The sequence below is a fragment of the Pyrgilauda ruficollis genome, unplaced genomic scaffold, assembly GCF_017590135.1.
Source record: "Pyrgilauda ruficollis isolate IOZ18807 unplaced genomic scaffold, ASM1759013v1 scaffold89, whole genome shotgun sequence".
In the NCBI taxonomy this organism is placed as follows: Eukaryota; Metazoa; Chordata; class Aves; order Passeriformes; family Passeridae; genus Pyrgilauda; species Pyrgilauda ruficollis.
The window spans coordinates 1-64,887 of record NW_024530932.1 but is presented as its reverse complement, the minus strand read 5'-3'; the positions used below and the strand labels follow the sequence as shown (position 1 = coordinate 64,887).

The following is a 64,887-nucleotide window of genomic DNA, read 5'->3' as shown; positions in this document are numbered from 1 at the left end:
CAAAAAAAAAAAAAAAAAAAACCACTGAATGGCAGAACATGTAAAGTACTGTCCTGGTTCAGGGCAAATTTGGGAGAGTACAAATTCAGTAGGCTTGATGCTGACAAGGGGTCAGTCAGCCTTGAGCAGACTCATCCTTTCTGATAAAATGCTAAAGCATGGTTGCACTGTGTTGACTGTCACAGGTGTGACATTCATTAGTTTCATCATCTCAAGGTCTTAAAGCATCTTCACCTCAAAGTACCAAGAAACAGACTGGAACTGAGTGCACTGTGGATGCTGGACCATAAACCACCTGACTCTTAATGCCCTGATTACGTCCACATTTCTTACACCATGTTGTCACAGCAGGTACAACCACCTACCAACAGCAACTATCCTGTGGCTGCTGTTCCCACTACTACAGGATTTTGGGAAGGCACTGTCTCAAGTACATTTCCTCCTCCGAGCAACAAATTATCCTAGGAAAGGCCTAGAACATACAAACTCAAATGAAAAAGGGAAGAATCAGGCCACTAACACTGTTACTGGCACAATGAGATACTGATAAAAGTAGTAACAAAAGCAGTGTATTTAAGACTGCTTCTATTTCAGACAGCCATGGTTTAACCCCAGCGAGAAACTAAGCACCACACAGCTGCTCATTCCCTTCTTCCTCCAGCAGGATGGGGAAGAAGAGAATTGGAAGGGTAAAAGTAAGAAAAACTCAAGGGATAAGTATGGTTCCATTGAAATACAATAATAATAGTAATAAAAATATAATAAAAAGGAAAACAACAAAGAAAAATATATAAATCCCACAGATAATGCAAATTCAAACAATTGTTCACCACCAATCAACTAATGCCCAAGCCAGTCCCCAAGCAGATGACCCTCACCAACCTTCCCTATAGTTTTACTGCTCAGTATGAAGCCATATAGTGTGGAATATCCTTCTGGTCATCTGGGGTCTGGCCGTGTCTTCCCCCCATTCCTTGGGAACCCCCAGCAGTCTCACTGGCGGAGTGAGGTGAGAAGCAGGAAATGCTTCCATGTGCAAGCCCTGCCCAGCAGTAACTACAACATCCCTATGTTATCAACATTGGCTCCAGAACAAATCCCAGACAGCCCCCTCCCAGGTACTATGAAGAAAATTACCTCCATGCCAGCCAAAAGCAGCACACAGACACAGCACAAGAAAGCTGACACAGGAGCTACCATGGAAGATCTCTCACACGCTGCTTCAGAAGTCAGAGCCATGAAGATAAACTGAGCAAACTATATAAATAGCACAGTTTGGCAAAAGCAATCATAGTAGGGAGAGAATCTTCTTTCCTGTCGCTAAGGAATAACTAGACATGAACATCATTACCAGAGTGACTCTGATAATGAGATCCAGCCTGGTGACCCTAGAGCTCTGAAAACCCCACAACAGGAGAACAAAAACTTAAACTAGAAGAAAAACTTCCCAAACTAAGTCTCCAGTCTCATTTATTTTATTGCTTACACTAAGTAGTAATGGGGAAAGCATTAAGTGTTCACAAACAAATCAGTTCAGAATGCAGGGCATTGATCCCAACTTAGTAAATTTATCTGAATACCAGGTTGCTTAATGATCTTAAACCATTAAGTCTTTGTAAAATTGATGTTTGCTTTGCATCACAGTGCTGACAACCAGAGGAAATCATCTTCTGCAGAGCTTTGCTGTGCTATGGCCTGCTTACTTCTTTTATCTATGCAGAGACTGTCCATTCTATTAAATGACCCTGGGACAGTGTACCATGACCACACCAAGGGTGAGTTTAATTTCTAATACTGACTATAGCACTGTGCAAAAAGTATTAGCATTGAAGTTGTCTTTGAGCTACTTAGTACAGACAATGGGGTAGCATACAGTATCAGTGTAAAACCTCTGGAGCAATTCAGAATTATAACTAGTTACTTTTAACCTTGAACAATAAAAGTAGATTCAAACCTCAGAATTTCCCTGCATTTATGACCTTACTCTTATTGTACCAAATATACTTTTGCGTATGTATTTCAAACAGTAAGTTTGTCATAAGTGCTTGAAGAACTCATTCACAAAGATGCCATAAATATGGTGGTTCTTTAATTTATGGAATTTTCTGCAAGATACCTGAGGAGTCAAAAAGCAGGAATACCAATGACTAAGAACATTAAGAAGAACAAGAATGATCTTGAATAAATAAAGAATTAAGCAAAACACCTGACTATGGTTTACTACTATCAATATTGTGTCTTCACTCACATGACTGAAGAACTAAGCTTTTTTTCTTTGACTTATGTACAAATAGTGCTTTATTTAGAATATCTGGAGATGGACTGCAAATATTTCACCTTTGATACTGTTCATTTCTGGGAGGTAAGTGAGATGGGTGAATTATGCATTTACAATCAAAGGCCAGGAGATATTTCAATTAGGAGTCTAAACACAGGGCAAAGACCCCATAAAACCAATAAGCAAAGCTGCTTTTATCAGCAGTTCAGAGAAAAGGTGACCTGAAAAATAACACACTTACCATATTCCAATGAAACACAGCCTGGAATCCTCATTTCACTGTATCTTGATGTCAATAAACCTGGTACAATCAGGTCACATTTAAAGCAAGAAACACCTCAGTCTAGTAATCGTGGGTTTGGAAATTAACTGACTGAAGAATGCAATTAGGTTTTTAGCTCTTCAGGGTGTGTCATTTCACCAGCATAGGTCCTAAACCACAACTTTTTCAAAGACAGCAAAGCTATCAAGATTTTAGAACTCAGGCATTCAGAAAAGACTGACTGCAAAACTGTGAACACTCATTTTGATCTGTGATTCTAGTTTGTATCTGTCTCCAACCTCTCAAGCCATTTTTATTTACATAACAAAGTGTTTATTTCACCTCAGGTTTGACATGATGCATTAGGGAGTTAATATCCTAAGACCAGCACAGCTTGTGAACCCCCAGACATATTAAAAGAGACAAGTAGGTCTTTACAAGCGGCTTAAAAGGCATTTTTGTCACATCAACTTTAACAGCATTGATTTAAATGGATTTGATTTCTACATCAACTTCACTAGCATCTCTGTCTTAATGTTACACCTCACAGAATCACTACAGTGAACCCAAGTCTGTTTTTATCTACCTTCTCTTCTTGCCAGAAGAACTATTTATAGGCTTGCTATTATTTTTTTATTCTTAAAATGCGTCCAAGCACTTGCTCTGTTCTTACACTAGCAAGTCATCCATACTGTTTCATTTTGGAAGCCATGACCTCTAGATTTTGCCTGAAGTCTTCTCTTCTCACTGTCACAGATCAACCTGCTCACACCCTGTTCATTTTCCATTTTCATGCAACTGCCAAACATCTCTAACAGCTCAAAAGGACAGAAGGTGGCAAACTGCAGCACAGAACCAGTTATTCCCAAGTTTTGGGCGTTTCACTTGGTATCACCTGTTTCATAGGAGGAGCAGCTATTGTCTTGCCTAAAATCAACAGTAATTTGTCCAAATTTTCTATTCACAGGCACAGCACATAACAGGTGTGTCCCCCTTATGTTTGGCTTTACAGTCTGTTTTGTACCTTCCAGAAGAAAATTTAAGGCATTTTAAAACTGATTAAAAATTCTATTCACCCACTGAAAATTTCCTGCCTAATTAAATATATTGCAATCACATAAAGAGAGGCACAGCATTTGAGATCAGTAGTTTCTCTCACGATGAGGAAGGGAAGTCCCCCACTGAGGTAGTGCACTAGAATCCCAGTGCTTCAGCGTATTTCATACGTGTGCAAATGCCCTTGACTTAGATTCCAGCAGATCCCAGCTTGGTGAATGTCACCTCTATTAACTTGCTTCCTAGTGCTGGCAGTTGCTGCTCCCACATCTGGGATATTGGATATACAAGTCCCAAATCTCATTCTACTGCAATCCTCTACTGGTCATAGCAATGATCCCTCTGAATATTTCTCTTAATTGAGGTCTAATGAGTTGAGATTTCAGATCTCATAACAACAGCACACATGCTCAGCCTAAGCTCTGAAGGGCTATCCTCGATATTCTGTTCTGTTTTGTTACTGCAAATACTCTTGACTGACTTTTCAACCATTTATGTGGGTTGTGTATTAAGTGCTGACATTTGTTTACTTACCACTGTTTATCCTTTGCCTTGTGAGCACAATGATACACTGACACGTGAGCTGAATGAGAGACTGGCTGTACAATGAAGAAAAAGAAATCCTTTTCTACTATCTTATTTCTTTCTGAATTTGTTAGGGGAAAAACAAATTTATTTACCATGCATTCTCTTCTCATATTCAGAACTCCCACGTTCTACAGCAGAAAATGATACATTTTATTCAATGCCCTATGGTCAACTAAGGCTTTTCTGCACTCTGTAGATATCAAAGACATCCACTCATTTTGCTCTTTAAAACAAACTATTGGTTACTGGTTACAGTTCATACCTAAAATGATCCCTGAAAATCAATTTAAAATGTAAATTTACTCTTTCTTGGTGTAGAAATGCTATTGTGAAGATACATGTCTGGCATTAAATTCCAAGTCTGAAAGTGCTCTTTCTACTGAGAGATTAGTCAGTTTAAAAAAAAAATTCAAAACACTCATAACTGTGACAAATTCAAATCAAAACTCTGAAATTTGTTTCTTTCCTGTAAGCCACTTCCATTCAGTCTTTCCACCCAATCAGATCTCTCAAGTTTCCTATGCTTTTCCATATTTCATAAATTATAGTGCTCTCAAAAAAACTCACTTTTTAACAGCTAAACAGCTGGTTAATCTCACGAAGCAAAGAAGGTGAAATCAAGAGGTAATTATCTCACCTGTTGTAACACCATGAACAACTCCTTCCTTGGTCCTGGAACCTAAACAAAGAAAAATATTAGGTTGAAGATGCATATTCTTAAGTACTGGTAAAGACTAGATAGATGATAAAGAGGGATTAACATGTAGACTGCATACCATTGCACACACTATTTTCCAAGGTTATTAAGACATTCAGTCTAAGGGAAGAGGCAAAGCCAGCAGTACAGAACAACTGTTCTTTAAACTAATTAGCACATACTTCTGTTTAAATCATAACTGGATGTCTTTTTCCTTACCAGCCCTCTAGTTGCCCTTGTCAGGTTCCATAATTTGGCTACATTTCAGAGATTAGTATCCATCTGTGGACTATGATGCTTAACAATGTGCAATTAACAGAGTTTATGGCTCCCAGTTAATCATCTTACCTAGTCTGCCAGAGATAGGATGACATTTTATTTTTCTTACCAACACAGAAATGACCTTATTTGTAATGCAATTTTTTTTGCTGTCATTCAGTATTTGAGACATTATAATTTATACTTCTGACTTTACATTTCTAACAAAAGAAAATGCATGAGCAGCAAAATATTAGGAAAAAAAGCAACTTTTTGTCCAAAATTCTTTGCAATAATACAATTAAACACAAAAACACAATATAAGCTCATTCATCAATATGTCCCACTTGCTACTAGTGCAAATTTATGCAACTTTAGCCAGGTAGTTTTGGCACTATTAGATTGATTACAAGATTGAAAAGGCTCTCTTACCCATGGGCAAAAGTAGAATAATAATCTGTCATAAAGACAAGGAAAAAAAATACTGCATGAAGTAAAACAAAATGTTCCTTTAGCTAATGATGAGGTTAAACAGCTGAAGTCTTTTTCACCTCTTTATTCCAATTTTATCTTCAAAAAAGGTCTGCTTTCTCTCACTGAAAAATATTTACCATTGAACAATCAAAAGTTTCAGTATACACAAACTGTTCACACCTAAGGACTTGTTTTGGTTCTCAGTTTTGTAGCACCATGAGACCTGAAGAAGAAAAGCACATCCTGGAATTCAAGCAGATGATGGTTCTACTGACTTCCAGCAACTAAACACCACTGCAGGCTTACAGTGTGTCTGTTGGAATACTTAATATTAAGCACATGCTTTTAAAGGCACTATTACACCTGATCAATATCTTGTGCTTGTTTTTGAGCAGACTGTCTGCAAGCCAAGCCATTAAAGACATGGAAACCTGTGAATTAGCAAGTACCCAGTTCCCTAAGGCCAGAAAGGGATGGATGGTATGACAGAGCTCCCTGAGGACCTGTGCAATGCACACATGTCCAGAGGGACCTATTCCAAGTCAATTCGTACTTTACTTGCCCAGACAATGCTGGTATAACCACAACTCACACAGAAATGCTGGTCTCTTTAGTGGAAGACAGACTTTTCTTTAAAAAAAACTCAGCTCACAGACCCATATGGAACAGGGGTATGTATAGCCAGATCCATTAATTGGCAAACAACCAGCTGGTTGGTGTTCCAGACCCCACAGCATATGTTAGAGCTCAAGAGCACTTGCCCCACTGCTGCACACTTGCATGCAAGCAGCTGTTCCTGCCATGGCAGCTACAACAGCATCTAGAAGCACATTAGGATCTGCCAGAACAGGCCTATAAATAACAACAGCTGAATTCAGTAGGCCAACTTCTGGCTAGCCATGAAGGAAAGCTGGTTGTCCACGCTGGTTCCAGGATAAACTAGCTGTCTTTCACCCTGGCATTCCCAATTTAACAACAGTCTAGCTCGTTGTAGCCTGCGTAACAAGGGGAACAGAATAATCAGAGTAGAGAGCATATCAAGACCAAGGAACATGACTCTAACCTAAACCAAGAAGCAACAGGTAATGCTACTTTTCCTAGCTATAGTAGACGTCTGTGTGAGGGGAGGGAGAACACTAAACTCACTTTTTGGTTTTTTTCCAATTATAAAAAAATACCATAGAGTTGCTTCACAATTTATTATCACGGCTGTCACTGTGCCAGAATGAAGGAATGTATCAACAGTTTGCAAACATACTCATTTCTGCACTACTTGATAGACCAACAGAATACTGACATGGCTTAGTCAGCGCTGGTTACAGACTGGGAGACAAATGCAAATTAGAGGAAGGGGCAATCCATGTTTAAGGAAAACACTTGCTTCCAAGTCCTAAAGCCATTATTCCACCAGACCAACCACGAATCCCTTGATGACTCTGCTGGCTTTTCTACCACTAAAGGAAAATAAGAAACATGATGAAAAAGGAGTGGAGGAATTTGGATGGCTTTGCCAAATAGGTCATGACTGCTCTGCTCTACTCCAAGTCCACGTGCCAGCAAAGGGAATAGTAAACAATCATCAGCCACTCTGCTGCTAATAAACTAGTCCTTTGTTCTGTGAGCTTACGACACACCAAAAACAACCAGACTGGAAACTTCCATTCCTGAGCAGCAAACATGCACTCAAGTCAACTGCGCAAAAACCGGAGCTCCCTGGAAGCACACAGAAGCTCAGCAGACATCATGAAGACTGCATTGCCAAGAGTGCGTGAACATATCCTTCTTACTCAGTTCCTGGCTTCAAAGTGAGTGGGGATTAAGTACTGCCACTCACTTCCTCTCCGCTTCACACTAAAAGCTCTTGAAGGCTACAGAAAGATGCAGTTTTAGATCTACAGCACACACAGGATTGCCGAGCCTCAGTCCTTCTTTCTAAACAATGACCAGGCCATTTTGTGACATCAAGAAAGGTCCTGATGCTGTGCTTGAATAACTTGAGAGAACCACTAATTTTAGTTGGCCAATGCTGAAGCCCATTGTCAGAGAAATTTAAGGGGCAAAGAACCTCCAATACTTGAAAGCATAAAAAAACATTGTAGACTGTATTGAAGGTATCTTGAGTACTTAAAAGAAGGCCAGACAGTGGACTGAGAGAAGCAGAGACTTCAGCATGGACAGGGGAAAAAAAACAAACCTCAATCCTCCAATACACTGCTATCCTACATAGCTCTATGTTTCTCCCTTTGCTAAGAGAAATTTTCCTTGTTCAAAAAAAAAAAATGCTAAAACCAAAACAAGAATAAAAGAATTACAATGACCACATTTTATCCCAAACAGCAGCTGTTGTTAATAGAACTCTTACCAGGTAGAATTAGGTTATAGTCTTTCACATAATAGTTAAGAGCAGCTTGGACAGAAAGGTCCAGATGCTTTCCACATTTACTTAAGTTGCACTGATTTCAGTGGGAAGCCACATCACCTAGGGGATCTGGACCAAAGACTCTGCATCTTCTTAATCTCCACCAGCAATTGGAGGCTGAATGTTATGAAACTGAAAATGATTAACAGGTCCCACTCAGCCCAGTGCTGTTAGGTTCTTTTTTTGCAAGATGTCAGGCAGCTTTCACAGTATAATCTGGCTGTGAATCTCAAATCTGAAAATCCAAAAAGGGAGTGAGAAATCTCCATGAGCTCTAATGAATTGTGCTGCTCCTCTCCTCATAAAGGGGCTTCACCACCTTTTGCACTGCAGTCATTATCAGCCTGCAGAACAAAAGATTATCATGCTGGCCTCAGCTAATGCTGCACAAGGGAAGAGACACCTCTGCTGTGTGCTTGGGAAGCAGACAGAGAAACACCCAGCTCCTCCTTTCCCTATCTGAACTTGTTGAAACATCCTGCCTGTATGGGCAAGACACAAGCTGCCAGGGCTTCTGGAGACAGCTTCCAACCAAAGGCTCTTTTGCCTGCACAACAAACTGTGCACACAGCCCGTGCCTCCTGAAAAGGAGGCACCTGGTTGAAGAAGGATCCTCCACCATTACTGCAGTCACATTACTACACACAGGTCCCTACCATAGCTCAAGATTCTGCAGTCCCCAGTTATTTCTTAAAATTCTTGCAAAAAATTGCAAGCCTGCCCTCCAAAGTTCAACCTCAGCAAAAGCATCTCTGAAGACAACAGGAAATCTGTTGCCTTTGGGAACAGAACTAGGTTCAAATGTTATTATAGTCTGGAGAACAGGTCAGAAACCAAGATTAATTTAGCACACAATGCAGGTTTCCAATACGAAGAAATCAATGACCCCAGAAGCATGTCCAGGACTACAAGAAAACAAAATAAAAGAAAGTCCTTCCTCCGGAAAATAACTCCAACATCAAGCACAATATACAGTGGAAGAACATCTATTTTTCTGTCTTGAAAATGAGCAGATGCTCATTTTAAAATAGAGTCATCCTACAATTAGTGCTCAAAATGACTGCCATCCCTGTTGGCAAGAGCACTGAGCTTTGCTATGGCTTAAAAGGGAGGGAAGTATATTCCAAATGAGTAGTCCACACTATTTGGAGCAGAAATAATTTCTTACAGACTGGCAGTAGCCTGCAAGAGGGAATCCAAAAAAGGCACTGGAATACCAGAGACCTCAGTACTCCCATTGAAAAGAAATGCCTCTGTTTTTCAGCTCTGTTTAACTTCGGTTATGTGAGCACACCTCCCTCAGTACACACAGCGCCCATTACAGAACTGACTTGCTACAAAACCAACAGAACAGAAACGACCTACAGAAAAGGCTATCTTTTCCCCCACCATTCTTTTATAGACTAGCTTTATTTGATGAATAAGAGAAACAGATCCATAATCATTTTTTTATAAATAACCACTTATTCATAGTCTTGGCAGATTGTTTTTCTGTGAATTTTTCATGACAGCATTTGCAAGACACTCTTCTAAAGCCCAATGCTTGCTAAATGAAGATGACTATCCTTCATGAAAGTACCACTCAGGGATTTGAAAATAATTTTATCCCAGGCTCTATGCAAGACTTGTTTGGCCTAGAATGAGACACTAACAACTGCTTTGCTACCTTGGGGTCTACCTGCCCTATCTCATTAACTGTAGAGGCTCTTCCTTGAGAAGTCGTGGAAAATATTTGCCATCAATTTGCAATAGTAATTACAGAACATGACATTAATTTCAGAAGATCACACTTTGCCATACAAGATGTTGCTGTCAACATACCAAGCAGTTGGCATGTTTACTACTCCACTCCTGAGCTAACCTCTCAAGTGTCTTCTCCTGAAATGCTGTTCAAGCCCCCAAACTCTGTAGAATGTCATGAAGCTACCTTCACCTCCAGCTTTTACATTTTTTTATATTTATTTTTACTGTACCAAACACCCCTTTGGCCTTGATCTGGCAAACTTCTTGCATGGAGTGCCATCCAATGACCTGCACTGTAAGGCACCTGGCTTCAAAGAACCTGAGCTCAGGAAGGCACAAATTTCCTCTTGTTTCTTTTGCAATGGTCTCCTGAGAGCAATTACATATTTTGTTGCAGAAGAATGGGTCTGATGAGGATCCAGCTGTGCATGTTGGGGTGCACCAATCAGCAGAGTGCTCTCTGCTGCCCACCTACCCACATAGAGGACTCCCTCTTTCGTCTTTCCTGCTGCCTCTGCCACACCCTGCTTGGTTTTTTCTGCTGCTGCTACGACTCCCTCCTTTGCCTTGGAAAGTCCTTTCATGAACACATCCATGGCTGAAGACTCTCTTCACAGAGCCCTAGGAAAAAAACAAAAAAAAAAAAACAAAAACCACAGTACATGCTTTCAGTAAGGTTTTTTCAGCTTTTTATCCCAGAAAGGAGAAAAAAAAATATTCTAACTGAATGGGATCACAATTACTTTAAAATTCTATTATTTTTTACGCCCAAATTGTGTAGCTATATGAAACAGATATCCTATTTTCACAGAATCCCATGGAGAGGTTGCCATTAATGCAGTTCTGATTGGAAGATGGTTCCACTGATATAAGTACCTTCCTTGCCTATCAAGGCATCATTTCTCCCAAAGGACAGCTCTGTTCATGTGCTGAATGCAAGATTTAGTCCTGTGATTTGATGATACTCCACCTCTCATCCAGAGAAAAAAGGCAACTTAAATAAACAACATCAACTTAAAAAACCAAACAAACGGACCAAACTGAAAACCAAAAAACATAAACCAAAACCTCCCATAAATGACAAACATCCATTTGTAAGAAAATGCCATTAAACTCAGGATTGGAGGAAATAAAAAATGCTGCATTTCCATTAGTCCAGCATTTTACACACAGTCCACATCGTTTTGGAAACCGAGTTTTCCTGAATGGGTTCCTTGCACGTATCACAACTGAGAAAATATTTTACTAAAAAGCAAAAGCAAGAACACAGGATTTAAAAAGCACTGCACTAAAGCTACCAAGAGAGTCCTCTGGCAGCAATACAATCCAGTGCAACACTGAAACCACCGGAACAGTAATTAAAACCCAGAATCAGCGTCCCTTCAACAAATCCATTATCAGTACTCCTTTCTCTTCCTCCACCCACACAGACAGAAGTGCTGCCTGTTATCTTCTCGTCTTTGCCAGAGGCTGAGTAGGAGGAATGGATGTCTAGGAAGGCATCTGGGCTGTCGCAGCTTTCCACTAACTCGTGACGGGCGTGCGAAGAACGGCAGCGTTTGTGCTCCAGCCCAGCTGCCCACGGCTCCTGCCGCCCCGGGGACGGCCGGGGGGTCCGTGCCCTACACACACACCCCCGGGGAGGCAGGACCGGCCCGCGGGACCCTCCGGCTCCTCCACCGGCTGGGTCCCAAGGCTCGTCCCCGGGGCGGCCCCGCGACCAGGAGCGGGGGCACCTGGGGACCGCGGGTGTGGATCGAATCCCACACGGGCTCCTGCAGAGGGAAGAGGGAGGGAGCAGGGCGTCGCGCCCATGTATACGTGGGCTCATATGTAGGTATACATACACAAACATATACATGCATGCACACAGCGAGGCACCTACCGAGGCAAGCAGAGCGGCGCGACCATATGGGCACCCAGGGGCTCCGCGGGCACGCCGCCGGCACACGGCGGACACGGCGCCCGGCTTCTCCTCCCTCCCCGCGCCCACACGGGAGCGTTCAACAGGATATCGCTATCTAGCTGCCTTTGCTATTAGAGACACACACCTCTAATTCTATGCAGACACACGGGCGCCCCGCCCCGCCCTGCCCGCACTCACCGCCGGGCTCCGCCACCGGCGAGCGACCCGTTCCGAGCGGCGGCGGCGGCGCGGGCTGCGGCGGGCGAGGCGCGGAGCGGCCCCTGCTCAGCACATCCCGGCCGGCGCTGCTGGCACCACCCCGGCGGCAGCCCCGCAGGCGGCGAGTGCCGGCGATAGGCGAGGGCGGGGGGCGGGAGAATGCGCCGCGGGAAGGAGGAGCGGAGGCTCTCGCTCCCGGTTGAGAATGCGCCCCCCGCCCGGCCCCCTGCGCCCACCCTATCGCGTCCTTCGTGGCGGGGAGGTGGGAGGCGTAATTAACTTGAAGCACCTGTTTGCTGGACGCAGACCAAGGGAGAAGCAAGGGTAGAAGGCGTGCCAGGCGACTTGGTCCCCCTGGGACTCCGCACACTCACCACTCCCTCCAAAGGCTGGTGCACCTCATCTTAGAAGTGTTCGGAAGCTCTTGATGCGGCACAGCCCTGAGTCACTTCACCATAGCCTTAGAGAATCTCCCCCAGCTTCTAATTATTTTTCATCTACTTCCCAATCTTCAACCCTGCAGTTCAGTGTCACTGTTTTCCCAAGATTCATGATCCCAGCTAATTTTAAGCACGGGAGGTGGTGCTCTTGCAGTTGTAATACGAGTCTTAACTCTATTGCACACACACAAGAATTTTCATCCCAAATGAAGAGCAGTAGGGCCAGACTTGCCCAACCCTTACACCGCTGCTGGCATCCTCCACCACACAATCCATGGCCACTGCCACCTGAATCTTAAGCTCAGGAAGAGAAGTCACTTTCTCCCCAGAAAGGGAAACCTATCAAACTTCTCTATTTTGGTCACAGAATTTAAGCATGAAAAGCCAAGACCAGTAGGAGACAAGGCACTAGAACAGATGGACCTTCAGCTTGAGTACATCAATTCAAATCCTGCAAGACTTACAGAAACAGCTTGGGGGTTATTGCGCTCCAAAAGGAGAAACAGAACATGGCATAGATAAGATACAAGGTTGTGAGCTGCAAGAAGCATCTTGCATCCATCATCCCTTGCAGACAGCTGATGCATCCCTGGTTTTGTTCTCATGCTGAACATGTAGTGCAGGATCTTTCTCTTGTGAGGTTTCTTTGTAATATTTCTGTATTGTTTGGTAAACTTTCTTCTGCTTCATTGTAGTAGTAGTTTTAATCAACCAAGCATTAGGCAACAGATTTTATTTCTTTGCATAAGAATGTTCAGACTGGTAATACATATGCATTTACAAATAAATCATTTTCTCATAATTCTACTCTCAAGAAAGCCTAAAAAAACCCCCAGAAATTAAATTACATAAGGTACCTCACCTCATTCATCCTGTGCAGCTCATTCGTAGTTAGTAGTGCAACAGCTAGATGTGGTATTTTTATTTTCTTCCTATTTTGGGGAGAGGACAATAGGTACAGTTCCAGACAGTAAATAAAATTTAATTGAAATCATATTCTTTGCACATGTTAACTGGCCCAATTTACGTATCTTAGTATGTAAATTGACTCATTGAAAACCCTTGTCAGTCATTGTCTACTACTCTGAGCACTAAACTTAGACCCCAAATTAGAATTAAAGTGCATCTCGCACTCCTTATGCAAGTATTATCTTCCAGATTTAAAGAAGGCTTTTGTTTTTCCAGCATGCAAGTGACTATGAGTATGAAATAATGTTTTATTATGCTGATACAAATCTAGATATACTTAGTGTATTTAATTATGTTAGGAGAAACTGATAATCCAATATGATAAACAACCTTGTACGTTTATGGCTCTGTTTCTGAAAACTTTACAAAGAAGAGCTGAGATATTTGCAACTCCTAGGTTTTGCAAGCATTCTTTCTTTGCCTTATGTTTATCAAAGGGAGGCATTATGTTCTGCTGTTAAACAAAGTAACAGCTTGTCCTTTAGCAAAATCATGCAGCTAGAAATAGAGAGGTAAAGGCAAGAGGAATCAGTTGCCACAACAGAAGTAAACCTTAAAATTTCAGCTGTAGTAATCAAACTAGGCAGCTGTTAAATTCTAAATCATTGGGTAAGAGGCACAGTAAGAAAAAAACAGAGTACAAATGTTGACACAAGAAATTCTTCATTCTGAAAATGAATGGGACTTTTAGGTGGAAACCAGAATTAAATATGGTAGAGAATGGGCATTGTATCTCTAAGGCAATTGCTATTTAAACCACATTGTCTGCAACAGCTGGTTGGGGCTTTTTTTTTAGGTAGTCTCTTCAGTACTATTAGTATCACAGTAAGTTCTCCCCTGAAGCCTTTTCTGTCTGAAGAAAGGATAGTAGCAAACAGATTGCCCACTGATCACATTTAAAACAAATCTTTATTTAATGACACTGTTTACTTCACATGAGCATCTAGAGCAAAAATCAATTAAGTACTACTAAAATCTTCTTTACTTTATCTCGCCTTGCAGGCTAACTTATTGGTTTAGTTACAAGTGATCAAGTATATCTGTTTTATCACTATGCAAAGAACGATTATGGACAATTGAAAAAGGTTGCCGAGTAAAATTGATCAGAATTTACTTGTTTTGGGTTACTGACTCACACAGGCTCCCTGTGTTACCACAGGCCCTTCTGCCAATTGCAGATAATCTGAAAATGGTCTTCATTGGATAAATACATTCATTAACTGTGAGAAACGGTGACCTCTTTACACACATACAGTGGTTTGATTCCTTACAGAACAGTTTACTATGTGGATTGCTTTAGAGGCAACTGGGAGTTCAGATCAGTTTCCTAGGCTCTTGCATCACATTTGTATTTCTATTCCCACCCTGCTCCCTCTGTGGATCATTGTTGTCTTTACTGACTATGCTGTAACTACCTGTGTGCACAGTCCCTTTCTGAGAACTCAAAAATATGCTCAATTTAAAAAAAAAGGTGAAGAAGACCTCATCTTTGCTTATAGGTAAGCCTGAGTTTTAGCAAACCATTATCTTTTTCTTATCATGCTCATAAGTGTTATAATTTAGCACTCCAGAGCACGCATGGTGTTCCCATGATGTTTACTCAACTGGAAGTTAAGCACATGTATTAAAGCCTTCATACAATCAAGATACAACTCATATCAGAGTTAATTTCCTAGTGGAAGCATTCGGTTTATTTATTTAAAATTAATACTCGTTATTATGCAGCAGTCCCATTGCAAAGGTTTCTGTTTGGGGACTGTTTTGATAGATACAGTTCTGTGTGCTTTTTATGGGCTGGGCTGTTGGATGTCCACTGCCATGCAGCCGTTGCCAAGAGATGCAAATAGAACTGATCAAAAAAGTTTTAACTGATATAGACATATATGACATCTATTTATTGTATTGGAGTACTTGGAGGTATGTACACACCTACACACACAGATGTACGTATACATAAATATCAGGAAGATTGATGTATGTCTCCCATCTGGTGGATTTCAGCTCAGCTATACCAATCTTGACACTACTCTAACCACCAGACAGAAGGTTCTTGCAGCTTTATACCGCCTCTGTTACAAGCAGAACCTGCCAGACCTTTACCTTTCCTTCACTTGCAGTCAATGGTGAAGTTACAGAGCCATCACAGCATTCATAAACAATGGTAACATTTCATTAATTAATTAACTTCTCTGGGCTAGAAATTCAGTCCTAAAGGGCACAGAAACTCTGTCTGTTGCACCTGGAACCTTTAGCAAAGCTTTGTTCCCAAAAGCAGTACCTTGAGTGCCAAGGAAGCCATCTGGCAGCATGTTTCTACTCAGAGACAGCCAGTAGGTCAGATGAGGCTGACCTAAGGGTGCCTGGCAAAATCAGTGTTGATTATTCTTCAAGATGCTTCCCACAGAATTACAGAATATGCTGAGTTGGAAGGGACCTCATTGAGTCCTTCTCTTAGCCTGTACAGGAACATCCTCAAGAGTCACACCATGTGCCTGAGAACATTGTCTAAAGGCTTCTTGAACTCTGTCAAGCTTGGTGCTGTGACCACTTCCCTGGGGAGCCTGTTCCAGTGCTAAACCCCTCTCAGGGTGAAGACCCTTTTTCCTAATATCCAGCCTAAATCTCCCTGATACAGCTTCAGGCCATTCCCTCAGTCCTATCATGGTCATCACAGAGAAGAGATCAGTGTTTCACCCCTGCTTTTCCCATCACAAGAAAGTTGTAGTCTGCAATGAGGTTTCCCCTCAGTCTCCTCTTTCCAGACTGAACAGGCCAAGTCACATAGCACCAATAAATTGATTTTACCTGAAAGAAACAATCACCTTCCTCACATGTGATTCAGTGTGTTATCAGCACCTCATAAAACTGAAAATGCTAATGCTAGAAAAGTGGAAATCACCAAGCCAGAGTCAGGTCTGACGCCTGTCTTGTCCCAAGTTCTGTTTGATTGAGAAGCCAGCACCAGATGTATCCAAGGTCAAAGATAATTCAGCATGTTCTAAAGTAGCCTGCTGCAAATATAGGCATCTGAGCCAGTGCAGGCACAGCACATTAATTACCTGGACGGCAGCATTTCTCAAGAGGTGCACCAGGAAGGCAGCAGCTTTAATTAGATACTACAGTTAGTTACCAGAAAACTGTTTGAACAGGTGGAAAACCCAAACAGGAGCGTACTTCATTCTATCAAACTGTCTTCTTGCTGTAATTCCTAAAGGAAAGTAGACATCACATAAAGGAAAAGTGGTGGTTTTCATTCAGATATATTAACCCATAAGGAAAACATAAAGTCTTATCTGGCAACACATGATTCTCTTCTCATTTCTCTGATTCCTATGTTCTAGCTTCCCAGCCAAGTTATCCCTTGGATATTTTTGCTGGTGCCACTCCAATCACCATAAACTCATAACACCGTTATCAGTTGCCAGCACTTTTTTTGTTACATCAACTGCTGGTCCAATTCAATTCCCATTCATGCTGACATTAAACCAGAGATGGACTCAAGGGAACCAAGAATAGCAAAGGAAATATCACTATAAGCACAGTATTGTCTGTTCTGGTTTCTTTGACTCCTTTATTTATTACATGGAATCACTTTTTGGAATCCTATTCTAGTGCAATCTCCAAACCACAGGCCTATACCTTCTTGTTGATGTTTGTATTTCCACAAAACATAGAGGAACTTGTCTTGATCTAGAATTCTTAATTTTAAGGCAATACCCTGGGCTATTAACATTTATCTATATGGAACACTAAGTAGGGCACGGAATGACTGTGGGGAGCCATTTCAGATTTCTTCACAAGGGGATGTATACTCAGGTTTGGGCGATGTAGACAATAGGAAAAAAATTACTTTTCCTCGTAATCACGCACAAAATAAATGTACTTGGAAATTTAATTTAAATTACCATTTCAGTTATAGCCTCGAGCTCAGATCTTGGAAAAAACCCCTACCCCTTAGAAACATTTAATTTCTGTTTTGCTCTCCAATTTGTTTCAATTCACAAGCAGTTTGAAGCATTCACATTTGCAGTGATGCCCAAGAGGCAGAAGAAAAAGACTCAAAACATCACTTCAGTAAGAGACAAGGCAGTTAGGTAAGGGACAAAGGGAAGACAAAGCAGGAGACAGGGAGAGAGTGGTCAAAATTAAAGGCCACAGTCAAACTCAAGTCAAATTTGTGTAGGTATCTCAGTGAGGAGTTTGTCCAGAAAGAAATTGCAGGTTGTCAGTGAGCTAAGTAGAGATTTCTGAAGAATGACTTTTCATCTGTGAAGATTTCCTTTTGTGTTTTGAAATACAGATGTAGAATTTGTGCGGAATCAATGTCTCAGGAATTTACCTTCTTCTCATGGTACCAATCTCCAGGAAATATTCAAAATATTTAAAAAGTTAAAATCTTTTCCCCTATCAATATATTTTGGCATTCACTTCACTCATACCTGCTGATGAATGCTCCACTGGGCTTGATCTTTTATAGCCATGATCAGACAATTTTCTTGGCTCAAAGGGGCTTATTATCTTGGTCTCATGACAAGACACCAGCAGGGGAATAAAGCACAGATGAAGAATTTCAGAAGTCGTGAGAATGAAACATGTGAACCATTCACAGTAGCCCATAATCACAGATCGCTGCCTTTCTAGGTACTAACTGCCCTGTGAAATGAGAATTTGACATTTCTGTAGCAGTAAATTCTTTGTACCTGTGGTACATACTCATCAATAATACCTTCTGCTGGCATCCTCATGACCATGTTACCAGGTGCTTATGAAGTTTCCTCCAAAAATTAAAGTCTTTCAGACCTACTTGAAGTGGGCATAAATCAGAATTTCCTCTTGCTATCCATGACTCAAATGCAAATTTCATTATTCTATGACTAGTCAGAATGCTCTGGTGAAGAAAGGCATTGCCAATCATCAGCAAACTTGAGTTTCAACTTGAAATATGTCTGAGTACACGCATTTGAACTGAACATTCAATTTCCTAAATGAACTTGAATGTTCTTTGCTTAAAATCATTGTGCTGAACACCTTAAAGAAATGTTGTGTATTATGTATTCATTTAGTGATTTTAAAAGATTGTGTTTCAGTCACTGCTACTTCTGTCTGTTGTGAATAATACAGCATTTACTCCACAGGGGTCATCTGTGCTGCAAAGTACTAGCAGCATGAATGAGAACATGAGACCTTGACACTTCATTAAGCCATCTCAGTCTGAGAACAGCCTTTTCAGTCTCTTTAACATTTTTCATAAGTCAGCTGTGTTGCTCCCATCCAGTACCTTTTCATCACAGTGTTACAGTTTAGCGGTTTTGACATATCTAGTGTGTAGTCACTGAAAACCACCCTCTCCTATTCCTATTTCTTACTTCAGTGATCTCCATTTGACTTTACCTGTCTGATTTGGGCTACCATTTAGACCAGCTCTGTGGAAGACTGATTCCTCACAGGCACCACAGAACTAACTTTATATATAGATGCTGAGTCAGCCAAAGCTGTGAGAGGTAGATCTATCTTGTCCATCTCAAAAAGATCAAAACATTCAAACAGCTAGGTATTTATAAAATAAACCAAATTTTCTAGTTAAGTCAGGTTAGATCAGACCAACTAATTAGCCCAACTGAAAATAAAAATATTTATCCCTGACTTTGTCCCCCATTGCCGTGTTCTGGCAGCAGCTTTTGCTTCCAGACCAGCTCATCGTGTTTCTGAGTTGCAGCAAGCAAGCCCTGCATGTTCTCCTTTGGTCCTGGGAAAGTCCTCCAGCCCCACCTGAGCCCAGGGAGCTGCTCTGTGCTGCTCTTGAGTGCCATTCCACAGGCTCTGTGAGCTGGAGGCTTCTGGCTGCAGGTGGTGCTGTGTGGCCCTGCCATAGGACCTTCCCTCCCTTACCACTCCACCACTCCACTCTTTCTGCCTTCTAGGAAGTTTTCCTGATCCAGTCTTCTTAGGCCATTTCTCATCAACCAAAAAAGCATTCACACCCTCTTAAGCTACCCTGAGATCCAAAACATTTGTAATTTAAATGTCACACCCTGTTCAGACAGAGCTTTGTTGCAGAGACAGAGCTGTGTTGTGCACTCTTATAAATCTGGCAATACTACATACCTCAGATATTGAGCTGAAATCCCACACTGAAGATGGTGATGGTCTGAGCATGTAGAAAGCAAACAATATTTTAGCATTGAGCATTGACCAAAGTGCTAGTGGCACAGTCTGTTTGAGACTTTTTTCATCTGCTGTTGTGATTACAGATTTCAGACAGACAGCCTACATATGACAGAGGGAAAAAACTGTAAGCACCAGAGCTTCTTGAAAGAAGCGAGCGATGCATTTAATATTCATTGTAGAAACAGCAGAATAGTGTTAATCAATAGATCAGCAGGATCCTGTTGCAGTATTTCTTTGCAATTGTAAGGAGAGAGAAAGATATTTCTATCTGTGTAAGTCCTTAAAGACAGGCTTATTCTTTCTAGCTGAGAATATGGTGAGGATCAAATGTGTTTCTCTCAACAGCATGTCTGCATAGGCACGTATAGCAAGACCTCAGTCTGCTGGAGGAAAGTGAGATTGCTCTGGGAGGCTGTAATAGCATAACTGAGCTCTGCTGAGAAGCTCAGTGTGATGTACAGCTCCCAGTCCAAGTAATGCATGGAAACAAAAGGTCCCTCTCTAGCCAAGGGTATGCTGCCTTCACAGGCTTACCTAGCTTGTCTGTGTTGCTGCAGCTTCTATAAAAGTCTTAGTGACTCTCATTTATAGAGTGGATCAATACTTCCCTTGCATGCTTCCTGCATGTTTAGTCTTGCCAAGCTTTGCTTTGTTCCATGGTTAAAGTTTGGTTATCAACTTATCACTGTGCAGCCAGTCACTCATTCACTCGCTCCCCCACAGTGGGATGGGGGAAGAATCGGAAGGGTAAAAGTACAAAAATGTGTGGGTTGGGATAAAGACACTTTAATGGGTAAAGGAAAAGCTGCACAAACAAGCAAAACACACTAAGGAATTCATTCTCCTATCTACGGGAGGTGTTCAGCCATTTTCTGGGAAAGCAGGGCTCCATGACATGTTATGGTACTTGGAAGGTTAAATGCCATAATTAGGAATGTACCCCCTTCCTTCTTCTTTCCCAAGATTTTATTGTGGAACATGATACCATATGGTATGGAATACCCTTTGGGTCTGTTGTGTTCAGCTGTCCCAGTGTGTCCCCTCCCAACTCCTCACACAGCCCCAGCCTCTTTGGGGTGTGTGCAGGGCAGAAAAGGCCTTGATGATGTGTAAGAGCTGCTCAGCAATAAGTAAAACATCCCTGTATAATCAACCCTGTTTCCAGCACAAATCCAAAACCTAGCCTTATACAGGCTACTATGAAGAAATTTCACTTTATCCCAGACAAACCAGTACACTTAGTTTCGGTTGAACAGGCTTTCAGTGTGTTTGCAATCTTCCAGGCTTTCTTCCAAACATGTGAGCAACCTTAACATTAGAAGCTCACCTCTACATCATTTTCTCTGAGATGCTCTGTTCTGTCACTAGCTGTTATACTTTGTGAGTTACAACTTTCTCTCTCTCTCTTTTAGACTCACATAGGGGAACATGAAGAGCGTGTCATTATGTTGTGGTTGAAGAAGAGGTTCAGGAACACAAGCAGATTCATCAAGTGTTTCCTCCAAAGGAATACACAATGTATTTGACCTTTTGCTATATTCTTTCCAGTTTTTAGATACTGAACTCTCTAGGCAACCAGGATGTGTTGAGCTCAGTGAGAATTAGTCTTTGATGAAAATTTCTGCTGGTTCCTTCTTCTGTTACCTTAACAACCCGTATATGTAACTCTCAAGTTACATCTTCATCTGAAGTGCCTCCCTCTTCCACATACATTTCCACTCTGAATATTCACTGAAAAATTATGTTGGAAATCAAATATTACATAGAATTTGTATATTCCTCTGTCCTGGTTTTCCCACAGTGATTGAAATTGTCAGATAGCAAGCAACTCTCCTGCCAAATTGTGTGGGTTTTTCTTTTTAAATTCACCTCAATCAAAAAGGATAACTTCTTGTTTAAGCTATTGAACACCAAAACGGAATTAATAAGTACTCAATTTCCTTCTAAGAAAAGATTCTGTCACATTCTACATTAACGTGGTGCTAGTTTTCAGTGGAGGACTGCAGATTTTTTATATTTTTTAAAAAATTAAACTCTTTAAAATTCATTTAAAGCAATAAGATTCTCAATGATTATACATGAAAAAGTCTCACCAAAGTCCACAGTATCCTTCAATATGATAAAGCTTAAAAATTGTTACACTCAAGTTTTTTTTTATGGTTATCTGCCCATATGAAATAATTTCTCTGTATGGGAATACTGGTAGCTAAGACTCTTCAACTCAATGGTGTTCAGCATGTTCTTAAATTTGAAGTATGCACAGCAGCAAGCCAGACTTCACACATGTTTAATGCTCAATTTGTAGACAAGAGTCCTGACATTACTGATCATATTCTATACATTTTCTGTAAATGACTGTCTCTAGGACTTTTAAATTGTTGTAATACTAAGTTTTCTTTAAAACCTATCATAAATGCACTTGGAGGATGTAACTCATTTTATGGATGTTAGCTTTTTGTCCTTCAGTATCATGTGCACATATTCTGTGCTAGTAATCCTATTCTGACAAATCAGTCCCCCCAAGTCATCACAGAAAAATGTCTTGCAATGGTATTACTTTTAAAAGTTGTGCTTCAAACTTGTTAAGGTTTCAATCAAAACCACAAGTTCAAGCACACTCTATCAAGTAAAAAAATAATAGACTTATAATCCATTTGAAATGTGTTTCAAGGTTTTAACAGAGGGGGTAAAACCAACTCAACCAAAACCCAAAACATTTTCTATTATGTTTTTTTTTTTTTTTCTTTTTTTTATATTTTCTTCTCTACACCTATAAGAGAGTAGATTGAGATTTTTTTCTTCAATGTCATTTCCATGAATTTGTATAAAGGTTACATTTTTGGCAGGAAGTGTGCCATAAGATTGTATAATTCGGTATATACCTGACCCCTTTCTGCTTATTGAGTTGAACTTTTTAAATGTTTCTGAGCATCATGCAAGAAAAACACAGATTACAAAAAGAAATGTCATTAACCTCCTCTTGTATTGCTGAATACAACAAACTCCTCCTCTTTGTCACCCTGTGTGTCATTCATGCTTTGGTGTAAGGACACCTCAGCTGGGCTGCTGGCTGTGTCACCTTCTTAGAGAAACACCCCTTAATTCCTTTGAGGTATTTCCCTGGTGTTTCCCTGTTGGCCTTTTTTGTTTCCCTGTTGGTTCTTTACCTCAGGAATGCCTGACTCATCTCTGTAGGACTGGAAGAGTGCTCCAGTGTGGCTCACACATTGCAGAGTCCCTGGCCGAGGGGCCTTGCTGGTACCCTGTCCCTCTAACCTTTGCATATCACCCCAGGAACAGCCCTGACGTTGTTGTGTGCCACGTCTGTCACTCCCCTAGCACACAGAGTTTAAAGCTCTGCCAATTGCTGATAGTTCCTGAGCAAAGAATGTCCTCTCTTGCTGAGAAAGGTGACTCCCATCTGATGCCAGCATGCCTGGTGCTATGCAGGCACTGTCAAAACCCCCAAAATACTGACCAGCCATGGAGCCATGTATTAACAGATTCAGCCCATCTGTTTCTTCCAGTATTGCTGCCTTCAACTGGAAATCTGGAAGAGAAAATGACTTGTGCCACTTGTTCCTTACCAAATGTCCCAAGGCCCTGAAGTCCTGTTGTGATGGCACTTGGACTACATTGCCATTTGCCGCTACTACTTGCCATTTCATTGTCCCCTGTGTAGGAGATCAGTATTGGGGTACTCTGAGGGCTGCACCAGGCTAGGAATTCTCTTGGTGATATCCTTAACCCAGGTTCCAGGGAGACAACAGATGCTCCCGTGGGTTGGGTGTGGTTGGGTTATTGGGCCCTCTGCTCTCCTTAGAAAGGAAATCCCCTACAACTTCATCTTTCTTTCTTTTTTTAAATTTTTTTATCTTTTTTTTTTTTTACATCTTTCTTCCTCTTGGAAGTGGGTGTAATACAGGGTGTTTACCTTTCTTATTGTAACCTTTTTGATTGGTGTAACTGGGCCTTCATCCTCTAGCTGGCCTCCCATGTACAAAACCTCATAGCTATTTCGCACAGGGTGAGTTCAAAATTCCCTTGGGAACATGCCAGTAATACAGAGCAACTTGTACTTCTGAGATTCCCCCTACTTCTTCTATTTGAGTGAACAGAACTGTTCATTGCTCTTTTACCAACATAAAGTCACAATGCAAAATGGGGGGGAAAACCTATGGAAATATAACCTGGTCCACCCAGAAAAGAGGGTCCCTAGTCACCTCCCAGCCTCTCCACCAGTTTTCTGGTGGCCCTAAGAAGGAGATCCAGCACTCAGGGTGGGGGAGCCATGGTTCTCTGTCACCCCACACTTGATCTGGACAAGAGTGAAGCTGAATGCTTATGCGCACTAAAGGGAGCATACACAGATTCTGTCTGTTAAATAGATTTATTACACACTTGCCACGTGCAACATCATGATGCACCTTCAGTCAGGTGTGCCCATATTCTTCTATGCACCCTACAATGCCTTGCTTAGTGTCTTTAGGAAGGCTTTAGGCTGCTGCTCTAAATAAACATATTTTCTTGCACGGCGACCACCACCATCACAAACTAAAGCTATCTTTTCTACCCCTCTGACTCAGAAATTTATCAGTTAGGGCTGTTTGAAACTCAGTAAACATAGCTGGAAACATGTAGAAATGGAAATTGGGGCTCATAGAGAAAATTTTATTACTGCAGAGGGTAAGCACAGCTTGCATGCAAACATAAGCACTCATCTTAGGCCCCAGCCCACCACATGACAGGAAAATGTGTTGCTCAATTCAAGCAGTTTGAAAAGCAATGAATAAGCCATCAATCATTTCATTTTACTGTGCCTCATAAATTTGTGAAGTCTGTTATTTCACAGCAAACCATACAACCCGTTTTATGGAGCCATGGAGCTTCACAGGAAGCCAGGCACAGCCTGGCCTGCCCCGTTCTATTACATTTTCTTTGTCTTTTCACCAGAATTGTCTGTCATTGACAGTGAGCCTTTTTACAGAAATTAATCCAATTAAACACCCCCTCCAGTTATTGGAAACATCCCTGTTTAGTGGCCTGGGTTACTGGCAAGGCTTGTCCTGGACTGCAGCACACACTGATGGGTTTTCCTCTGCTATCTCCAGTCTGCTACTCGCAGTACAGATTCTGCTCTGCAGTTTGATGCATCCATATCAAAGATTACATTGCCTGAATCCTCCACTGTTATACTCCATATTCATGAGCAAAAAGGGGAACACTGCTTATTTTTAAAACCAACAACTTATTTTTAGTTTAAGGAAAGTCTAAGCCATGGACTGAAATAATTATTTTTGGTGGAGTTGCAATGATACTTACACAGTTCAAATGAAATACAGTTAAAAATGACACATACAGAAACTTCCTAGAATCCATCACCTTTGTTATTGTGGTCACCCTTGCACTGCCCCTCTGGATATGAAGGCTGATACCTTCAGGCCGTGGTCAGGGAATTACAGCACAGTCAGCATTTCCTCCCTGGGAGGAATGGGATGCTGATTTCCCCTTCTCAAACCAAAACCAGTAGTTGAGACTGAGATTATATTTGGTAAGAGCATCTACACACTGCTCTTTTTACTTTGGTCTGTTACCATGCTACATCTTCATTTGTGAGCTTAACATATGTTATATACTAATTATTTGTTCTCTTCCCTCTGGAACTGGTTATAGCCAGCTGCTGAGGCTGCTTTCCGTTGATTTTTTTTTTATTATTATTATTTGTATCTTCTTTCTAACAACTGACTAGTGCTAAGTCATGGGTTTGCTGATATCGTCCTTTCCCTGTGCTTTAAAGCTCCTGCCAAAGACAGCAGGTTGAGAAGGAAGAAATGATGCTTATACACTTGGTACAAGGTTTTCCAACTCTTACAATTGGAATAATTTATTGGTGCCCATTACTGCCTGCTCTGACCTCCTTTGACACTGTCTTAACCTCCAGTTTTCCTCTTACTAATACAGGTAAGAAATCCTTCAAACACCTTTCCAAACCAAGCTCTCGTTTGGCACTTACTGTGTCATGGCTGCTAGATATGAGCACACATGCGTGTATTTAGATTTAGTACTTGCTCTCAAAGCTCTTTATTTTCTAAATGAAGCCACTTCAGGCTCCAGTCCAACTCTAAACTCCCAGCTGCGGCAACCATTGCATCGCACATTACTCAACCGTCCTTCATTTCTTTGTTCCAAGCGAAAAATTAGTCACTACAAATAATCTACATTTGCTCAAATAGAAGATTACACACAGAGATTCATGTTGCCTTCCCTTTGTTTTTCTCCCAGGGCATGTCAAGGCTGCTAACTAATTTTCTCGGAATAGAATTAATCGTGTGAGCCAGAGAAAACTCTCTCAAATTTATTTTCTGTATGATGGAAAAAGCTTCTCTGTAAATAGCAGAGGGCTCACTCCTAGAGCTTGGAGCAACATCCTTCTGTTGCACAGTCAGAGGACTTTGAGAAGCCTTCAATGTAGATTTGTTTTGCTTATTATCAAGCAAACTATAGCAAAAAATGAAGCAAAAAATATAGCTTCATATAGTAGCAATCCACAGAGTAGCTGAATGTGAGGTTTTAAGTCTGGGTGAAAAGGATAATTTTGAAATACTTGTATTAAAGGCTACATTCAAGAGTAAATTTCAGCTGGTTTAGAATCTCTTTTCTGACAAATCCTTGGTTTCTCCCATGCTTATACACCATTTTCTGATTGGAAAATTAAAACACTTATCACCAGTCAATCTGGAGATAATTTGCCCTACCTTCAAATGAGGTCTTAAGGAACATAAATCCTCTTTAAATGGGGTAAAAGGAAGAACAACATGATAAAGCAATTCTGTAAGAGAAACTGAGCAGGTTAAATCAGTGTTGGAAATTGACTCCAGCCAGTCGTTGCAAATCAGGTTATTCTCTTGTATAGATATTCCACATGCTTAGCTCTTCTACCAAACCTATTAATATAAAAACCCTCTTGCAAATCTGGGACAAAACTGTCTGCCACTAGGCTGCTCCAGTCTTTGGAGAGATACTTGACATGAGCTGGTTCTGTTCTGTGACTTAACTTACCCCACAGTCATATCTGAGGGAAATAAAGACACTAACGTATCCTGACACTTCAAACCACAGAGGTGCCAGCTGGGAAACACCCAGAAAATCAAATTTCTTACCCTACTGAACTAAAACACCATGGTCACTACAAAAACTAAACTGACATTTTTATTCCTGTGCATTTCATACACTCACCCTATGAAGAGCAACAAGCTCTAGTAATGTTTCCAACCAAACCTGGACAAATTTCAAGCACAGCAGCAAAAATTAGGAGACAGAATTATGCATAAACTTAAATTTATGTATACTGAAATGTCTACAGCTGTATTATCACCTTCCCTTTTAGGTTTCTATCCCACTAAACCTTTCCAAATGTCCCAGGCAGAGTTTGGCAGCGGGCCATAGCTCCTGAGTAATGGAAGAACTTAATGGCTATCTGTGTACTACCAGTTGCAATGCTGGGGCCTCACTGCTGGAAAAATGGGAAAAGGAATTCTGTGTGTAAAATCACTAAAATGAAATTGACCCAGAGATGTCTCAGAAGAGCAAAATGCAGAAAAACAAAACATCATGAGCAGAACTCCTGTAGTCTTAGGAAATTGCATGCAACTTTTTATCTTGATTGGATCCATAAAGCCTTGTTCTTAGCACAACTTACACAACGTTCATCCTCCTTAGTAAGAAGCAAATGGGTTCTCACTGTCCTTTTAAGGATCTATGACTCTCAATCCAGACTGAGCTGCTTGCAGGGAGAAGACATATTTTCCCATGAAATGCATACCTACAAGAAAAGTGGTAAAAGAGTGTGGTTGTAGAAAGCCAAGTCTGTATATTTGCCATGGAAACAGCAGTTTTAAAAAACACAGTGATGGGAGGAATATCAACTATCACTCCAGTCTGATTTCTGCAGAATGCAGTTTTAGCAAACTGGCTAAAAGTAGGCTGCTCCTTCTGCAGCTTGACAGACCCTCCAGTTTTATTAGCTGGGTGATGATGGGTCATTTCTGGCTGCTACTTTGGAAATGTCCTAGGTTTCCTTTACTATATTCAGGAAATACAAGGAATGAGGTGGAAAGAGTGAAAAAGGCTCTCACCTCAGTCTGAATACTCACCTCATTTTTTTTGTGAGGCCAGGAACAGCTTTGATGCATATTTCATTCACATGTTTGCCTGTCTCTTTACATCCTAGCAGAGGCACACAGTATAAGGAAGGAAAGGGACTTCTTTGGACACCTCCTTGTCCAAAGCAGTTCAGGCCCAATTCTGGATGGTATGTTACTTTTGGAAGATTTTTGTTTCGCACATACCAGGAAAAACTTAAAAGCACATCCATGGTCTACAAAAGCTTAATTGATGTAACAAATACAAATTTTAGCATAGGGTTCCCTTTCCAGAGCTGTCACTACTTCTGTAGTCATCACCTCTCTGGTTTTTGCCTCTTACCAGTATTCTTCCTTTTGATGCCCTGTTCCTCTTCAGTCACCTCTCTTTCCCTTCTTTAGTCCATTCTTTTTGCTACCAAAGGTGTAGTGGGAGCATCCCAGTTTTCCTTCTCACCCCTACTGACGGGAGTAAAATGAAGCAACAATTTTTGCTGAAAGAGAGAGATAAACATGCTCAGTGCAGTCTCTTATCCCTGGACTCTACAAAACAAGTGTGGTATGCGCTCCAGAAGAATTCACATCACCTGCCCTTAAAGAATGCCAAGGATGCTCCCAGAGTTCAGGGAAATGCTGCTCTTCCAGTCACTTGCAGCACTGCTATTCAGGAGGGTTGATCACCACATGGAGTCACCTTCAGCTGAAGGAGAGCAGCCAGCACAAACATGGATGTGTGCTTCCATCAGAGGAAATTTTTGCTGCTCTGGTCTTTTGTCACAGTCTAGCTTCCTTCTGGTTTCCACAGAATGTTATTGATGGATACACTGGGGAATGAGCTGGCATGGGAGCTTGTCAGTAGCACAGGTTTGTTTTTCACAGGGTGTTGCTAACAAAGCTTTGTCAGTAGCAGACATGGGTGGGAAATCCACACTATCAGACAGATGAAAAGTACATCCAGTAAGTTTCTGTCCTTGAGGCATCATTATTTAGTACCCAGCTTGACACATTTTCTTGAAGATAAAGCCAAGCTTTTCTTAGTGTCGGATTTAAAGCCTCTGCTGTTTTCCTAGGTCTCTTGCTGATTTCCTGGCTCATGGGAATGGTTTGGTCTCCAGAATAGCGTGAGCATTACCTCAGCTAAACTGTTTTTTAGCACCATCACCTTAAGGCTGGTCAAAGAGGCTGCAGTGATCATCAAAGACCAGTGGCTTCATCACACTTGGGAGGCAATGCTGGGAAAAAAAAGGCCAAAGTGAGATCTCTGAACCAATAAGTTATTTCTTTTGTTCTAGGAAAAACCTAGTGTTCTTTGGTTTATTTTCTGTCAAGGTCAGAAGGGAAGTTCTAGGAACAGCTCACAGAGGGTTTTTTTTAAAAGCAACCAGATGATTGTCCATTTATCTGATGTCAGCTTTGCCATAGGGATAGGCTGAAGTTAGAGCAAAGCAGACAGCAATCTCCATCAGCTGCCGCTGCTCCCAAGCAAAAGAATACATAAATGTCTCTGAAGGCTAAAAACGTGCCCACAGGCAAAGGAAAAGAATATATTGGAATACACTTTAAAGACACAACTGGTACATGATATTTCAGCAAAGGTATAATCAGATACAGTGGGGTATTCTGTGTGCTTAGTTTGATCAAGAGTGATGCTGGCGATGGAACAGGACTCTCTGCCTTAGCTGGATCCTGATCACAGCTGAGCTTTTAGAAACACTCATGCTGTAGCCATGCAAACTTCACATCCTGACCTTTAACTGGAAAATCCTTCTGCTGCTATGTCCTTCTTACATAAAGTGATGATTCCTCCTGTTACTGCTGTTCTAAGCAAACTAGGATTCAAAGGAGTTATTTTTTTTGAGAGGGACACAGTGGTCTGTATTATATAATCAGAACAAACCTAAAGAAATCTCACTGATTCATTGAATCTTATTTTAGATGTAAAATTTGAACTTCCTGGATATACATACTGAAATACCTTTTTCTAAGTATACAATGGCTGTAATTTGTAAAATGTGGCCACCTTAAGTCTGATTACATATTTTGTAATGCATGCTTTTAATTAATGCTAACCAGCCATACACATTGGATATGGGCTTTTAAATAAAATAAACTAAAACTAAAACCAAGCCAAACAATAAGTATGGGTATTGCTCAAGAGTCTTCAATATACTTTTGGACCTTACAGAGGAAATATTATGACAAGAAAAAGACACTTTTTCTTTTGATATAGAGGTATTTACAGCTCTTCATAACCGGATAAGAATTTTCTGAATCATTGCAGAGTGACTGCAGAAGTGATTTCTTCTTCCTTATCCTGAGGTGCCTATTTTCCTGTCTAAAGTGCTGCCCTGTGCATCTGTATATGAGAGAGGAAAGCAAAGTGGCTTTTTCACTGGACCATTCAGCTGGTACCAAGAGGCACTGCAGGAAATGTGAGAATTTATGTCAAATACAAGTGTGTTTGATCTGGAGCAATGGAAAGCAAAATTCTCCCAGCAGTAAGCACACTAGTGGAATAAAGAGCTATTCAATAACATCTTTCTCAATGTTTTTGGCTGGGGTAGAGTTAAAATTCTTCCCAGTAGCTGGTGTGTGGCTGTGTTTTGGATTTGTGCTGAACACAGAGCTGATAATACAGAGATGTTTGTGTTATTGCTGAGCAGGGCTTGCACAGAGCTAAGGCCTTTTCTGTTTTTTGCACTCCCACACTGGCAGGGAATTTTGGGGTATGTGGGAGGTTGGGAGGAGCCACAGCTGGGACAGTTGACCCCAAAATTACCAAAGGGCTATTCCACACCATATGGTATTATGCTCAGTGTATTAAAGGTGGGGAAAAAGGAGGAAGGGGAGGGGATGTTTGAAGTGATGGTGATTGTCTTCCCAAGTAACCACGACATGTGACACGGCCCTGCTCTCTGGAGGTGGCTGAACACCTGCCTGCCCATGGGAAGCACTGAATCAATTCCTTTTTCTGCTTTGCTTACTTGCATGGCTTTTGCTTTTCATAGTGAACTGTCTGTATCTCAACACATGAGTTTTCAACCTTCTGCCTTTCTCATTTTCTTCCTGATCCTACTGGTGAAGATTCAGTGCATGGAGCTTGATTGCTGGCTGGGGTTAAAGCACAACACTGGCATAGAAACTCTGATTTTTTACCATATCACTTGTGACCCCAGGTGCTGAGCAGACAGAGCCCGTTGAATGAGCAGTGTTTTACAGCTGTTGTAGCTGCCAGCAGAGATAGAGGAGAGAGGCAATGTGGCTGCACAGTCCTTGGCCTGAATAGTTCTGGGTAACAAATTCCTATGGATTCAGACTACTTTGCCTAAGACTGGGAATAGCTTTTCTACTGGTGAACCCTGAAGCATGAGGATGACAGACTGTGGCTGTGTAGCCATGGTGATCTTATTGAAGTTTTAAATAATCTGGAGGATCAACAGTAACTCTGCCAAGGTGGCTATGCAGTCTGGTAACTTAGGGGAGAGCAAACCTGATGCTCTCCTTACAGTGCTTGAGGAGAGTTGAAAGTTGCTGAAGATGGCTCAGGTTATGCAATGAGATGTTCAGGGATTTGTCTGAAGTCACAGTATTGAGTGTGTGCTGTTAGCAGATGTAAAATATAAGTGTTTCTAAAATCACAGTCCTTGGTCAGCTCACTCAACCATAAGTGACTCACCTTGTCTGAAGAACCACAGCTGTGACACTGAAAATTGTGTTCTTCTGCTGTACAGAACAGGGGTAACTTCTTCTGTTAGCAGAAGGGTATTGCTCTTTTATGTAATGTAGCCTGGTGACTTAAATGTGACAATCCCAGGAGAGCGTTTGCATCTTTACAATCCATTTCCACCTCCCAGAAAACTGCTTTCTTTACCATCTTGTGCTCTCACGGGAGATGAGAGGCTCTCAACAACTCCTGCTGAATGTGCCAATACCTATAGAGTTAAAACTCATGGAGTGAATGAAGATGTGTTCAGCAGCATGTATGAGTGTAGACTCTGATATGGACAATTAATACAGATTGGAATCTTAAGATCCAGATTCTGGTCCAAGCTCAGTTTTTAAAATTTCCAAGAAAAGCCCATGAGGCCAGCCCAATATGCAGGGACTTCAGTAACATGAATACACAACTAATACAAAAAATGTGGCACCTATGGATTTTAGCTTACAGGAGTGGGCAGCATGTTGAGTAGGAGTTTTCAGGATAATTTTGAATCTAGTTCTGAGTTTCACCAAATGCATCCAAGTGCTGATCTTTTCCTGGGTTCAATTTACATCAAGACAAGGAGCACTTGGATGTGAACTAATGCTGAAATAAGACTTAAAATGAGCTTGGGATTCAGATCCAGCACACAACAATCTGAAAAGGGATATCATGAGTTTCTTACAGTGCCAAGATTGTTTTGCTAAATAAAAACAGCCTTCAAACAATTTTATCTTTTCATCTAAAGTGCAGGCATGTGCTAATGAAGTAATATAACCAATAGATTTTCATTTTGGAGTATTCAGACAGGGAAAAAAACTGCTGTAGTGAAATCTACCAACCACCAAAAGCCAGACTCTTCTGCATTACTTTTTTCTGCAACAGTGAAAATCTGCAGTCATTTCTCTGAATTTGGAGGCAGAATTGACACTTGAAATGGAGTGACATAAAGCAGAATCCAAGCATTTTTTGCTATTAGGCACTCTTATTGCATAAATAAATACAGTATATTTAATACATATAATAAATACATTTATAAATACAGTAGCTGCTGTATTTTTTAAAGTCAGCTTGCATTTAAGTTGCAAATACAGTCAACACTTATTTACCATTCATTTTGTCTTGGAATTTCTAAAAAATATGGGATGCTAAATGCTAATTCAGGTAATTGTACTAATTCAAAATCTCAAATAAAGCTCAAAAAGATAAGCACTCACATGAAATTGCTTGTGTTAGTCTTCAAATTAAATTGCTCATTAGATTGTCTCCTGTGTCCTACATTCAAAGGTCAGGTACAGATTTCACTATGAGTAAGAAAAAAGAGAGGGGAAATAGTCTCCAAAAGAAGGCACAACTGCATATCTTTTCTAGTATGTTGTATCATAAAATTGCATCTGGTTTACCTGCACAGTAGAAGCCCCTGCTTTCCAAGACAATAAAACAGAAAAATAAGCCATAAGAGAGGGAAATCCCAACACTTTAGCACACCTAAACTTTTTCACCTGGAAACTGAAAGCAAGACAATGTTATCCAAATCTTCCAAACAGGAAAAATTATCACCACAGAGATTTATTTGACTGCAACAAGAGCTGGTGGTTTATCCCTCATGTTTGATGTTTTGCTCTTGGGTTTATTGGTTTGGGGTTGGGGTTTTTTTGAAAGTATTTTCTGAAAAAATACGCAAGGAATTTACCAGCTTTTCCACTGTGTCCCTGTTGTGATCAGATTTGCATGGAATGGGGATTTTGCATATGATTTTGAGAAAAGGTGATCCTCAAATAACATGAAGCACACCCAGAAGATGCTGTTCTGTTTGCAGGTGTGTGAACTTGCTTTCAGGGATGTCTTGTCCATAGTCCTTAGTACAGCTCTTGTGTCAGTGGCCAGAGGCTTTTTGAACTGATGTGCAGTGGCCTCTCAGATCTATATGGTTCCTGACAGGTCTATTCTGTTGCTGCTTTGTATCCACTTTAAAATTTCATGTTGTCTTTCTCTATGCAATTTCTACAGTAATTACCTTTTCTCTTTTTTTTTCCTTCAGCAAGAAACTAAGCAGCCTTACTCTCAGAGAGCTGGAGAATGGCAAAAGAGGAGGAAAGATTTCATCTCCTCTTTCCTGGCTGCATTGTTCAACTTGTAGCTACTAAGCATAATTTCATAGAGTGATATAGACTGGAAAGGACATCCAAAGGTCACCTGGTCCAAAACCCAACTCTAAGCAGGGCTGAGATCATATTGCTCAGGGTCTTGTCTGTGAATTTTGAGTCAAGTTTTTAATATCTCCAGCCATGGACATCAGTGGTGGGTACAGTACTCTTCCTTATCTATGCACCATTAGCAGCAGTGTGCTTAAATATTCAGAGAAAAAAGAGAAGACACGGCAAATGTCCAGCTTTGTGTAGCACACAAACACAGAGTTTTTCAACTCTTTTTCCAATAACAAGGTCAAAAGTTTGAACCATCCAAAGGGCACATGTGATAAGTCACTTGTCCGTACATGTACATGTGAAAGGAAAATTAGCTAATGATTTCAGGTTTTACCCCTCAGGATTACTTCACAGTACATATTTTTCCACTTTTCTATCACACCATTAATCTTTATCCTGTGCCTTCTGCAGACTTCTTTTTTTCCTCCCACACAGGCTGCCAGGGTCCTGCTCTCCAAGGGGTCACCGGTTGCAGAGGGATCCACAGAAACAGGAAACCAGGCTTCCTCAGTCAGTTTTGAAACACCAAAATCTGTTTCCTTTCTACAGAAATAAAGCCTGTCAGGGCATCCTCTGGCTAGGCTCACTATCTGAGCAACTGCCCAGGAGGAGAGAGAAACGACAGGATTTCTTGTTTAGGAAATAAATGTGAGATAACTTGTAGCATTTACAAACCGTCAGAATGAAAGAGATCATTTTCTTGCTGCTCCTGTTGCCCTTACAGAGGGGCAGCACTGGATTCAGCACTCTAGGAAAGCTCTGGACCACAGGACAAGGCGATGAAACCCAGACAAGTCACTCAGAGTCGACTCCATCTCTGACCACAATTAGGGGGTCACTCCACTCTGAAATTCAAGCTGCCAAAGCAAGTCCCTCACAGGGACCTCCTTTTGCATCTGCAGGTGAGACACTGAGAATGACAGCAGTGAAGAAAACTTCCAGTCCTACAATAGCTACCCCTGCAAGTCAGTCAAATGGACACAGTGATGGTGACTCTGGCAGAGACAAGAGGGGAAGCTCATCTCGCAGCAAAGGGACCCTACAAAGCACTGCTGGAGAGATTCCTCTGCTTCAAGGGGTCACTACAAGCCTGGATACAGCTACAGGGAACAGGTCTGTCAAGCAGTCCTCTCGCAGCACTGGGATTACCAGGAGCCAGCAGGATGCCAACTCCAAAGCATTCGGCTTTGAAACTACCAGGGGAAAGTAAGCTACGTATTTTTTTCTTGTCTCCTATGTACTGCTTATTTTCCTGTTTCCAGTGGCATAATAGGCAAAAGTCCTAGCAATTTCAGTAAAATTGTTTTTTGACCTTAAAAAAGACCATCTAAAACAAGCAAGGGACCAAACTGGCAGCATTTACTCAGGCAAAACCATAGTAACATTTGTAACAGAGTAAATGCTGCAATGTTTTTATTCCTTAGGGTGGTTATCTCAAAATCAACAGGGAAGTCATTATCATAAATGGGTAGGAAAGGACTACAATAGATGGCCCCCTGTTTTATGCACAGTAAACTACTGTTGATTTTTTTTCTTCTTTCTTTTCTTGTGGATAAAAGAAATTGCAAATGCACTATTTCATTTTGAATCTATTAAAAATATTGTGTTTGTAAACTTCTCCAGTAAATTGAAAATACAAGCAATTAAATGTACAAAATGCGTCAATGTCTGACAACTTGAAACATCCTATTCTGTGATAAAAAACTTATGAAAAGTGATGTTGTAGATGAATGTGCATTCAGAGCTCTATAACTTAATACACAATAGCTGTGCATAATAGAGTATATCAAACTGTACTGTCTAGTTTTATAGTTCTGGAGCACTCAATTCTTTCCTTTGTTCCCCAATGTCTTCAGTTCTCAATGGGGATATTAACACTGACTTTGCAGATATTGCAAGCTTCCCTTAATTGCTGATATATAATCAGATACTGGTAGAAAATGAAAGATGCAAAGGATTGGTTGTTTTCCATAGTATTTATAGAGAGTGGGCTTTCAGCATATAGATTTCTTGTTTTGATACTACATTCCTGCATAGTAGCATCCAAATTCATGGAGAGGAGAATAAATCATCACTCCTACAATTTTCTTGCTGTGTGTGGCTGAGAGTTAATGTACCTTCAAGTGAAAGAAAATGTTCCCACTCACCTGAGCAAGTTTTGGATGGTGCGTAAGGGAAATAATGCATGAGGACCCAAAGGAAAGGAGTCCTTTGCTTGGAATACAGAGCCCAGTAAAGGAGCTTTGCTTCCCAGACAGCTTTCCTAGCATACTCCTTAAGTTCTGAAAGTCATCTGTTACACCACCTTACCACAGTGTTTGGCAGAGTGTCCAAGTTCACCTGAGTTAAATGGAGTCTCTTTTTACACGCGTGCTGATAGCTACATCTCCACTGAAATAAATCCTAATACATGCTAACCTTGGTCTTTAGCTTTCACAGCTTTCTTAAAGAACAGTATTCCAATTAAATTAATCTTCAGCAAAACTCTGTGAATCAGCAGATTTCTACCTTTTACTTGAGATATAAATACAAGTAGCAAAAAATTAGTCTCTGGTGAAGATGGTCACATATTTTATTTATCATAATGACATATGATTGCAACTGCAGAGAAGAAAAAGAAGCAAATCTTGTATTTGCCAGCACCTAATTTCATGAGTGGTCAAGGAGCACTGCTGTGCTGTGCAACATGCATATTGGAGTCCACTGATCCAGTTAGCAATAAAGCCAGGATTGCATATCACATTTACAGGAATGTAAAGCAGCATGAAACCCCAGCATAAAATTGAATGCTGAATCTCCACTTTATTGCTCAAACTGCTGAGCTACATAGCCCCTCCCTCTCTAGCAAGTACTTACAGTGTTCGGTGTGGCTCAGTCCTTTCCACAATAAGATTCTTGTGCTACAAGGCTTATCTTCCCACTGTATATGAGTGTTTTTACAATAAGATGTGGTGTTTTGAATTTCCCTTCCACTTTTGCAATGACCTGGACTGTGACTTAAGTCACTTCACTCTTCCACCTTCCTTTCCTTATGGATTAGACCTGGATGAATAATAAACCTGCTTGTGACTCATTTTTCTTTTTCAGCAAGGACATGAGAAATTGCCTAGTCTAGGGCGTTGACTGTTACCAGTCACTTCTGTGAAACACCTGAAAAGCTACTGCTGAGAAAATATGCATAAGAAGACAAAAATTTTTATTCATTAAGTGTAGGTGCCAATGACTACACCCTAAATAATTTGTCCTATATCACAAATAAAGTGAAAAAGATACTGCAAGAATTCCAATAAAGACACAGCTTTTTTCAAGGTTTTACTAATTTCATGCCTGAGCCGAGCATGACTCAATAGCAGATTCCCCAGCTGTAAAGTGTACTGTCTCTGAGGAAATTTGGAAGAACAATTTGCTTTTTGAATCTACTTTGAATTAAAGCACCTCCTTGGTTATAGTCTGTACTCCAACCTGAATTTTTGAGTGACCTTGTAGGAGCTGCATGACTCTGTAATCCTTTATGGCAACCCATTGTGCTAGCATATGTGCAGAGATGCTGATGTTAGGAGGCTCCATATAGAAGGAACAACAGGGAGAAATCTGTGAGAGACAAGGAAGGAAAACAAGAAGAGAGAGAAGAATGAGCATTTATTTTTAAACATTTATAATTTAAAAAATACCAATACATGCACTTTGTTAGAGAGTCTGCAAGGCTGTCAGATTGTCAACAAGGTACAATATGTCTCCATTGTACAAAATTAATTACCCAAATACTCCTTTCTGAAGGAGGTCATGTGCCTTAATGGCTTAATTACAAAGATAATTCCCTTTCTGTCTCTACCCTAGGTTATGTGAGGACAATATTATGCACCCATATCTTAGCACATGCACTCTAGAACTAGGTTAGGCTTTGAACCTCTCTCTAGCGCATCCTGATGTGATAGTAGAAGGGCAAAATATTGGGCATGTCCTTTTCTCCAAGAAAATGAATCTCTTCCTTATTCTTCACTGGCACAGAAATGTAATTAAGTCCTGTTCCTTCACATTGGAATGATTTTATAATTAACCTTAGAGTAGGTACAGGAGGATACAATTTGTTGCTGTCTGCTCTCAAACCATTTCAGAAGAGTGTTTTCTCTGGTGAGGTATCCCCCCTTCAGGCACGGTCTGCACCCAAGGTTTCATGAGTATAAGAAAACTTCATAGGAAGCACATCTGGAATGGCCTGAGCTGAAGAAAAATTAGTTTCTTCAGTCCTAGTAATGACCCTCTGAAATGTGAAACTTAATGTCTCTACAAATATGCGATTTTTTCTTTTCTTTTTTTTTTTTTAATTTTATTTCTACCTATCTTCAAAGCTTTATGCAATCCATATCAATGAATAAAGAAATAATGGAAACCTAGAGTGAGAGAATTTCTCTGAAATTAAGTGACATAAATCTGAGTATCAATTTGGTGCAAAAGAAAATTTATGATGCATTCTTTTCAGTTGAGTTCATTTGAGATACATGTTTTTCAGCCTGTGGAGAGAGACAATTACAGTATTTCACTGCGTAAAGCAGCTTAAACAACAGTGCTGCAATGGAGACATCTCAGGTGGAGTCCTGAGACCAGCACAATCATCTTTTCATTCTGAACCTGATTTTATTAATTACTATCCAAGACAGCTCCTGAATACATGAGCCCTTCATTCAGGTCGTAAATTAGGCACAGTATCCTCACATTGCTGAGTGGCTCTGCATTACTCTTTTCTCTTATTATGTGTATGTAACAATTTTTCCAGTTATCTTGAAGCCACTGGGGGTCTTTATAGACTTCTTTTACCATTACCTTGGGTGATGGTGAGGTGACAGTATTTTATTACTAAGCACAGAAGGGTTTAATAGAGTCAGCACCAGGGACAGATTTGCTTAGCTGTCACATGTGATAGGAGTGCTGAAATATTTCATTCTCATGACCAGACGTGTGCATTTCTCTCTGGAAATTGTTTTTGCCTGTATCAGCTTGGTAGAAATCTAGTGTACTGACAAATGAAAATGCATGGTTAAGATCAGCAGACAGTTCAGATACATGAAGCATGTAGAAACCTGGTTTAACTGCCTAGTTAATGCAAGGTTCACAGTCTCTTTTCATCATGTCACTTTTTAATAGAGCAGAGAGAACAATTCTTGAATTGATTTCCTAAGATTTTGCATCACTGTGCATTTACAAAAAATACAGTCACACATGGCTTAGGGTTCAGCCTCACTGGGTATATTCACTATGACCTGGAAGGAAGGAAGGAAGAAGCTCTTACCCAGGCCTGAGGTTGCCTTGGTGGCTGCATCAGGGTGGGTTTGACAATCTTCATCCCCAGATTGTTGTACTACATCCATGCACATCTTTGCAATAAGTCGCTCTGATCCAGCAGCTCCTTGAATGTATTTCTGATGCTCAGCTGTAAGCCCACAATCCAATTTTCCTACACATGCTAAGCTCAGTGTTACTCCCATAGCAGTCCCAAGGCAGTGATGACTAGTAGAGTCAGGACAGGCTGTTTGCAGCAGGACAGGACACATAGAACTGGGGGAAAAAAAAATCACTTCTTAGCCAAAGTTGGTTTTGAGATACTCACAAAGTAATTAGCCTCCTCAGAGTCTTGTTTAGTTTTTCTGTGATCAGAAAAGGCACCACTATACAGATGATTTCTGATTTTTTTTCAGGATGGTAAGGAAGGTTTCTGTTTGTCTTATTACACTAACTGTTGTATTAATGCTCATGCTTATCTTGCTCTTGTTCTTTGTTCCATGTGCCATGGGAACAGCAAGGATTAGGAAGAGACTTTCTATCCCTGGAATGTCCCTTCACCCCTCTGAATATATTAGGTTTGCTGTACCAAACTGAACACAGGTTAGGATTTACCTACTAGCCACTGCAAATAGTCAACTCTTCATGACATTTCATTTAGGGGACAACAGAAACATCTGCTCAGGTATGCAGAGAAAATAGGCATTCTTACAAATCTGAATATAATTAACATTTTAGAGAACTGGTACTAATTCTAGAATAGACTTGGCAAGGAGAGGACAGCAGCAAGGTGTCCCCATGTGTTTTCCAAAGGCATTATCTGTGTTGCCAGATAGAGAATACAAGTGTTGCAATGTCAATTTTTCTGCCAAATCTGGTACAGACCATCTATTTTGTATCATATTTCTGGTAAGAAACACCATTGCTCATGAGAAAATCTCTGTGGAAAAAAAATCACCTTGAATTTCACGGACTTTGGCTCAGATCCTTTTTGTTCAAGAGCCCCACAAGATCAGACAGTGACAGCATAAAAATATGTATCTGTATGATTAAGTGGCAAATCAGATACAAAGAAACTGGCAAGGCTTTTAATCATTTAATGAAGGGAAACAAGAAAAGAGGACCTGCCCAAAACAACACTATAAACAAGGACAAATTCACCCCTGAAACTTTAATGGATCTTATTTTTTATATTTTCATTTTGTCACTTACAAAGGCTTTTTTTTGTATTGTCAGTATTTCTAAAAGTGGAAAACCCATCACTGACATACTGCAGTAGACAAGACCAGAACTGCCTTAATGAATTTTGTACTCTGGGTCAATTAGAAGACGGAAAATAAATTTATATTCCTAAAGTTAAAAGGTGGAATTCAGAACTCTTTAAAGAGCAGTTGGTCTGCATTTTTTGATGTGTTTAATTCTCAACACATCAATTCAGAATTTATTTGTGATCAATGGATATCTTCCCCAAAGCCTAAATTCTATCTGAAAAGGTTTGATTGTGTTAAAGAGTTCTGAACATGGAGTGGAAAAATCATGTATTAAAGAGGTGATCTGATTTGTAACAAGAGAACATTTTAAATGCTTAAACAGACTGGTGAAGTGCTAGATATGTGGAAATGGTGAATTAATTTTTGCAGCATAAGGGAGGACAAACAGTAATAAAAATAAAAATTCAGATGAAACAAAGAGGCTGTTCACAGTCCAAGGCTTCAGTACTGCAATACAAAAAAAGGAAATGAATGATGAGAGCAGAATTTGTGTTTTGTAATAGATAGGACAAAATGTCAGGACACTGAGTCCTGAAAAAAAAAAAAAAAACATTAAACAAATCTCTGACGCCTAATGCTCCAGTCAGTGTCAACAAGTCAGCTGTTTTTCATGGATAAAAAAATATCCTATAACACATTTTACTATCACTTACTATTTTATATTACATGTCAGATGCACCTTTTAGTTTCTTCCATTCCAGCCAGCTTGTAAAACACATTTTCCAATTTGATTTGTTTATGGTCAGTCTCTAGTGAGTACTGAATTTTTATTGCAGCTGAGATTCATACATTTCAGAGCAAAGAAAGCTGGGCACTGAACCTAGAGAATTAACTGTTTTTTGTTCAAGCTTATAATTTCTCTTTGAAATAGAGCTTATATTTTTGAAAGATGATCGATGTTCACTTAAAGATATAGAATTTACCATATCACAGTGAGAAGTCTCTGTGGTCACCTAGTGGAATTCAAAGGAAATTGCTAAAGCCAGTGTCCCATGCAATTGCAAAAAAGAACCTTGTGAGGGTGCTTGCTATCCTTATAATCTGAGTGTTTACACTGTGTCAATCAATGTTATCTCTCCTCATCCAAACTCGGCAGGTTGTTGAAAGCAAATTGAAAAGCCAGCATCTCCTGGCTCTAGCATGCTTGTAGCATCTTTGTACACCCCCTTTGCTCAGATGTAAAGGACAATATAAAATTAAAACTGCTGTAGAATCAAGGTGAGTATTTCGTGAGCTATTCTGTGAAATAGAAATAAACCGCATACAACATGAATGAGCACAACCACCAAGCTGGCCATGAACTTGGACAGCAGCTCCAGCTCTGGATCCTTTTGTATTCCGTCAGCAACACATTAATCTCATTTTCATGAGTCAGTGATGTTCAGCTGGGCTGATTGAATAGCATTTCTATTAAAAGCCAGGTAATCTAATTCACTCACAGACAAAAATCAGTCACTTTCAGGTACGGTATGAAGGGGGCATGACTGATTCTATGCCCTTTGTGCTCCGCCTGGCACCGGTGCTCCTGTGGGGTGGCTTTAGGACCGCGAACAAGGATCTGTGCTTGCAAGCAGGCAGAAGCAATCACGTACAGGCGATGCCAGCAGGTTTTGTCAGGTTTGCTTTTTTCTCGGCAATGGACTCATGGAACATTTTACAACGGAAATGTGCTGTGGAGGGGGGACTGCGGGGACCCTGAAAAACCTGGTGTAAATCGTACTTCGCTTTTCAGAGGCGTCGGGTGCCCCGGCACCTCGGCGGGCTGCGGCCGCCCCCTGCCAGCCGTGCCGGGCACTGCCGAGCCCGGCTGATCGCGGCTCAGCACGGGCTTGACCGTGCCAAGACGGGTGTAAGAGCTCTCGAGTGTCCCCCGAGCCAGGAGGCGAGGATCCCAAAAGCTACAGACAGGTTTAAAGGCAGCGTCTGGGTGCCGCTGGTGGGTCCCTGCCCGCTGCGGGCGGTTTGTTCCAGCCGGCTGGGCAGGCTCCGGGGCCAATTCCCCGCTCTGGACTTGGAGCTGGGAATGGCCCCAAGGCCCAGAGGGCTCTGGCTGCCCAGGCTGCCGAGCAGACGGGCTCACAGCTTCCATGCTGCTCCTCCTACCGTGCCCTGCTTCTCGGCGTAGGTGCTTCCTCACCCCTGAGGGTGGGATGTCACATTTGAGTGCAGAGCTGGGCTAGGAATAGTTTGATTTGAGCTGGAAATACCACAGCAAATACCACATCGAGGAGGCTGCTTCAAAGGCCTGAGGACTCTCACACACATTGCCACCAGTGCGTGTTCCTGGCCAAGACATGCAAGAGGAGGATGAAATCTGTCACTTGGGCTTTGTGCCAGCTGGGGACTTGTACCGCTCTTTCCAGGCTGGATTTCTGTTGTATGTTGTGGGGGTTTTGTTTTGTTTTTAAATACAGCTTTCCTGATTGAAATCAGGCTCAATGCAAAAGAGACGCTAGGCTCCTCCAGCTCTCAACAAAATCTGCATGTTAGAAGCCTGTGTTGATGATCTGGAATAAATTATTTCAGGGAGGGTAAAGAGGATTTTCAGGTTTAAAGTCCTGTTATGCAAATCAGTTGTCTTCTGTTCTGCCTTTGCATTAACACAGCCTGTCATAGTTCTTCCGCCACGCTTCATCCTCTATTTCCAAATCTACATTTTTTCAGACAATTTGATTTCAAAATTATATTTACATTCTTAACGTCTCTTAATGAGCTTATTTCATTGGTAGCATAAACTTAATTATGAGTCACACCAGGGGCTCTTTTGGTGTGAATATTTCCTCCAATTTAGCCTGATCAAAGATTGCTGGGCCGTGTGAGAACCACAGCTTCAGACATTGCACTCATGTACATTAAGAATGAGTTAAATATTTTAAATGGAAACAATCTGCTCAAGTTAGTTACGTTTTTGGTAGAGACCAGAGGCTGAGTTCGGACTGTCTTTAAAAAACAAGAATAGCCCTTAACGTTTGGGGTGTACTGTAACATATTTTCCTTTGGAAGGCATCTCCAAATGGGCAAGTCCCAATAGCTGTTCCTCAAATCTAGACACCCTTAGTAATAGTAATAACAATAGTAATAATAATAATGATAATAATAATGTGAATTTTTAAAAGTTTTGGGGGAGGTAGGGTTGTTTGTTTTTTTAACTGAAAACTATATTCCAGTGCTGTGCTTTCATGCCTTTTGCAATTTTTTAAATGCCTATTTTCATTCTTTTATCTTTTGACCCCATTTGCTCAGGTGTAAAATGTCTCTCAGTTACTATGATGTATACCCCAAACATGGCACTGCAGATCTGGCTGTCAATGACAATATTGCTGTATGGCTTCTGCTTCATCCCTTTCTCTGGTGAGCTGTCAGATCTGCATGCAAGGTTAAAGTGCAGGCTAGGGAGCCACAGGCTCAAGTCCCTCACCCTACCCCTGCCTCATTGTAGCCCAGATTTTAAAATCTGACCCCTATATTTGGCTTCTTTATTTGCAGAGGTGGGATGCTTAGCACCCAGCTGCCCAAGGCTTTAGCTCCTCACTTCCTAGACATCTAATGTGGAACAGGAATGCACATGTGGTACTGCATAACAGCCAGAGATGGCATTATTGCTTCAGAGGTTTTCTGAGCAGACTTTGTATGCCATCAGTTAATTGCTAAGATTTATTTAGGAATTTGAATATTTACATTCTCTATACTTAGTTTAAATCATAAGCAAATCCCCATGCTTAGTCAGACCTCCTCCTGAATAGATCAGTGTCAGTCTGGCCCAGAATCACTTCCTGCATTTAAGGAATATTTAGTATCCCATTCATATGCTGAGAGGGTGTTTTTTGTTTGTTTGGTAGGGTTTTTTTTTAATCTCTGTGCTGCACTTCAGAGGAAAAAAAATACAGTTTTTAATCTTGGGTATGAATTTGCAGAACCCTCGCCACAGCTGTGAAAGGGAAGAGCTCTCATGCCTGCACTGAGCAGGATAACAAGCCCTGATGGTCCTAAGCAACCTCACCTGTAGCTTCCACCCACACCCCTGTGCCAGGACTCCGTTAAGCCCAGGCTCGAAGGTGTGTCCTTTTCCTTATGAAGGTGCTTGTCTCTAGCAGTCTCCTGGACCTGGCTCCTTACCTGGGCCCTGTTGGGCTGCTCCTTGACCTGTTCCTGCCACCCCACTGCTGCCTGCAGGTTCCTGGTGCTCCGGTAGCTCTGCTGCTGGGGAGGTCCGTGCCTGGCTGGTATGGTTCACCCTCCCCTTAGGAAGAAGCCCCACTCTGGTGCTCCCTGATGCTCAGTGAGGAAGCCCCCTGGAAGGGCTGTTTTCCTGGCAGTGCTTCCAAGGGCACTAAATCTCCTCTGCTGCTGGTGTTTAACTCAAACATCATTGTTACTTTGCTCCTACTGGCAGTCTCTGTGATACAGGAGACTGTGAAGGACTCACATGCCCCACCCAGAGGGGTGGGTAAGTAACTTCATTATTCCTTTGCAAAACTTGAAAGACTAAAATTTCTTCCTTTTTTTGCCAATTTTATGTCTCTCAAATATAGTTACTTCTAACTTCCCCAAAGAAAGTGAGCAGAATACCTAATCTTTAGGCTTGTGCTTGATAGCTGCATTTGACTTTTAGTAAATATTTATGGATTCTTTAATTAATCAACAGAGATAAAAGGCAGGAACTGAAGGAGTGAGAACCTAAAGGAAACATCAAAAAAAGCACAGCCTTTTTATACCTAATTAAGAAGAAATACTATCTTAATGAAAACTCTCAAGCAAGTGGAGAGTGAGTGAGCAAAATCAGATCAAAGGCACTCAATCAAAGCCCATTTTATATGAGGCACATTATTCCTCAAATAAACAATGTGTGCTGTGAAAGGGAGTGCTGCAATATTGGCAGTAGAGATATTGTGAGATTAAATCTGTTAGTTTTAGCATCTTTCTGGCTTATCCTGCTTTTTTTCTCAGGAATCATTTTCCAAGTACAGCACTACTGAGCTTAATGTGAATACACTGGTAGGATCTCAGTAGACAAAAGCAATCACTTAAGGATAGATGCTGGTACTATTTTGTGTTTTGTGCTGTTTTTCATGTTTGAAACACTGTAAATCTGTACTAATGCCACTTAAGTAAATGGAACTAATCTGGTCTTAATTGTATTTTGATTTCCACTCTAAGGAGCCCATAACAAGGTATGATATCTGGAGTAAAAATATAAATATATATTAATGAATCATGAGAAGAACTACTACAACTAGAAGAAAATGTTAGCAGCAAAACACAACACAGATGAACTTTAAGTTCTCATATGCAAATACTGTTTGGAAGTTCTTGCAGCTCCACCAGTCCTACAACTGTGTCTAGTCCAACAATGTCTAGTCACTAACTCGCCAAGTCAAAAATTAAATAGGTTTCAGCATGGACAAGGGAATAACATGATTCTGAGAAAGGCTGCACTAAGTTAAAGATGAAAGAAAAAATTCAGTACTAGGCCAAATAGGCATTTGTTCCACCAGCAGAAGCACAATAATACTTTATTCAAGATGCTTTCCAGTCTCCATCTGGGAGGGTTCCTGAGACAAAGATTAATGTTGCAACTTAATGATTGTTAAAAAATCAAACTGATAATACCCTAATGGCATGGGTTTTTTTTTAATGAAGAAGTTTTAGGAAATAGTTTTACTGCTTTTTAAGACCCCTTTTATCTTCTAAATTCAGCACATTTTTGTCTTCTTTAGTTCTGAACCTGTTTTGTTTTCATGTCCATTTATCATAACAAGACTAACTGAATAATTAATGCCATGACTTCATATACCTCCTGCTCTTCTATTTTTCTTTTTTTCCACTTATCTTTAGGGTGTGAGACCAAACCTGAGTTCTCTGTTCAAAGTGGCCATAAACTCATACACAGCAACAGGGAGCTGATATACTGAAACAGTGGTGATTCCTGTTTGTTCTTTAGTCCTTCCCTAATAATTTCAAGTATTTGATTACCTAGCTTAGTTAAGGCAAACCAATAAATTGGTCAATTCAGACAATGACTCCAAGATTATCTTTTCCTCTGATAAAAGTTACTGTAGGTAGTGATACTGTCTCTATAAGCCTGTCTTTGTGACTGATTCTGCATTACAAGACCCTTTCCTGATGCCTACTTAGCTGGAAATTCAGTATCATGAGACTACTGCAATTCTTCAAGTTGATGGTTTTTTTCTGCACAAAATGATTTTGTAAAATTCTGTATAACCCTGCCATCCCCCTATTTACTTAATTCCCTCCTAGTTAATTAATATAGTGCCTATTACAGATTAATGTGGGATTGTGTTGATAAACTGTTTCTTGAAGAAGCAAACTAGTCTTTCATCTCTCTGATTTAATGCCTTAGTTATTTATAACAGGATCTGTCTTTGTACTATGTAATAGATTGCTTCCCCCCCACCCCCTAATATCTTTTGGTGAGTGACCTTGCCAAAAGCCTCTAAAAATCACACATTTATCTACCTGCTTCTGATTCGAGGAATACCAATATATCTCTGTGGCATAATTTCCCTGTACAAAGCCATTTCCCTGTCCTGAGCCATTATTCACATTATAATTTTGACTTAATTCTATTCTCTACTGTAGCTTTTACTGTAGCCAAGTTTCAAAATCTGATTTAACAGTTTGTATTTGCTCACAACCTCCTTAGAAACTTTTTCAAAAAAGAAAACCCAGCAAACCACCTCTTGCACTCACCAGCTTTGGCCCCCTGTGCTGCAGTGATCTAGAGTTTGATCATTTTGTAAGTGATTGCCTTCTCTGGATGGGCATCCAGGGGCACAAGGAAGCATGGAGCCCTGGCATGTGTTTGCTGTGTGTGGCTTTGACCTCACAGCGCACTGGAAAACAAAGCCAACCTGTACTCATGGTGTTGCTGGCCCAAGGGAGAAATACTAGAAAGACTGTCCATAAAGTGAAATCTGTGGATGATTAAAAACCTCACTGAAAAATGCTTTGAATTTTGGATAAACAGTTTCTGTAGTCTGGAAAGTAGGTGTATTTTAAGACCTGTTATTACTGCAGTCTAGGAGAGCTTCTTTGTTCTTGGAGCTCCACAGATGTTTTCAAATTAAAATACAGATTTGCAATATGAATGTATGTAGAGATGGAGAAATGATTATTTGTTTTCTTTGCTGAAGCACAAAGACTAAGTAATTGCCCAAGACAACACTGGCAGTTTGAGTGAAACAAAGTTAATTTTTGTAACTTACTCATATTTGTAAATTATGGGTTTAACTTTCACAATTAAGTATCATATATCCTACAGTGGAAAATGTTATTTGTACTTTTAATCATTTTACCTTCTCTATTTTACAGAAACTGGTGTGCTTATGTCCATACCAGACTCATTCCTACAGTTGTGGTGGATAACCTAGAAACCTTCTCATCAGGCAGAGCAAAGCCTTGCACTTGGCAAATTGGATCCTGTGCGCAGAGGTATGGAGATCTGAGGAGAAAGACTATTTGCAAGTACTTTAATTACAACCAAATATACCATAAATATAACTATAACTTGAAAAATTAAAAGAGAAATAAGAGGGAGCATGCCTTCACTCTGGCACCCTCCTGTCAGTTCAAAGTCTTCGAGTCAAAGAGAGGTGCACAAGTACAAAGCTTTAAAGCATATGCAGGGAAGAAAATCCTTTCTGTGCAGTTTTCCAGGCTTGTGCTCTGTTGAAGCAAAAGGCTTCCCCTGAGAGGCATAAATATTTTTGTTGTGATCTCTCTGTTTAATGCTTATTTCTGGCACAGCTTTAGTCAGGCAGTGAACCTAGACAAGTAATTGGCCTGGATGGAACTTGTAAATAATACCTCTGTTAAGCATTCAGGTTGTCCTTTGTGGTTTGGGTGCCTCATTGTGTTCTCTAAATGTTAGATTTCAGTCATAAGTGAAATTGGATTTTCATGCATGAATTTGGAAAATGGCAAAATGAAACAGCACCAGCAAAATGGAGATTGTAATGTATTTTTCCCTTGACAAATTTTAAAAGCCTCTTAAAAGTCAGTTTGGCTGTTCTGAGAATTGTCCTCTAGATGGTATGGCAGAACACATTTAAAGCTTTGAGTTGAAACTGGGAATAGAGCTTCCTTTGCATTTGGTGGCTCTGAAATGCAGTTGACTGCATGACAAAAGTGTGGAGTGGACCCTGTGGTTGAAATGTTGCCAATTTTGTTATTTTGGTTTAGTTTTTTTTTTTGTATTTCATTTGCTTTAAGTCCTTGTGCTGCTCCTATAAATAAGGCTCTACTACATAAATTCCTGAGACTCGTTTATGTGGAATTTTTTTAAGTGGGTTATTTTTGAAATTGCTATTCCTGATTAATTCCTTTCATGGACACTTCATTTTTATGAGTGGTTTTAGGAATGGATTATGCTAATATAGAATAAAGTGGTTTTTATCATAAGACCATCCATACAGCAAAATAACCAGGAACTCTCTTGAATTCAGATCACCTTAATCTTTATTAGTTCTTGCCACTGAAAAACTCATTTCTTAAAGCCAAAGCTGGCTGGGGACACATGCAAAGCTTCTGCCAGCTGCTATGAGAATTTTAATATATAAAATATTACATCCCTTGGGAAGGGGGGACAACATTAACTGGAGTATAAAATACAGCGGAATTTTTTAATGCGTTGGGAGGATATTTTTTTGGTCTGACAGCCTTTAAATTTGTCTCTTTCTGGAATGATTTATACAGGGATTGTGTGTACAAAACAATTCAGTAACTGTTTTATCATCATATTTTCTGAGATTTTAGGTGTTCTTCGTGTTAGTGCTTATAACTAGTAACAACATGTGACATTATTTTTATTTGAACTTTGTATTTAACATCTTAAAAGGGCAAGGAGAGTTGCTGTAGTTTATTCTGTAGGCCCACTGATTTCTCTGTGAAGTTAAGAAACCTAGGAGAAGTGATGGGGCAGCCAGGACATGTACAATCTGTTGGAAGACAGAAATAAAATTGCTGCTTTCTCTGCAGTTTCATACAGTAAAAGTAATAACTGAGGCCTCACAATTACATAGAAAGGCCTTCCTTTCCCTGAAATTCAGAGTGGAATTTTTCACACTTTATTGGATTAATGTTTGTATAACCTTGTTTAAAATAATTAGAAGGGAGGGTTTTCAGTGTGCACTAAATGTGTGCTGATGTGGTGTAAATTTATTGTGAATGCATTTTTCCACCGATTTCAAAGAAAAGTGGTACATGAAAATCGTGGTTTTGGCTCCCTTTCTTCAGTTTAGTAGCTATTAATTGTAATGTCTTCCATAAAAGACTGCAGTATTTGAATACTGAGTGAGATATTCTGAGAAGAAATCTAAATAGACATCAGGTTTCTTTAAAATTCATGCAGATAATCTGAAGGTTGCAGTATTAAAGCTGTGATTACTAATGAAACACCAAACCCTGGTTAGAATTCACTTTGAATTTCAAGAAGTAATAAAAGGATATGACAAGTGAGATAATGTAATGAAGTTATGCAGGTATCTTACAGCTCCTCTTTGGTTACCTAAAGCAGATTTAAATTGTTCTCATTTCACAGGTCCCAGACAACAACACACCAGGCTTACAGAATCAAACATAAAATAGTGACATCGCTGGAGTGGAAGTGCTGTCCTGGGTACAGTGGGCAAAACTGCCAACCCAAAGGTGAGTGGACTTGTAAGGGTCTGAGCTATTCACTTCAGCAAAAGAAAACAATGCAAATGTGACCTGTGAGCAAATGGCTCTGTTGAAAACAAATGCAGTGCTTTCTGTTAAATTCAAAACAAGAAAAAATGCACAGTAAGAAAAATTGCTTTGGTATGTTGACTCTTCTCTGCACGTGAATTTCCAGAGTATCTAAGCAGAATGTCTTTTCCCCTCTTCCACTCTAAACAAAGCTCATAAAATCTCCAGCCATATTTCATTTTGCTAAAATATGGAGTTTGCATTTAGTGAGTCTCTACTTTTGACCTTTTAGTTATTGAGAATTGCAGTGCTGGGGGAATTAAAGCCAGGTCCTCTATTGAATACTTGCTGTAATATTCCTCTACAGCAGTGCTACTCTTTTGCCTTTTGGTTTCAGGCTCTAAGAATATATTTTGCTTGTGATAAAATAATGTATCATTTTTTTTTTTTTTTACTTCTCTGAATTTTGTAGTTCTTCTGCTGTTCATTTCAACAGTGACTGAATTTTTCTAGGTATTACACATGATCCCTGTATAATTGTGTCCTTTTTGACAGAATAGCCTTTTACCTCTGTCCTGGTCGTCAAACATGTGGCATCAGATTGTAATTTTACATCTGTATAAAAGCTCTTTCTTTGCTGCTGGCCTTAAGCAAGCAGTCCTTGAAATATTAGATGTGGCATCAGCATACAGGTTTTAAATTAATGAATATTGCAAGAAAGGCTATTAGATATGATAGGGAATTCAATCAGCAGAGGTAAAGGGCTGTGATTAAAAATTAATGTAGAGGAATGAAGAAAAATCACTATTGTTCACATCCAGGAGGGAAATTTCAGTGCCAAAGAGCCAGAATGTTGGCAGGCACAAAATTCTCCTCTGCACTGCACTGTGGAGTCAGACATTAACAGACAGAGCACAGTTGGTCAGCAAGGCTCTTCAGTGAGCATGGATCAAGTGTTTTAAATATTTCCCTTCAGAAAAGAGCAAACATTAACAAAAATATATTTTAAAAAATGTAAAGGGTAGCATTGAAGGGGGATGTCACAGTTGACAAAATTGAAGTGGCATCAAAACAACAGGCAAACACTGACCAGGAAGAAAATCTGTATAACTCAATTCGTAGTGGCATCTGTGTAAAAAGTAAGAATAAAGGGAAGTTCTGTGAAGTGTTAGAGTGGCAGGTGTTACATCTCCTGGATTCTATTTTCAAACCTCTTCTGGCTTGCTGAATAACTTGGGGAAGCCTCTTATAATCTGCATAACCAAGTTTACCCATCTAGAAAATTGAGATGACACTTATCTCACAGGGGCACTGGGATATTTAATTAATTAATGCTTGTAGAAGTGCTTAAAGAGATTGGGATGAAAGATGTTATGTCAGAGAAGCTTTTCTTCCTTGCTTCTGGAATCCTGCCTCCCATGAGGAGCAGACCACCAGCACAAGCCTGCCTGTATTATTCAATTCCCATGAAGGGACGTGGGCTAATGAACTTGAACAGCTGGGAGCCCAATAGCCTTGTCTTCCTGCGCTCCAAGACAGCAGGGGAGAGTCACTGAAAGTGCTGAGTGGGGCTCTCTGAGTCACTGAGCCTCCCACTTGGCCTCGCTGTTGTTCAACAACAGAATTGTTTCTGAAGGGTTTCTGTGCCAAGGGAACTGGGGTGTTCTGACAATCCTTTGGATCCTGGAAAGGCGTTGTTAGTGTGATGTGGATTGCTTGTAGCAAAAGCTGATTTCAAATGCCTTCTGGTTTAACTTCTCTCTCAGAGTGAAGTCATATGTGACTATTTCAGTCTGATAGTCTAGGCAGGAAAAACCACTTAGCACCACCACCTGATAGCTATTACCAGACATCTGAAAGCCTTAAGGGGCTGGCCCTGTTGGAACTGCTTGGCTACAGATTCTTCTCAAGGTAGTGTGGTAATGAGAGAGATGGAAGTGATGTGTTCAGATCACTGTTTCTAACCCTACCTCCCTTGTTGGCTAAGACATGGATCCTATTCCAGTATGGACAATGCAATTTTAAAAGAAAGTTTGTAAGAATGAAAAAAACGTAGGCGTCATTTTTAGAAGGCTAACAAGACAAGTCAATATGGACGATTGAACAGTTAAAGCATCATCATTTTGACCTGAGAATATCAAATGTTTAATTGAGAGCAAAACCACTAAAACAAAAGGACACTTAAACTCGGAGTTGCAAACTTCATGGCGTCGCTTTTACTAGACAGAGCTTTATTTTAACTTTGTGTGTGTGTAGTAATGAAATCCCAGTTCCCCCATGCACATTCGGAACACCAAATTAAATGGTTTAGAGGCAGCAGCCGGCTCTGCCACAGCCACTATCAGCAGGGGAATTCCTTCGAGTGGCAGTGATGCCATTTTTCCAGCAGATGGCCGTACGATGTCCCATCCTCTGCGTGCGGCGAGTGGCACGCAGAAAAGGTGGGAATTCGCCTTGAAACAGAGGGAACGGGAGGAAACTACTAAATCCCCCGCTCTGGGAAACCCCTTCAGAACTCCTGCTTCATCAAAGATATATTGAGTCAAAAAGACGCAATTTTTTTTTTTTTTTTTTTTTTTTTTTTTTTTTTTTTTTTTAATATTCCATGAAATCATTTTGAGTGCTGTGTTTAAAAATACATGGGACAATAACTTATACATCTAGGCCAATATATTGGATGATAGACACCTAATGTTAAATTTCTGTATGCATTTCCTGTTTTTCTGATACAACTGGAAGGGCTCATTGCTCAGGATTTCGTATTTTTTTTGTTTGTGGTGCTTTGTTATTGCAAGTGGCACCTCTAAGGTGGGTCTAGCTGTCTCATTCGAACTTTTTTTTTTTGTTTAAACTGAGCATGGCATATCTAATTTTTAAAAGGTCTCAAATGTAAGTCATTTGATGGCTATTTCTACCCTAAAGAGTATGAGTATTAGGTTTTTGGTCTGGTGCTCCCATCACACCTGCTGTTATCCAGCATCTACAATGGGAAATCTCAGCTGTGGGAATAAGGGGCACATAAATGTAATCACCATATGATGTCTTGGAGTGATTCCTTTGGAAAAGGCCTGAGCCCTGCTGGAAGAATGATGCAGGAGAAGTTATATTGCCAGTGACTCCTCTGAATTTGTTTCACAAATGAAAAGCCTGAGTTTCTAATGCTACTTGCCAGGTACCTTTCCTGTAGGGTGGTGAAATGAGATACGTACACAATTTGTGACTGTCTGTTTGTGAGGTTGGTGTGTGTGTGTGTGTGTATGCATCGCTGGCTCCAGCCCTTGCTGCTGTCAGAGGCTCTGCAGTGCACTTTGGCCTCGCTCCATGGCTGGCTTGCTCTGACTGAGATGCTATGTGCTTGGTCTCACAGCCATTATGTTACCTGAACAATTTTAAATGCGATCGCGGCCGCCCAGAACCACCTTTCCCCGTGTCGGGGCAGAGACACATAACAGCGGACCCCGACAAAGCATTAGTAAAACAAGCACACAGGGAGAAATATGTATCCTTGGAACTTTAAGAGTGAATAAAACTGTGAGGGTTTGGGTATTCTACAATGTGGGGCAATTTATTTACTAGGGAGGATGAAAAATGAGGTGGATAGTATATATATATTAAAAAATGGGCATCTGTAGCACCAACAGTGTCAGTGAATGCATTTAGAGCAATGGAAAGACCAGTAAATAAAAGAATAAAAAGACATTGATCAGCTGGTCTTTATCACAGGCAAGTAACTGACTCCCTTGTCATAGATTGTATCACCACAGCACCACCTAATAAATCCTGTATAATGAGTTGGGCTGACTGCAAGAATTTAGCTTCTGTCAAAAACCATGCCACAGAAAGATAAAGGAAGCTGTTAAAATTATAACCATTTGAGGATTTTGTATTTCTCATCAGGCAATTTGAAAAGATTATATCCAACTATTGGTCCATATGATAATTTCCTCTGAGTTTCTAGCCTAATTTTTACAACACCCTTAATTTACAACTTAAACACCTTATATTGTCCTAATTGCAGTCTATTTATCTTCAAATGTTATGTGACACATGGAATTTCTTGACCCCGCATTTTAATCTGTTTCCCTGGAAACTCGCATTATGGCTAAACTAGATTTTAATATTTGAAGTGCAAAATAATGTCACCATACCCAAGTTATTCTGCTTGTACTGTACTAAAGACTGGAAATCACATTAGTGCCACATAAGTGGCATTCCTTAGATATGCTCCTCCTGGAACATTGACTTCAAAATGTTCCACAAACTGAGCAAGTATATAAAAATGGGTATTAATTTACACTAGTAAATTTATTACCTTATTTGTACATATTTTGTTTTTCAAAAAAGTAAAGTAAAACAACATCAATAAGCCTGATGGCTAGAGAATGTATGTCAGGAATATGGAAGTTTCAGTTCTGTTCCCAGCTATCTGATCAGTTCATTGCTTTTTGTGAGTGGAGGTGCTTAACTTTGTGGACCTCAGTTTCTACAGCTGTGATATTGAATTAATAATGTTAGTCCAGATATTTGCAACTTTCGGATCTTTTAGGCTGAAATGTAAAATAACAGATAATCCCATCTGCCATCACCAGAGAAAATGTTTATAAAATTGCCACCTTTGTGAAGTTTTTTATATGTATACCAGTCATAAATGTCAGATGACATTTGTTGGAACTTAGAATTTGATTACGTTTTGAAATCGTTCTTATTTTTTAGGTGCTGCAAAAATGTAGTATCACCATTGCCTTTAGCAGTAAGATTTCCATGGTTGAAGATCTGTGTAAGCTGTAAAAAAAACAAAAAAAAAAACAAAAAAAAACCAAAAACAAACCAAAAGAACCCAACCCAAAAATCAGTTTCAACAAACCTGGTTAATTTTGCAATCATTAAAAATCCCTAATTAATTTTACAGTTGATAATCTCTGTATTGTCTTTATACTGCTGTTTTATATAGTTCTAAAATATTCCTCTAGAATTTTTTGCCCATGCCATTTAAAAATTGCCCATGTTCACTATAAAGCAAATTTTGACATTTTTATATTAACACCAGTCCCTGCCGTTCTTGGGAAGTCTTTTATAAAGCCAGTCACCATCTTCAGAAATGTGTTCCCACACTACGTGAAGCAGATAAGAGTCACTGCAATGGTCAGGCTTTGGTACAGAATAAAGAAAGAAAAAAACTGTTGTGCAATGATCCCAATTATCATGTTCTGTGGCTCTCTCACATTCTTTACTTTCCTTTTTCTCCCTTGTCTAGCTCAAGAACAGCAATCAGTTATACACAGCACCCAGGCTGAAAGCAGCAGAACTGCCAGTGAGAGGACACCAGGAGCTCTGCAGGACCCCAGTGGGCCAGGTCAGTTGTTAAAATTGCTCTCACCTCTACCCAGTCACTGAGATCACTGCAAAAACAATTTCAGGAAAATCTCTGCCTGCTGAAGGGACCTGAATGCAATGCCAATTTCTATCGGTCATGGTGCAGTGGTTTGCTCTTCTGATAAAGATGGGCAGAAGATACTGAATTTAAATGTACCAGCGGGTTAGAAATTTCAGGAGGTTTTGTGCCTAAATTAAAACAAGTAAAGTATTTGGTATAGCAATATTTAAACTATTATGTTATTGAATACAATCTATTAATTAACAGCAGGGGAAAAAAAAATAAAATTAAACCAAAAAACAAAGAAAAAAACCCCAGCCCAAATATAGGAGTAGCATAGACCAGCATTGCACACAGAAGAAAATGTAATGAAGTTATTGATTTTCTGAATACATGATTATTGCTATGTATTTTCTTACAAAAATTTGTTCTTTATTCAAAATCAGTACCAAGATGTTTGAAGCCTTAACAAGGGCAGCTCAGGTGTGTTTTAAGCTACTTATGTCTAGGATGATCAAATAACTAAGAAAGAAAGTGAGAGTTTAAACATTTATACCAGAGAGGCTTGAGAGTATTTCTTATTACCTTATGCACTTGCTCATTATTATGTTTACTTTATATAATCTGGATATTATGTTTTTGGAATACAACATCAGTGTTGTCTTGCACAAGTATGTACAGAAAAATGAGAATTGTAAGAGCTGGTCCATAACAAAAAAGATTTATTCAATAGTGATCTATATTGAGAAACTATGTTAGATGACTGCTTTGTGAAAAGCTTCTCCATGTTTTGGTTGCTAATTGCTGGAAGCTCTGTTTGGGAGAAATTCTGTGATGTTTGCCATTTTAGGAGGAGGCACCACACTGTTGCCTACACATGCTGCGACATGAATGGTGGCCATTTTCCATGGGGATTAAACCCCATTCTCCCAGTGTCTCAGGGTCAGGTCAGAGGTGGAATTTGGGGCTCCAAGGGCAGCCAGAGTCCTAGCTGATGGCAGCTTTGGTCTTGGAGAAATCCTGCCATGTTGATGATTTTTGGAGGCAGCATGTGACTTTGGCTACATGTGCCTGGTCTCAACTCGTGGCCCTTCTCTACTTGAAAAATGTACTTTTCCTGATGAGGAACCAAAAAATGGCCATGATGTGAAGGAGTTTTGAATGGAAGTATATTCTTTGAACTTTGTTACTACCTTCCTTTTCTTTTGAATCTATTGATTCTTGTCTTGTTTTTCTCTACACTGGCTTTTTTGTATAACCATTGTCTGTTCCATGCTGTGGTGTTGTCACTCACCTATTGGCCTATATCCAGAAACATTCTCCTGAAGCAAATAAATAAGTCAGGTTATATTCTCAGGTTTGTGTTTTGCAATTTTACATACCTTCTTGTGGGCTGTAATGCTTGCTGAGAGAACAAGGTGTCATAATTAAGATTTCCAGAGAGTTTTATGGAGATTTTACAAATGTATGTGCTTATATGCATGTATGTGGCTTTACTTTAAATCTTAATAGACAGGAGGAAAAAGAGGGAAAGATGGAATCTGGTGTGGAGATATAGAGGGGTATTTTTGAAAGGGAGTTAGGCTGCTGTGATTTGGTGATACTGTGTGAGCAACCAAGTCTCTTGGGGCTGGAGGGAGGAGGATGTTGAGTAAAGCAGACAGGGCCTATTATGAAAAAGTGAGTTTGATCAATAGAGGACTGAGACATGCCACTTCTGTTATTAGGAATTATGGTCTGAGAAATAAATCTGAAACTGGAATCTCTAACCTCCATGTTAATTGCTTTTCATTCATTTTTAAATCAAATTAGGTCAGTCTAGAAAGAGAGATACCTGTTATGGCTGTCAACCCTGCAAACACGGCCTGGGGCCAGGCCTGACTGCTGTGGTCTGTCATTGCATCAGCACCTGCTATGGCTCTACAAGCCAAATTCTGCTTTCAGCTCCCGTTTTGCAGCCACGCCACTTTCTGGCACAAAACCTCGCTTTCAGGTTCATCTACATTCTCTTCCTCCCTCAGTGGGAACTGATAAAAACCAAGCTAAAAAAAACATTACACCCCACAGGTTAGTTATCAGCTTGGATGACTGCATCGGAGCTGCTAATGAATTCAAATCCCTTTCTCATAGAAACAATTTAACCAGAAGTGTCCAGACCTGTTTGTCTCTCACAAAGATGCATTATGAACACAAAGGTCTATCAATGGCTGTCCTTGCAGTGCCAGTCAGAAAAACGGCCAGAGTCTAAACGAGCTGGTTGAGTTGGAAACAATTTAGTATCTGTGTAAGTAGATACCTTGGGCAGAGAACACAGTTGGAGATCCTAACATCCTAACCTAAAAGAGCCTTACTCTCCATTAAGTAACTAAACTTGCTTGGGGTTTTTAGAGACTTTGGACCCCTGTACTTTGACAGGATTTCTGATTAGAACTGTTTGCTCCCATAGGAATAGACACTGGTGCTGTAATGAAAAGTGACAAAAGATCAATAGGAATACTATAAAATTACACTAATAAATATTGGTATGCAATGCTAAAGAATCTCATCCATAGCAGTTTATTACGTAATAGTATAGCCCAGATAATTTTGGATAATATATCGTATGCCTAACATTCATGCATTTAGGCTGAATTATTGAAGGAGATGTTCTAGCTTTGCTTCCAGGAATTTGAGCATCTAATTTTATCAGCATCTTCTGAAAATCCCAGACTAAGTTTGATACCTGTCACCTGTCAAACTCAGATGGTTGGCTCAAGTCATGTGGAGTCCGAATTTTCAACATTGGGGTATCCTTCACCATTACCTATCTTAAAAGCATCCATCTAGCTTCAATTTTTAATGATAGACTAATCATTATTCCAAAGTAATTTATCTATCAGCTGTTTTTCTGCCTTGCTGCTGTGTTGAACAAGTCTTTATTTTGACCCTAACAATGGAAAGAAATGTATTCCTTCAGACACAAGCCTTGCAAATTCAGGAAATCATGTTATAAATGGTAAGTAAAAATGAATGCTTTTGTGATTGTGTTAAAGGAGATTGACTAAATGAGAGTTAACTGAATACCCTGTAGGCTGCTAGGTAGAGGAAGAAAGGCATTACGTTGATTAAAATAAGTTAACCATTCAGAAGATTCTTGTAGAATCATAAATACTTTATAATGGCTACATATGCTTCAGTAATTAGAAACTGCTGTGCTGCTGAATCTCACTAATACATGATACATGACAAAAATCAAGATGATTCACTCAAAACTAAACATTCAGAAAATTTTCACCCCACTTTTGGCTAATGTGTCTCAGTCAATTATACCTTCTTTTATTTATTCACTAAACAATGTTTAACAATACTTGTTTTGGTGGTTTTTTCTCATTTTGTTTCCTGACCAAGCACTTTTTCAAAAAATGAATGAGAAGATTAGCAGTCAGGAGATGAAACTGACTTTTCTACAGAAGAAGGTTGACAGCATTGCTGCTGCGATGAATGATGTGAGCAAGATGCTTTCTTCTCTGGAAGGCAAAATCAATGAAGATAAGGGCAGAGACTTCCAGTCTTTTCTAAAAGGTAAGAAAAATAAATTAATGTAATCACTCACCCTGTTAGAGGTGCCGGAAAAACAAAAGGCTAAAAATCTTCATAGACTGTTCTATTGTATTACTCAACACTTGTTGGGAGAACTAATTTTTAAAATTTCATTTCATAAGAGAGGAATTTGTTTATTTCAACATTTGCTATGGTGTTTTCATAATGACAAAAAATTTATATTCTTGGGTGCTTCGTCGTCTACGTGGTAGCTTAAGACACTATCAAGGCATTTTCATTTGCTTAGAGTATCTGCAAATATTCTTATGTCTGTTTTTGTTTATCTGGCAGCTGCTAAAGGATGTAGTATTTGTTTTGCTACCAAGTCTAATCAATGTTCTTTAATACATAATTCACACACACAGGGCAAACTATGAGGAATTCTGTGGTGGGTGTGTTTGTAATACAGCAAACATTGTGCTGAATAATTTGTCCCTGATTGTATTAGGCCATCTTTGATAAACACCTGTACTCATGTTCAGTATATGAGCAAAACACAGCTAGAGATCAGGAGCTTGGGCAGCTCCTCAGCAGCAGAATTATGCATCCATTTGTGGTGAATCCTGCAGCAAGATCTGTGTGTTACCCATCTCAAAGTGTTGTTTAACAAGCAGATTCAGACCGAAACTTTCATTTCTTCAATGTGCAATATTTTTCTCATTTTTCAGGAATATTCTCCAAACCATACACTCCAAACACTTCAGAATCCAAGGACTTTTCTACTATTTAAAAATAGAACGGTGGTTCTGGAGTTCCTTACATTGAGATAAAACTGAAGAAAACAATAAGTGGTTCCTTCAAATTGACCAAGTTGGGTGCCATTTCTTGTATTTTCAGTCCACTGTCTCCTGGGCTGCTCCTGCCATGTGCTAGATGGCTCTCTTGTATGCAAGTTCATTCCATCTCTTGATCAGTGGCCTGCTTTCACCTCTCCACATATTGCTAGATGGCATTCTTGACCCTTGGGTGCACATTTAATCTGCCTTTGAGTATTTTCCATTTCCCTTCTGCTTTCTCCTCATTCTTTTTTTTCTATTTCACTCATTCTAGCTGTCATTTTCATGCTAGTCTAAGAGGTGTTTTTCAGCATCCTGTGTTTCTGCTTCTGCACTCTCTATCACTATTTCAGGGTCTAAGTCTTAATTAAAATCTGTTGTCAAAACCTGCCTTCTTTGAAAATGCCCTTCAAGCCTTTATTGTTCTTTACCTGTAATGTTTTATATTATACCTGCTCAGAAAAAATCTCCAGCTGATTTTGATCTCCATTTTGATTTATCTTCTCAATCTATCTCCTAATCAAGGAGATATAGCACCAATGAAAAAGACACTGTCAACTACATTCCTTGGCTCTAATTATGAGCATTCCAACACAGGTTATTCTTGGCTTCTACATAGGTAAACAGCAGGAATTAAGAAAGGAGGAGAGAAAGAAAAGGTTAGTGTGTCTGTTGGCTTCTATGTGTAATGACAAATGGCAACTGCAGTTTCTGTCCAGGAAATATCAGTCAGTTGTACTCAAATGCCAAAATAGTATCCTAAAGTAGCAGGACCTGATAGGATCTTCCATACTATCCACTGTAGTACTGGACATTCTACCTTGCTAAAAATTACTCTTAGAAGCTCACCTGAAGCAAACCACAACTTTCCCAGTACTACTGCCACCCTGAAGCAACCTGCTTTTGAAGCACAGTTAAGTCTGTAGTTGCTTTTTGCTATTAAGGCATTTTCCTTCTTCACCTACTTTTCCATTTTGTTCTTCTGGTGCCAGATCCTTTTCTTACATCCATACATCACCTTTTTTTTTCTTATCACATGAGTTCTAATGTTCTGCCCAGCTTTGTATCAGGGTTTGTTAGGAGCAAGGTCTGATTCTGTGGCCAAACAATTCAATACAGTTTTAAAAGTCTTTAATTCTTGGTTTAATCTATGACTTCAGTGACACGAATATGTCATCTGCTGATGTAGAGGGCAACACTCACTGGAGTAACTGATATGCTCCTCTGTTTAGTTAATGAAACCTGTTGTGCATTTTAAAAATTGCTTTCCGCACTCAGGAAGCTGTTCCCATTTGTTACTTAGGGAAAATAACTTTGTGCTCTTTTTAATTTAAAAAGCTCTGCTTACTTCCTGCTATTATTTCCTTCCTCCGCTAACTCCATATTTAATACACACCTTTCCTCTCAATTATAAAAATGTACACTCCTTTCAAAATGAACTCAGTAACGGAGTGTTAATCACTTCCAAGTCAGAAATGTCATTTGCAGATGCATATATAACCTCAATTCAGTCTCCTGTGCGCATAAATTTATTTTGCACATTATTCTTCAAATAATTGAAACTGCAAAGAGCGTATATGTTGACACAGAGTAATTACACTCTTTGGTTTTCAGCCAGGAAGCTAAAATGAAAATTTATAATCTCATAAAAGGTGCAAGACATCTTTAACATTCACAGGTAGTTTGGACCTTTCTATTTCAAAATGAGCAACAGAGAAACTGAACTACATCCATGAGTGCACACATGTATTTGCAGCTCAAGCTTAACAATATACCCAATTGTCACCAAGTTTGGGTCAGGTCTTTGCGTGCACAAGTGTGCTCCCACAGCCCCTGCTGCACTTTGCTTATGAGCTACCCAGTTGTCCTAGCCAGAAAGCAGGATAGAGAGAAACCCAAAGCTGTCATGTTTAGCAGGCTCCACACTCCTCTGGTCAGGGAAACACCTGAAACCCAGAGCTGAGCTCTATACTACACGCACTATCCAACTGCATGGAGCTGGAATTGCTATTCCAGCAATTCCAGTTGGAGAGTGAGGCTGGCACCTCCGTGGCTGTCACAGAAAGAAAAGGTTGGTATAGACCCTCTGGAATGCCTCTCACAGATGAATGGTCTGTTATCAAGATTTGTTGCTGAGATGAAGAAATTTAATTAATTGCTCACTGAAGGTTTAGAGTAACCTTGGTTCTTTCCACAGCCATTACATTTTTCTCCACAGCTCATCGTGTTTCTTAGAGCACAGAACACTTTTCAGCATTAGCAAGTAACCTGACTAAACCATCCCTTGGAATGGTTTTTCTACATGTCAGTTTTTTAACTTGGTTTATATCTTGGTTTTTCCTCTCAGCTGCCAGGACACCTTTATTGTCAGATATTTCAGTGTGCACATAGATGTGCATGTTCATGTACAGGCATCGGTCCAGTCATTGACTTGCTCTTTAGGTAGTGAAAAGGAAGATAATGAAGGTAATTTCAGTATTATCACTGCTGTTTATTATACTTTATGTAAAATTGCTGGGACATTTGGGACCCCAGGTGACAATGATGGAGTTTAATTCTTAGGAAACTTCATGCTAGATTTCTGATGTGACTCTTTCCTCAGCTAGTAAACTTGGGTCTGATTTCCTCATACTTTACTGCACTTGCTGAGAATGTGCCTTCAAGTAAGTTTTGAAGACATGCCTCAGTGTTTTAGAGATGAAGAAATAAATTCCATGCTGTATAATTAATTGAGAATAAAATGGAAGAAGGGAACAGATAATTTCTGCCTTTATCAGTACAGTTTTAATCAGAGAACCTGTGGTCATTGAGGCATTGTAGAGGTTGAAGAGTTGAATCATTATATCACAGTCTGGCTGCAAATGTTCACAGGGTTTATGAAAATTGTGCAAAGAATGCTTCAGTGTTTTAGTGGGACAGCGGAGCTACCTTTGAAGAATAAATTAATACAATTCCTTCTATTCTCACACCAGAGCAGAACTACTGCTCTAATTGATTGAAATATGTTATGCAGAACTCTTTTATGCCTGTCTTGACCTCTCTAAGGCTATATGGGAAACATATTATCATGTTGTTTACTGGGGAAGAATTCACACATTCAGTTCTGCCTAGTGCTTTTCAGGATCAGAATTCCTAGGAGCTATTTAAGGAGTTGCAGAATGCAAGACCTAAAGTTTCTACCTTTAAAATGCCTGCATCTTGCAGCAGTTGTCGTGTTACTAAATTTAGCTGTTCAATAAGGCTATTTTTTAAATTTTGCTTCTTTCTTACAATAGTGTGTTGCATCATCACCTAGCACATACAATACAGTAGGAAGGTAATAATCTCTGCTTTCATTTCTTGACCAAAATCTTGTAAAGCAGATTTTTTTTTGCCTTACTTTTCTAGTGGAGAAAGCACACATCATTTTTTATGAGCAAGCCACAAAAGCACACAGATCTCCCCCTTTCAGTGCTCAGAAACAGCTTAGGCAAGAGGTCAAAGCTGGTACTACGTGTAGAGTTTGAGTTTGTCTTTTCAAAATACTAGCAAAAGTCCCACTGATTTCAGTAGAAACAGGATGGATCCTCAAACACTATAGCTGTATATAAACTGTAAACATCTTCTACTTTCTTAAGTACAATTTACTCTCTATGGGGGTAAATTGGGGCAGGGATGTGTGTTTCACCTCTGTGCAGCACTGTTTGCTCACATTGTGGGAAAACCTTAGATGTTACTAACACACTTGATTTGATTGTTTCTATATTTCTCCTTTCCCCCAAAGGTCTCAAATCCAGAAGTGTCAATGACTTAATCAAAGATGTGGTTGGAGAACACTTTCAAGTATTTCAAGGTGAAATGCAAGAGAGCATGGCTCAAATTTTCAAGACTATGTCTAGCATGTCAGGTGACCTTGAAAATACAAAAGAACTAGTCAAGCATTTGAACGAAACCCAAAATAAATTTGCTCAGGAGAAAGATAGTGGGCCAACAGAGCTGGACATTCTGGAGCTGAAGAGTCATATGGTGCAGATGAGAGAGGAAATGGCCCTCACTTGTGAGAAGCCTATGAAAGCTTTACAAGAAAAGCAGAAGTCCTTGGAAGTTAAGTTGGAGCACCAACAGTCAAGAAGTGTAATTTATTATCAGTCTTTAAATAAGAGCCTCTCGGAAATGAGAGATGCTCATGAACAACTGTTATCAGCTGAACAGTCTTCAAGACAAAACCTCCCCCCAGCAGATCAAGTCACGGAGTACAACGTTACAGAGTACATGATCACACTGCATGAGAAAGTGAAGAGACAAGGCATGATGGTGCTGGAGATCTATGATGACTTGAGAGTGCAAGATAGCAAGATCAGCAACCTCAGTGTTGCACTGGAAATTCAGTGGGACTCTGTTCTGGGGGTCTGTGATGACATGTTGTCAGAGAGCAGGACAGATTTCCAAGCACAGCTGGCAGCAGTCCAAGAAAGTGTGAGTGTTCTAAACAAAAGTCTCTCTGATGTGTTCCTTCCACTGGGCAATAAGATGGACAGAATGAATGAGCAAATTAATGACTTGTGCTATGATATGGAGATCCTGCAACCCTTGATTGAACAAGGGGTACCTTTTAGTCTAACTTCAGACTATGAGCAACAAATCCAAGCTAAAGAATTGAAAGAGAAACTTGAAAATCTCACTCTTGTTGTTAATGGAATGAATTCTGCAATGAAGGAACTTTCCAAAACTCAGGAAGGACTTAAAAATGAATCTCAGGCTTATCAGGAACTGTTTGAGAGTCATGTTAATGAATGCTTCATGGAAATGGAAGATGGATTAAACAAGACCATGATAGTAGTAAACACTGCTATCGATTCTATTCAAGATAACTATGTACTGAAAGATGTGCTACATGCTCTAAGAAACAAGACTGAAGTTTGCTGTGGCAGAGCTGAGGAACTGGACAGCCTCCTGGCCTTTATTCCCCAGTTCCAACACCTGAATGAATCCCTCCAGTCACTGCTTTATAACAAGAGATACAAAATTACTCCACAGGTAGCACCAACTCTTTCTGATCTTCCCTACGAGGAGTCTGACAAAACTATCCTCTACAGTTTAAGTAGAGTTTTCCAAATTTTAAATGATACATCATCAAAAGTGGAAAAGCGGCAACAAGATATCAGCCGCCTGGAAGAAAAACTATTTGACTCTGTGGAGGGTTCAAAGGACCATGAGGTTCGCCTTCTGAAGGTAGAGTCAAAAATTTCCAAGTTTTTGGCAGACAACTGTGTCTCACTCAAAAAACCCAAAGCTGCCTCAACAGAGAAAGAACAGGTGGTCTCACTTCAGCTCCAGGCACTGAGTTCCAGGATCAAGGCCCTGGAAGCCAAGTCCATCCGTTTCTCGAATGTCATTCCACTTGTGAACAAGACTGCTC

The 64,887-nt window shown here is 40.1% G+C and overlaps 2 protein-coding genes across 7 annotated transcripts in view; one reads left to right on the top strand and one right to left on the bottom strand.

Annotated features, from left to right (window-relative positions):
- The window catches only part of SNCA (synuclein alpha), a 64,657-nt gene extending 52,363 nt beyond the window's left edge, over positions 1-12,294 (bottom strand). The window contains exons 1-3 of one of the 6 annotated variants that reach the window (XM_041488251.1): positions 12,275-12,294; positions 10,251-10,396; positions 4,822-4,863 (exon numbers count right to left, since the gene is read on the bottom strand). In XM_041488251.1, coding sequence (XP_041344185.1) covers positions 4,822-4,863; positions 10,251-10,371 — 163 coding nt within the window. In that variant the 5' untranslated portion in view covers positions 10,372-10,396; positions 12,275-12,294. The other 5 variants (XM_041488250.1, XM_041488248.1, XM_041488246.1 and 2 more) reach the window with 5 other exon arrangements.
- A 21,842-nt stretch (positions 12,295-34,136) lies between these two features.
- On the top strand, positions 34,137-64,884 carry MMRN1 (multimerin 1; the record flags this gene model as incomplete). The annotated part of the gene is made up of 6 exons (XM_041488222.1): positions 34,137-34,731; positions 47,406-47,525; positions 49,633-49,739; positions 55,015-55,113; positions 58,522-58,695; positions 63,253-64,884. Coding segments are annotated over exons 1-6 (2,656 nt in total), but the record flags the coding sequence as incomplete, so codon positions are not given.
- Between the last annotated feature and the right edge of the window lie 3 nt (positions 64,885-64,887).